We start from the raw sequence: 65,026 nt of genomic DNA on the forward strand, positions 1-65,026 counted from the left end.
CAAACTGATCCACGATACTGTCATATGAACAAACAAAAGTCACTTGACTAAACCCTCAAAACAGAAACGTTGGCAATAAATATCGGTTGCTGATATCTGCTCAGTTTTATTGATCAGACTGATGCTGATATGTTGAACTGTCTGGGACTGGCCGATACCGATGTCGATGCCGATACATCATCCATCTCTCGTTACGTCACGCTGGCAGAGACACTCCTTTGACTTTTCTGTCGTTCAATGTTGCTTTTATGAATGAGCTTGAGATTTCCTCTTTCTGTTGATTTTTACTGCTCAGCTGTTGAATGTGGTTTCTTATGTTCAACAGCTGTGGATTTATTGTACAGAGCATGTGAAAAACATAAACTGCATGCTGTCAGTTCAGTGGTGTAATGACTAACCAGCAGACCCTCAGAATACTGAATTATAAAGATTTCACCACCAGTTCTAGTCAGTGGTCTGCTGCCACCTTGTGGCATTTTGTTAGAGCTACTCTCACACCATACTGTAAAGCAGTGGTCCCCAACATTTTTATTATCGCGGACCGGTCAAGACTTGGAAAATTTTGCTGCAGCCCAGGGGGGGGGTTGGGGGGGGGGGGGTGTGACCCGTCAGATAAGGCTTCTGCATGTTGGTAGCCAATCAAAAAGCGCGGTGACGTAAGAACAGAGGGGAATCCCAAACAGCTGACATATCGCGCAACTGTGAGTCCGGTGGATATCGGAGATGATATGTGAAAATGTTTATTATTATAAGTAAAGGTAATTATTATATATGTTTATTCAGTTAAAAATGTTAACTGAAAAAACATAGTCGCCTCCAAATCATAGTGCAGCAGATAGAGCGGCTGCTCCCGTCGTCTTTTATCCACCGCCTTTTCTTTTTGTTATGTCTTTTATCTCTTAAAATGACTCCACAAACTATCACTATTGCTTCTACATCGTCATCCGTGTTTGGTCATTCTAAATTCCCGTATGACATGTTGGGGGTTTTACTGGATTATTCTCTGGATTATGTTCGTGACTGGAATCGGTTCGTGTGGTTTGTTGCTCCTGCCGTGTGGCTGGAGACACGAACCGATCGAACCTGTTGTACTTTTATCAGCTCTGTGGTCACAGAGGTTTGGAGAATCGGCCGACAATTCTTAAATCTTTCTGTCTAAACCAGACTTAAGGCTCACAACAAGCTCTACTCTTCTCCTCTCGACCACTGCCCAAACGCTCTCTGACTCTGGTCGCTATGGTAACGTTTACATATCCCTTCAAAATAAGATACAGATGCGCCACAAAAACTAACATTTTACTTTCGTGAAAATTTTAACTCACGTTAATGACTAACGGGAGCCCTGAGCTTGTTTCTCTGCAATGAGACGGTCCCATCTGGGAGTGATGGAGACAATAACACCCGAAGTGTTGCATATATCCACAGCCTGCTTAGTCTCTACGTGGCGAAGCAGTTTGATGCTTCATTGCCTCATTAGCAGCCGGTTGCTGCATGTTACGCAGAGCTGCTTGTAATGTGGGCCTCATCTACCGGTCCGGAATAAATCCATTCTCCTGTCTCTTCTCTGGGCCTTTTCCCCTTTCCGAAGACATCTGATCTGTTTCTTGCTCATTTGCTGCTTGTGGGCTCAGCGTTAGCGCGCAAGTAACCGAGAGAATCCGGTTAAAGGATTTTCAAAATAAAAGATCCTCCAGACTCAAATAATACATGAAACGGAAATATTTAATTATTTCTTGCGCGGCCCGGTACCAATTGGCCCACGGACCGGTACACGGACCGGGGGTTGGGGACCACTGCTGTAAAGTATAAAGTGCTTTGATTTGCTCAGTGAGGAGAAAGTTGGTTGGCAATTAGACTCCTATTGATTTCAAGCTGCAACTATTCAATAAAAGAGATGACAGTTATCTGTTTGATCGATCTGTGAGGATCGATGAAACTTCTTCAGGGTTTTAAGATTTGAAGTTGTCTTTCCTCTTAAGAACTTTAAGTCATAAAAGTGCAAGTTTCTTGATATAAATGGAAATGTAGAATTCTACATTTCCTAATCCAATGATTAGATACATCTTTTATCCGTAGCGTTATATGCTCAAAACACAGGCCATTGAACGTCTTTTTAACGAGGTGCTTATAGTTTTGATGCATTTAAAGAACAGGTAGCCAGTTGTATTTTTTACCATCTCATCTGATGGTAACCAAAGAAATCTTTTCATCCATCCTTTCTCACTTTTTATTTCTTTTGATTGCAGATGAACCTTTCCCCACCCAAAAAAAAAAAAACACTTCTCTGCTGGATTTTTTTTCTCCTGCAGTTGATGAATATTTCATAGGAAGAATACCTGAACACTCTTCAACCTTTTCTTCGACATGTTTCAGGTGACGAATCTGTTACAGGCCTCTCATCCAGATGTGGGTTTTTTAAGGAATGTGGCGTACTCTCTATCATCTGGTTCACGTTAAAGTCCGTTACATAACTGTTCCAAAGCAAACATTATGTCATTAAACTTCATGTCGTGAGGCTCACTAGGCTGTTCTTCCTTGATAAACAATTGCAACTGTGAAGTCTGAGTCACAAAAGTTGTTTGTTGATTTTAATAGTTTTGCTTTATTCTGTACAAAAACTACTAAATAACTTGTTTCTTTGGAAATGGACACTAAAAACCAAATAAACCAAAAGATACTTGGCACCAATTGAAGTAAGATGCCTGTTTTTGAGTTTCCTAGTTTACAGCACACATGAAAACAAAGTAAATGTTGGGTGAAATGCTGAAAAGTGTTTTTGGTTTTTTGGTACGGGGCTGTGTTTACATTCAGCTGAGTGGTGGAAGAGAGATAAGATTTTTGGGGGGATTATAGGCAGGAAATCAAAGGCAACACCAAATAAAGAAGAAAACATAACGGTTTGGCCGGAGCCTCTGGAGGGAGGAAGGGGAAGGATTTATGAAACGGAGGAGGAGAAGGGCGAGGAATTTCCTAAAATATAGCAAACGTCACCGAAGCAGAGCTGGGAAGTAGGCTGTGGGTCTTATGAGAAAATTTCTAGATCTGTTTTGATGTAAAGATTAATTATTAATTAGGCAATTAATCATTGAATGTATCAATATGCAACAAAACTGTCACTGAACATAGTGTGGAAACTAGTAAAACTTAAAATCTGGACAATGCAGTTTTTTTTTTTTTTAGCATAAAAAATTGGAATTTGTCCCAACATCAATAAATCTAAATTCTTATAAGAAATTTAGAATAATAAATGATAAACGACACAATAAATGCCCACCCCAATGATAGACAATTCTGTTACACTGGGTAATGGTGAAGCAGGGGGAAAACGATGCATACATGTTCAGATAGTTTACTGACAACAATTTGAAAAGTGTGGGGTGCATTTTCTTCCCACTCTCACCCCAATTCAGAACTTTAGAGAAACATCTTTCCATTCATTCACTTATAGCTACATAGCTTTACTTGTTTTTCACATCTATAAACTGAAATTTCTGCTTTCTTCTAAAAAAAAAAGTCATTTTCAGCTTCTAACAATCTTCTTCCAGGATTTTGCCTTTATTTGACTCTAAGACGAGAATCCCCACAGCATGATTCTGTCACCACCATGTTTCACTGTAAGTATGGTGTATTCAGGGTGGTGATCGATGCTTTTTTTTCGCATTGAAACAATTTTTCTCATTTTAAGATGTTTTTTGATATGATAGCGTCTTTATTCTGCTAAATTTATGACTATATTTTTATAATTAACCAAAAGTTCTTGAAGCCTGGTCCTGGTACTCAATCATACAATTCACAGAGGGATGGTTGAAATAAAAGCCAACTTGTGAAATTATTTTCTGTTTGTAACGTACATCTTTAGAAAAGCTTCAGCCTTAATTCTAACCTCGTCGATGGTTTTCTTGATGCCATTTGCTCTCTAACAAACCTCTGTAGTCGCTAATTATCTGATTTCTGAAGATAACTGGTAACATTGGATTTTTTTTTCATGGTTTCAGAGTTGGAGGGGGCTGAATGAAAATGCAAAAGTGTCTTCTCGTTAAATCATTAACATCGCCACAAAATTCTGCTTGTAAGGCGACAAAACCTGGAAAGGTTCAAGGATTATGGATACTTATGCGAAGCACCATGCCTGTGCATTCTCCCTGTGTGTGTGTATCCTTTTGTGTTTGGGGCTGTTGCATCACAGGAAGCCGGCCCCCCTATCCCTTTTCCCCCAACCCTGTGGTTGAATGTGACCCCTTGGCCCTGGATCAAATGCTGCGCTGAGCCGAACACCATGAAGCCTCTGTCCTCTGCACCACGCACAGCCCTGTCCTGTTCTGCTTCACTCCGCTCTGCACTGACCAACTCCATGCTTGCAGGACGTCGTGAGGCGGGAGGGGTGCGGGGGACAGTGGGGCGGAGAGTAGAGTTTCAGAAAGAAGGTGGGAAAAGAACTTGCAAACACGTGCAGTTTCACTAGAGGCGAAACACATTTTGGGAAATTTAAGCGGCTCTCCTCCCTGGAACGCCTGCGCTGCTTCTCCAATTGCAGAGGAGTAGAATCGGGGAGAAGTTGTTTCTATTTTTAGTTCCACGCGCGTCGGCGGGACGGAAAAGCAAACAGACGGGTTGTTGCATATGCAAAGCTGAGAGTCGGGGAGGGGATGGAGGAAGGACCGGAGGAAGGAGGCGTGTCTTATTTGTGAAGTTCTGCAAGTTTAAATAACTGGCTCATTGCTGTCTGCACACGCAGGACGAGGCTGACCCATCCTCATATAATCAGACTTTTTTTTTTATCTTTCTGTTTTGTATGCGTGAGTGCTGCATTTAAGCGCCTTCTTGACCCTGCGATGAGGCTGTAGAGGCTTTACGTGGGAACTTGTCCTGCCATGGAAGTTTTGCTTCCCGCTCACTGGATGAAAGCTTCAGGTTCACATCCAAAGACTGTCGGCACATCTTCTGTCACTCCAAACCTTTATTAACAGCCTAAAGGGCAGCTATTTGAATCAACTCGCACTTTAATTTTTCACTCTGATCCAGAAGAAGCAGTTCGGCAATGCGGCGCATCGACAAGCTGAAAAAAGCCTTCCCCTTCGTGGCACGCTTCCATCTGTACCGTGTAAGTGTCCGCCGCGGTTGTAGCTACGGAGCTGGGTCATGTGGTGGAGCCGCGAACCATGAATCATGGTTGTGGTATGGTGAAGTCAGGAAGATGTGAAAGGGGCTCTCCTCTGGGAGACTTGTTGTTGTTGCAGCAGCAGCAGGATGTTACAGCAGAACCTAGTCTGGGCCAAGAGATTTCTGTGCGTGTGCGTGTGTCTTACTTCACCACCACTATGAGGAATGAGTTGAGCCAGAAATCATGTTGCTTTGCTACTTCCAAATTCCCACATTCCTCTTTCTCATCCTTCCTTCATACTTCCTTTTTGGTCCTAAGCATTGCCTTTTGTAGTGTTTGCAAAAGGGTCTTGGACAAAAATGTCCTTCTCTCCAACAGTTCTCACCATCTCTTGATGCTTTTTAGAGGTAGAAAAACAAAGCTATTAAAGTACCCTCAGTCCTGGACTTCTGACCAGAGTTTGGTTTCTCAGGGTCCTGCTAAAAGTCACGGCTTCGGGTCGGAACATTGCAATCTTGCTGTGATACACTCGTATACCAAAACATTTTATTTTTCTTTGGAAAATGATAAACACCTAAAGATTATTCCTTTGTTTTATTTAAATTGAACACAACCTCGAACAAAAAAGAACAGCTCAATTTTCTCTTTCTTCTCAAAGGAAAAATGCTATTTATTTTAATTCTGACTTAACTCTAAATAATTATAAGCTCTTTCGTGGATGTACACCATCTTCATAGTGTGCAATTAGAGATTTTTCCCAAATACTGACTAGATTTTTTAAGATAAAGTCCAACACTTCATTTGGTACTATAATAAATATAAACATTACTTGGTCTATATCAGTAAAGATGGAAACATGTTGTTGACGATGTTTCGGTTTAGCTTCTCAACTCTCTGTCCATTTCATTTTTTTTCATAAAATTGAAACACCTGAAAATTTACTGGATGCTTCTTCATCCAGCAAGAACATACACACTGAAGTGTTGCTGGTAGAAACCAGTTACCAATTGAGGTATGTAACTAATATAAATGTTAACATGTTCACTAACAATTACTCAGTTTTGTAATTTAGTAATTTGGCTTTCAACATAGTTCATCATGGTTCTTATGAATTGTGCATGGACAGAACTTACAGCTTCCTAAACTGAGAGCTTTACTTAAACTCAATACAATTTCAGCTGTGCTCTGTTCCGATAGCTACGCATAGCTAAGCAGGTCACTTGATAAAGAAAGACCAGGAGCTGCAGCAGCTAATACTGTCTCTCTCACAGCGAATGTCATTCAGAGTAGAAAAAGACTTTATTTGGGTAAGACAAAAATTATTTGATCAACAAAATAAAGTGACTTGCAAAACTTAGATTATAGCTTTACAAGCCATAAATGCAAATAGTTAGCTCCAATTTTTGAATATATGCAGCACAGAATTTGGTTATTGTTTACTGGAGGTGCAGCTGACCATAAAATCCATGACGGATCACATGGAAATTCAAATACTAATCGGCACCAATTTTTAAAATTTTGGATCATTGACGATCGATTGACCGATCTTCTCTACCTCCACAAAAGTTTGTATATCAGACGCTTTTCCCCACACACACTGTTAAGATGCGCGTTTAACAGTAGTCACCCCCTGTTGCCAACTTAATAACTTTGTTACTATATTTAGCAACATTTCAGACCCCTCTAGCAACTTTTGAGGTTTTGAGTTGTTGGAATTGGCAGGTCAGGCTTTTTAAAGATTGGTGATTGGCCAAAGAACTCCAACCAGTGCACCCCCCACCCCCTTGAGCTGTATCCTGGTCTTATCCAAGGTATTGACATTGGTTAATATGTATTTATTTACCTAATTAATTGATGTAGAAATAACCATCTGACACGGAAATGCTTTTGCACCTTTAATTTGCCCCCTCATTCCTCACATATGACACCGTCATGAAGTCGAGGCCCAGGAGGAAGCCAGTCTGCGTCTTTGGCACCGTCCAGAGAAATAACACCCACATGTCGACTGCCAGGGAAGCTGCACTGCAGAGGTGTACTCGGATCAGCCGTATCAGTGGAACTACTGACGGTGGTGTTCCTTACCAAAGCAATGCTGTCCTTAAAATGTAGCGGGGTCAGCCAGGGGTTTGTCCAAGCACCGTCTGGCTGCAGATGGATTCAGATGACTGGAGCTTTAGTCAGTCCTGGAGCTTTCAAAAAGATGTTATCTAACCAACTTTTATGAGTGTACAAGAATATGTATAGGTATGCAAACTAAAAAGTCAGAAATTCCTTTATCTAAAATTGAGGCATTAAAATACCTTTTATGAAAATAATTTTTATGGGACAAATATTTTCATTGCGTTCTGTAACTCAAAGTTGTTGAAACTTCCGCTAACTAGCTGCTACTGCAACCTTAGCTTACCTAGCTAGCGTTTTGGTGTCATATCATGGGTAAGGAAAGTAGGAATGTATCACAAGTTGGTTAGACAATGTCTGTTGCTAACCCATACAAGGTTAGGTGCATTCTGTGGGAGGAAAAAATAAAATTAAGCTTAGCATTACAGGGGTTAAGGCTGTTGAAAGTCTTATCCGGTGTGAGAAGCATAATGTCACTGCCAAGTGTCATTAGCAGATCCCAGAAATTTCACAGTTTGTTATCCTTGATTGTAAAACAGCAGAATTCCCCAGCCTTCCTTTATATTCAGTTTTTAAATCTTAAATTTTATTCAAGGTAGCATTAAAAGTCTTAAGTCTTAAATTGTACTTTCTAAGACGTGCAGATGCCCAGCTAATATTTATCGAGTGCAAAGGGAACATTAGGAATATTTAAACAATTTTTTTTTAATGTTTGGCCCCATATTTTCTGTAGGTCAGTGTGTGTGTGCTTGTGCGTGTGAGCCACGTTGACGTTTGGCTCCTTTGGTCACTAGTCATTAAACAATGGGAGGCCAACCTTTAAGTAAGCGTATTTGAAATGGTAGAGAGGAAGCTGTGACCCCCCTCTGACATTTCTGTCTGGACCTTGTGACCTCGCCTTTGCCAGCACAGGAAGTGTCTCTGTTATTTCCCGCTGCAGTATTCGTGGCACTTTGGCGTTTACTCGTCTGTGGGACTGGGAGAAATTTCCTGAACAGGTACAGTTCTTCCTCCGCTGTAATTTAAACGTGCTTTCTGCTCAACTGTCACCTTGACGACTGTTAGGATCACCTTGGTGCTACTGTCCTTAAATCTTAAGTTTCGTGAAGCTGATGGTGATGGATGATATTTTCAGCTGGTGCCTGTGAACAATGAGCACTGATGCTCTGTCTTATTATTGCATTGCGGTCACATTGTGTTGGGCTTCCCTGTTCTTCTGAGTGACACTAGCGGCGCATTTCTCATCCTGGGTTTCTGTTCTGTGCTGGAGGGCTGAGTGTGAAGCATGTGGATGGTTTCCACCAAAGCTAGCAGCATATAACATTCCGGCCCAGGAACTAAGTCAGATTTACTGATTTATCGGGGCCTCTAGGCTCAAAAGGGGGAAACGTTGTTGGTTATCGTCTTAGTTATTATGTGCTCAGTTTTGAAACCAGCATCTTTTGGGGGTACATCACTGACCGGGCCATCCATAATAATGAGTAGAACATTGCTGTTAACAGAGATGCCCGATTTCTGATCTCTAGCATTTGAGCTTTTAAAGAATTGAGCAGATTCCTCTTCCACCTAGGCCTGTCACGATAACAAATTTTGCTGAGCAATTAATTGTCTAAAAAACTATTGCGATAAACGATAATATTGTTTCAAGACCTTTTGACACTGATTTAATGGAAATGACTAATAATACATGCGATTTCCTGATGTACTTTATTTTCAAAAGAACACATAACACTGGAACTGATAAACTAAATAAACAAAACAACCAAAAACAAAAATAAAATGAATTCTCAGGCTCCATTAACAAAAAACGTACTTGAATACTACTTCCACCACATATATGAATAGCATGAAATGTATTTTTCCAAGCCTTATGACTGTGGGAGTTTATGAATTTGTATTGAGTAAAGGTGATGTCACACTGTGTGGGAGCAGCAGCTGTTTCATTGTTACTATGACAAATAATAGAATAATTATCTAATTGTTTTAAACTGGTTTCAGAATGTTATTTTAGCAATTTGCTTGTGAAAACATTCTCAAAAAGCTGAACAACCTGGTAAAGAAAGCCGGCTCTCTTCTGGAGATGATTGTTGAAAAATATTATATAATGATTCTTTGAAGGACATTAATGAGATTTTTTTATAACATCTAATTTAGCTCAGGTATTACTAGTGGGTTTTTTTAAGATGTGTTCAAATAAAATTATCCTTAGTAGCTAACACATTCTTAAAACTTGTTCTTCCCTCAGTCTCCACACTGAAGAGTGTTATGTTGTAATCCTGATGGAGTGGCACATTGGATGAAAATTTTTCTAACTAACAGTTTTCTTTTTTTCGTCTGGGAAATTTCTATTATTACATTAAGATGAAAGTGAAAACATGGCAGATACGTTTAAGTAGCTGAAATGTTTTAAGGATTTACAGTTTCCCGCCTACTTGTCTTAAAAAAGTTATGGTGCAGCAAATCTAAAAACCTACTTATATCCTGACTTGAAACATTTATTTGGCTTCCAATCTGAGATGAACTTTTTTATTCCAAAGTGGAATTGCGTTACAAATGATCACTGCAGAGGAAACCGTCTGTGAGCCCGGTCCCTTCTGTTTTCATACAGAAAAGAATGGTTTGCTTGTTTGTACTGACTTTGTCTCAGGAAATGTAGCGACAGCTTTTGAGTCGGCACTGATCGATTTACACCCAGTGTTTTCTCTCTGTCCTCCAGAGACTGGGCAGTGGCATGCAGTGTGAGGAAGGAACAGAATGGCTGCTGGAGCTGCTGATGGAGGTGCAGCTGCAGCAGTACTTCAAGAGGATCCGAGACGACCTCAACGTCACGCGACTCTCGCACTTCGACTACGTCAAGAATGAAGACTTGGAGAAAATTGGCATGGGTCGACCCGGTGAGGCAGAAGATCTGTGCGTGTGAAATTAAAGGCAGAGCTGGGCTCATTACAGATGTTTGTTTATCGCATTTATTGTGCCAAGTTACACTGCTGGTTGTTTTTGTTGACTTACTCTGGTAAAGAGCTGGAAAAAGCCTGAGAGTAAGTTCAGTAGTAAAAGCGACAAATCCTCTTCCACTACATATATAAATAGTATTCAAAGTATTTTTTCAAACCTTCTGACTGTGAGAATTTATTAATTTGTATTGAGTCTATGATTTTATTTTTATTTGGCTGGACTGTGGGTCAAATAAAAATAAAGCGGAAATAAATTATTTAATATTGGAAGCATACCGAGAAAGTAGACATCTTGAAATTAAAAAACAAAAAATCAGCAGCCACCTTCAAGGCTGTGTGCTTAGTATTTGGGCCATATTAAGAAAAGAATAAAAAATAAAATTTCAAGAATAAAGTCATAGTATTTCAAGAGAGTCGTACAAAAAAAGTGTTTAAATATTTTTGAGAATAAAGTTGTAATCATCATGACTTTATTGAATTTAATTTTTAAAATGTTCTTAGTGTGATCTAATACTCCGTCATGTTTATCAATATTTCTGTTTTGCATATGTATTTCCTTTTGTGGTTAGTAATGGCTCAGTGTCATCAGATCTAAATTCAGTCCTCCACTACCCAACATCCTTAGTTTTACTTCCACGTCCCAGCTGATAATTAGACACAATAGGAGGAGACAGCGGAGTGCTGAAGCTTTTGTCTGTGGTGTGGGTGTGTGTGAAAGAGATCACAGCAATCGTATTCTAAATCCACTTACTGAACTCCCTCGGGGCCTCCCTTCACAGAGCTACTTCAGACTAATTGAATCCCACTTCTTTTGCTCTTATAGGCACTCGCAAACCTTTTATCTGCCCACTCCTTTAATCATCTCTTAAAGATTTTATTTTTACTTTTTGCTTTATTCTACAAGTTTATCCTCTGTATAATTTTAAAATTTCACCTTACTAACTCACCGCTGTGTTTTACTTTTTCTCATGGATTCAGGCCAGAGACGTCTTTGGGAGGCCGTAAAGAGGAGGAAGGCCAAGCGGAAAACCTGGATGAGCAAGGTGACTGTCAATAATCCATTCACCAAACGCAGGAATGCTTTTCATTACTCTAGTATGCGTTGTGTGACGGTACACTACGAATGAGAAGGATGAGTCTTCTTAAAGAGAAAGCTCTCTGCGGCACTTACGCTTTAAGTTGAGGCAAATATTTATCATAAGCCTGGCGGGCCACCAGGTTTTACTTGCTGCCACCCCAGGCCAAGTGTCGTTTAATATAAAAAATACTTGAGCTTTGTACCCTGAAAATATTTAGTTAAGTATATTAATATGCTGACTCATTGTCCATTTTTTGGTAATATTTCTTTTAATTTATTTACTTTTGAATGTGAGCATTATATGCACTACATAGCTTGTTTTAAGGCTGATTACTTCATTAGGATGACTGAGGTGTCAAAAAAATATTTATTTCAATTGCAATTCATTGTGTTTGCCTTTTGTTAAGACGCTATAGTTGGTGTTTAAGTATTCTTAATCGTGTCTTCTGATAACATATAGTTATGTAGTCAAATTTTTACATTTTTGGTGAACTTTTAACATTTTTTTAACACAAAACCATGGTGTACCACACTAGTGCCCCCTACCAGCGGGTTTTCTCTGGGAAACCCTGCATAAATGAATTACCTAAAAGACAAGACTCTTAAAAAGTCAACATGCTAACTTAAGTCCTCCAGGAAAACTGTGGTAAACAAATAGGAGTGCTTGTTGGCAGTGGAGTCACAGGATCTATAATTACACCTGTCTGTTTCCGCCTCTGGCACCATCCAAAGGGAGTCATCTGCTTCCTCAGCATGCTTTCTGAGTGCGTGTGTGTGCGTGTGTGTGTGTGTGTGTGTGCGCGCTGCCCAGCCGCAGCTAGAATCTTATGAATGCCCAGCCTCCCATTTGAAATCGACTGACCACACCGTGACCACAGGGTGGTGGTGTTTTTAAAAAGGTCTGTCGCATTATGTCATGTCTGGTTTTGTTGAATACGAACGGCTGCGTGTTACATCCAGACAGTTGTACGTGTTTGGTACAGTGGGTCCATTCAAGAGTCCACTCTCTATCCTTGTGATTATAATGAGCTCATAACTTAAACCAACATAATGTCAGCGACTCAGAAAGGTACAAAAGTTTACATGACATTCGGACATTTTCGCATGTGGTGAACCACAAAGACTACAATGTAGGGCATATTTGTTAAATGAAAGGATAATCATACTTTGGCTTTCAGTGTTTTTCACCAATAGCAATCTGTAAAGTGTGTTTATGAAACAGTAACCCAATCACACAGAGCTTTGTGTGATTGGAGCCGATCAGGAGAAAAATAGAGTTTCGGACATTTGCAAACCCACCAAGACAAAGGTCGTCTAGAAAATCTGGAGGAGCTGCAGCGATCCTCAGCTCAAGTAGGAGAGTTTGTCAACACAGCGATTTTCTAACATGTGCTCCAAATATCTGGTTTTTATGGAACAGTGGAAACCGGTCACTTAAAGTCTGATTTGAGGACTTCTTAAACATGTACCTACACTCTTGGATAAAACTTTTTAAACTACTTTGAATAATTGAGTTTGCTTTGATATAAATGCATATGGAAATTTTTTGTATTTTAAAGACCAAAATTAAATGACAAAAACGGGCAAAATTTTTCCCAATCAGTTTCTTTCAATATAAAACTCATGAAACTTTAACAAAAACTGCAGGTGTGTGTCTAGTGAATCTTTGGTTAAAACGTGTTTGTTCTTTATTCAGTGAAGTTTCTCACGGTGAATAGAGAGTTCAGAGGTTTTACTGAAGTAAGAGTAGCGATACTTAATAATAAAGTTACTCAAGTTAGAGTACAAAGCTCAATGTAGTAAAAATACTCCTAAAAGCAATTTTTTCCCCCCAAAAGGTTACTTGAATAATGCAACTACCCAATTCTGTATGGAGCTACAGCGAAAACCTATAAAAGTTGGTATAAACACACCCCAAATGACTCACAGCTGTAAACGTAGCAAAATGAAGTTCTACAAAGTGTGGTGGTCTAGTTTTAATGGTCAGTTACAGAAAACTTCAATTTAATCCGTTGAATTTTGTGAGAAAATATGAAAAAGTGGTATGAATATTTTTGGGGGTCACCATAAGGGTTAGGGTTATCGCTGTTGATTTTGGTGATTTAATCTGTGTTTTCACTTTGAAGTTGTAGCTTTTGTAGAAGAGAAAATATTTGTTCTTCATTCCAGGTGTTCAGTGGGAAGCGGATAGAGGGCGAATTCCCCCAGCAAGGCCAGCTGGCCTCTTCGTTCCGCAAACTGTCCCTCACACCTCCCCTCTGTCTGGGTGACGGCGTCCTGGACACTCAGCTACACGGTGGCGGCGGCCCACTGGACGGCCAGCAGCAGGCCCTCACCTGCCTCATCCCAGAGAAGGACCTGACGCTGTTTGAGAAGCTCGGTGACGGCTCGTTTGGCGTCGTGAAGAGAGGGGAGTGGCTGACGCCTGGAGGGAACGTGGTGAGAAGACGTTTCGGTTCATTTATTCCGTTTCTTGGGAATGAAGTGAAATTTTCACGGCAAGGCGGAGGGTTAAAAATCAGCCATAAATCTGTTGATCCTCCAGGTGAACGTGGCGGTAAAGTGTCTGAAGACTGATGTCCTCAGTCAGCCGGACGCTCTGGAGGATTTTATCTGCGAGGTCAACGCCATGCACTCCCTGGACCATCAAAACCTCATCCGCCTCTACGGCGTGGTGCTCACACACCCCATGAAGATGGTGGGGGCGCAGACTCAAACACCAGCAGTTCTTTATAGATACGTTGCATGTTATTGTTTTACATCTGGAAATTTTGCACATACACACAAAGCTGGAGGGCAAAAAGACAATTCTTTTACTTTCCATCCGTAGCCGCGCTGCTGCGGTCAAACAATCCCGTTAACAAAGTGAAACCTGCAGATGTAGGTGTTATTAATTTAGTGCAGTGTGCCACAGCAAAGGGAAAATAACACAGGACTCAAAAACACTCGTATTCCTTTTTTTCCCTGTTTTTGTCATCTAGGCTACACAAAAACCCGTTGCCATAGCAACGAACAGACAACACCTCCATGACACCAAAAAACATGCAAGCATTTCCCACACAAAGTACAGAACATTCAGTCCATTACCAGTTTGATGTTTTCAAGCTTAATGTTTTATTTGGCGATTATTAATAAGTGATTGGTGGTTGATTAGCTAATTTAAACACCTGCTCTGCTAATGATCTGTCAGACTTAATGTGTGGATTGAACTAGGACGCATCGAATTCTGCAGCACATCTACATGTTAAGGTTGTCAAAGTCAAGCTAGCGTAGCTGACCTACTTCCCTCTCCCTTGGTATTTTTTTATTAAAACTTTTCACTGACCTGTGGCAACTATATAACTGTAAAAGGGAATCACATTTTATAGTGTTAACAATAAGCAGCAAAGCACTATGTCTCTTCATATGTAAGGCATACGTTTAAGATTTAGCTCATTATGTTTACAGCTAAAACCCATGGTAATCATATTTTGTGAACTGTTTTTTGCTCGCTGACGATCTTATGCACATGAGGTCACGTTGCAATGTGCCTATAACAAAAATTAAAATACTTATTTGTAATTTGCATCTCAGAATTTGTCTTCATTACTCTTTGCTGTCCTTCCTGTCAGGTGACTGAGCTGGCTCCTCTGGGTTCTCTGCTGGATCGTCTGCGATGCGTTCATCCTCAGGGCCCGGTGGTGATCCACACTCTGTGTCAGTATGCCGTTCAGGTAGCGAGCGGCATGGCTTACCTGGAGCAGAGACGGTTCATCCACAGGGACCTGGCGGCGAGGTAAGGCAAAGACGGTACCCATGTAAAGGAAAGTTGGAAACACTAATCACTGCTAACTGCACCCTCTTCTTTGTTCAGGAATATCCTGCTCTCCTCAGCTAACAGAGTGAAGATCGGGGACTTTGGCCTGATGAGGGCGCTGCCTAACAACGATGAGCACTATGTGATGCAGGAGCATCGCAAGGTTCCCTTTGCTTGGTGGGTGAAGGACTTAAACTAATACATTGTAGATTGGGAAATATTCCGTTTTATATAATTTATAGAAATCGCAAAAATAACTTGGTGAGAATTGTCCACAGAAACTGGGATTACATATAGGGCAGCAGCAAGTACATCTCAAAATGTAAACTTTGTGAAAAAATGAAATATTTGATTAATTTCAGACTTGGCACAGGGTGCTAAATCTGATTTAGCAACGTTTTCTGTGAGAATTTTTGGGTTTTCATTGTTTCTAAGTTTTCATTGTTTCTTACTTAATGATTTAGTACACATAAAGCTTTCAAGCTTCTGTTTATTGTAATTTTGATGAATATGACTTAGAAACAATGAAAACCCAAAAATTCTCACAGAAAAATTTGAATATTGTAAAAAAAAAAGAGAGAAGTTATAAAACGCTCCTAAAAAGCGTGGAGGGGAAAAGCATGGTATAAAAAGGTGCAACAGGGATAACCAACCCATAAGGGTGATTTCTTTATTATTATTATTATTATTATTATTATTATTATTATTATTATTATTATAATTTTGCTCTCATGTAATATTTTACTTTTCATTTTCTGTTAACCATGGGATGATGTTACTGCAATCAAATTGAAATACTTTTCAAGACTTTGTTTCAAACGTCTTTACCGGAGGGTCAGTAAGTGTGGCTGGTTCTGAGTACGCAGCAGTGAATGGCTTCAGTTTCCTGCCTGTCCTGTTGCAGGTGTGCTCCAGAGAGCCTGAAGACGAGAACGTTCTCCCACGCTACGGACACCTGGATGTTCGGCGTCACTCTCTGGGAGATGTTCACGCACGGCCAGGAGCCGTGGCTGGGCCTGAACGGCAGCCAGGTAGGAGCTGAAATTACTCACTTCACAACATTCGAGACAAAGGACTGATGTTTACCGTCATCTTGTTTCTTTTTTTGTGTGTGAATTTAAAAAATAAGATTCTCCACAAGATTGATAAAGAAGGCGAAAGGCTTCCAAAGCCAGAGGACTGTCCCCAGGACATCTATAATGTCATGCTGCAGTGTTGGGCTCAGAAACCAGGGGACAGACCCACTTTTGTCGCCCTGAGGGAATTCCTGCTGGAGGTAAGACATCACACTCACATATTTAAGTGTACACCAGATGCTAATCTCAACACCTTTGGAGCGTGGAGGCCTGACCACTTCCCACTGGTTCAAGTGAACCATGAGCTCCATCTAGTGGTCATAGAAAGCTTTTCAAGAGTGCGAAGGGATTGCGGTGAAGGATTACGTCATACAGTAGCTCAAGAAATGTACAAATACACAAAGTAAGCACATTTGTTTGCTTAAGTACATATTACTAGGCTTGAAAAATCTGGTGTATCATATGTTTTTTCTTAAATCCTGCCATTTTGTTTTGTCATTTCTGTCACTTCCTATAATATTTTATACACACACACACACACACACACACACACACACACACACACACACACACACACACATATATATATATATATATATATATATATATATATATGGCATTTATTGTGCAAACCAGAGCTTTCAGTGGAAAAACAAAAGTTCCAGGTCCTTTTAATGCCATACAAATATGAGACAGAAATATGGATTATATCTTTATATAGACCTGTCTATTGATTTATAGATTAATAGTTTTACTGGACAGAAATTACAAATCTGGTTCTTAATCAAATCTTAATGAGTCAAATTGAAAGTGTCATGGAGTCATCAGCCTCATGACATTAACACTGACATGAAAAATAATATTGAAGAAATAAATGTCAAATCTGATAAAAAACATAAATAAGTGATCAGTTCTTTACTGTTATGGTCTGTAAGATATATTTATTCTCAGTACTAGATGTGGTCTCAACAAACCCATGACATTTCAACAATATTATTTTACTTTTTATCTGGAAATAGTGTTTGTTTATTCTTGCCATACAGTCCTCTATATTAATTATTGCTCGAAAGGTCTTGCCATACTAGTTTATTCTTCTGTATTTACTTTAGTTTCTTAGTTTATTCTTGCATTTTGTTCTTAATTCATTTCCATTTAGTTTCATTTGATTAATATTGTCCTCTCTTGGTGTATTGCTATGTAGATTTATTTGATCATTTATTGACCATCAGTAATTTTCACTCATCACCTGCACTTAATCGTCATGTGTTTCACATCATGTGTTGATTTTTTTCACTGTTCAGCGTCGGATTCTCTGTTTTTATGCCATAATTCACATCTAGTTCGTCGCTCCGTTTTATGTCCCGCTTCTCCTGTTTCAGAGTTTTGCGCAATGTGCGCGTCTTTTTTTTTTTTTTTTTTAAACCCCTAAGGTGCAGGGCGGTCGGGAGTATCGATGGGGAAAAGGCAGACTGACATAAACCTTTTAAAACAACGGAAACAATTTCTGCATTCTGATTATTGAAATTTAAAAGTGCTGTGTTGTTCTATCACCCCCGTTTCATACCGGACCACTTACAGCACCGTGTTAACGCTATAAAATGAACGCTCTCTATCGTGGTATCACCCATGGAGGGATTTCTTTATTTAAATTGGTTCATTTTTCAGAGGGATACACAGTGAGGGTATTGTCATTTTAGCTACCAGTAGCAGGAGCGGAACTGCACCAAGAAGCTAACAGAAGCTAACAAACACTGAATAGAAGAAGAGCTGCCATCGATACAGTTGCAGCCAAGCATGGTTTAATGTTACACAATACAGTTTTACCAAGTTGCTCAAAGTCTAAACTGGCATTGTTGTGCATTTAAGGTGTAAAGTTTACCTTCGACCAAACGCCCCCCAAAGGCATCCCAGCGCCCCCCTTTTGTAAAAATGTCTGCCAGCGCCCCCTGCCATCCTCTGAACGCCCCCTGGGGGGCGGTACCACCCACGTTGAGAACCGCTACTCTAGAGTGTTGCCTTGATTGTGTGATGCATGTTTAAGAAATCCTTTAATCTCCATGGCTAGGCCTCCGCGATAAACGATAAATCAATTAATCGGACGATAAATTAAACCTATCGACCTCATTTTAATTATCGGCTTATCGTCTCTTCCTGCCTTTTTTTCTTTCTGTTGATGACACTGAATGAAAAAAGACTCACCTCTGGTGCTCTCCACTGACCCTCCCTTCCTCATTTCCTTAGTCTAATGTGCAGCGCACATTACACGAGTTGTCGGCCCATTTTCTAAACCTGAAAGACACATTAGCCAACAGAAATCCTAGGTATAACGGTTCGATCGTGCCGTGTGGTGTCCAGTCACAAGGTCACAAAATAGTGGCTACAAGTCCAGTTAACTAATTTTAAAACCAGGCATTAATCAAAGCTTTACTAGAATCTACCTGTGATGCATGTGGATAGAGTCAGCGTAAAGTCCTGACTGAATGAAAATCATTATAACCTATTTATGTCACGTTAACTTAGAACAGCTGAAAACTTACCGGGTTTATCAACTGCGGTAGCAATTTGGCTCCAACTCCTCTCCTTGTCTTTTCTATATTCTTTGCACGAAATGTTGAACAAATATTAATGTTTCCACATATCATCTCCAATGTCCGCTGGACTTCGGGTTGAGACGTGTCAGCTGTTTGGGATTTCCCTCCATAATTTCCCCTCAGAAAGCACGGAGGAGAATCCTTTCTGATTTGCTACCTGTCACATTCAGTGTTAAACTCCCAGTCGGGGAAAACCCCTGATTTAGATCGGAGCGGCCACGACGATCTACCGTAACCCACCACACACTGCAGGATGATCTGTTACAAAATCACCAGCGACAATCTTATATCGGCCAATGTTCTAAGATTGTCATAAGCGGAAAATAGGGGCAAAAAATGGTGTAGTGTGAACTACTGCATTAGGTAGTCGAATGTGCCCGTTTTCTCTATTTAAATCTAGTGATTACTGAAGGGCAATATAGTATACAGACTTCATAATCTGCACTCTTTTTGTTGAATGCAGTATTTATTTCCACTTTGGCTTTATGTTGATTAGTTTTTATTCAAGTACATTTTTTGTTAATGGAGACTAAGAATCCATTTTATTTTTGCTTTTGCTTGTTTTGTTTATTTAGTTTATCAGTTCCAGTGTTATGTGTTCTTTTGAAAATAAAGTGTCATCTATCTATGGCAGGAAATCGCATGCATTATTATGTCATTTCCATTAAATCAGTGTCAAAAGGTCTTGAAACAATATTATCGCTTATCGCAATAATTTTTTAGACAATTAATTGCTCAGCAAAATTTGTTATCATGACAGGCCTATCCATGGCAACCACTCAGCTGTGCCAAACACCTGGGTGGATGAAGCTCCTCCACTTAGCTACATTTTCCAGACTTCTTAGCTTCTGACTCAAAGAGCAGCCCTCCCCCATTCAGCTCCTAGCCATCAGGAATTGGCAAACAACTGGTGGAACTGTCCATCTGCTGACCTAATTATACAAGTTACTTCTCAGTGAAATGCTGGTGTAAAATGTTGTTAAAGGGTTAATAGAGGAGCCATGTTGTGATGACTTCCTGAAGGTGAAGTTTCAGAAAGAGCAGGAGTTTTTAAAGCAACGGAGTCTCAATTTCAAGATGTAATTTTTTTTTTTTATAACAGCTGAACATAAAGTTACTTTATGTAACTTTATAAAATGAAACTATGTGCCTGGAAAAACACACAACACCGCCCTTTTAAGTGCCTTTATGTGTGCGTCTCTCTTTCAGACCATGCCTACCGACATGTGCGCTCTGCAGGACTTCGATGAGCTCGACAAACTTCACATCAAAGTCAACGACGTCATCACCATCATAGAGGGGAGGTGGGTGACGGTGACTCGGACTGCGAGGGTCGGGGAGCGTTTGGTCGCGGTTCACTGACTCGCTCACACGTTTCAGGGCGGAGAATTACTGGTGGCGAGGGCAAAACAAGCGAACCCTGAAGGTGGGGCAGTTCCCCAGGAACGTGGTAACGTCTGTCGCAGGGCTGTCGGCTCACGACATCAGCAGGCCTCTGAAGAACAGCTTCATCCACACGGGTCACGGAGACACCAACCCGCACCGCTGCTGGGGCTTCCCAGACAGGATCGACGAGTAAGAAGCAGCTTTCAGCTGAAATAAGTTGCTTTTTGAATGTAAAACTTCTTAAAAATGTCTCATTCTGTGAGATGTTGGGAATAAAAATCTGGCTTCTATCCAGCAGAGGGCACTCCTACATTATAATATAATAATTGCTGCTGCTGATTGGAATAAAGTCAGCATGTTGACAGTGATGGTTAGTCTGTCCTTGTCTTTCTTTCAGCCTGTACCTGGGGAACCCCATGGATCCTCCTGATGTTCTGGGAGTGGACCTCAGCGCCGCTCGGCCCACACAGCTGGCGGGACGAACCAAAAGTGGGTTAAAGTCACACAAAGAGAGGTTTAACCAATCATAAAAAGTGTTAATGTATTCTACCACAAACACAACTTTGCAAAAGTATCCTTTTTCACATCTGATCACGACCACAAACCTCAGTGTATTTTTTTTGTTGTTTTTTTTTATGTGATTGAGTCGCACAAATGACATCAGAATTATGAGGTGAAAGGAAATGTTTACAAATCAAATATGAAAATTGTAGAGGGCATGTTGTTTTATACTCATTTTATTTTGTTTTCTGGCTGAACCTTGTTTTTACACGGAACAATTGGATTTGTAGTTTGATTAAATTACACTGGTGAATTCTTGTCTCTACATTGGGAACGTTTGAAAGCTGCTGGCTGCAGAATGGGACACTGAATACAACAGCAAGGCCTATTTTTCTCTTTTTTTAAAAAATAGTTTCAAAGAGCATCTATCATTTTCCTTCCACTTAACAATTATGTCCTATTTTTTGATGACCTATCACATAAAATCCTCATAATAAAATTAGGATCATGGTAGGTTCCAATAGTGATCAGATTTCACTTTAAAACCACATTTTGTAGAATTAAATTGAGATGTTTTGGCACTCCAAATATTTTTTGCTTGCTTTTTTCTGACCTAAAATTTAGAAAGAATCCTCAGTATGCTTTCTGACCTTTGCGTTTTTTTTATTTCTGTCTCTGCTGTTGCTACTTTTCCTCCCTCTCTTTTCTCTTTGCGGCTCTGTTTTTATTTATTTTTGCAGAGGAGCCTCCCCCCCGGCCTCCTCAGCCAGCAGTGTTAATCAAGAGTAAGTCTGGTTTCTCTCAGCAGCTTCTTAGCCACTGTTCCTGTCTTCTCTGTTCCCTCTTTGCTCCACTCTTCAAAGGTACATTTCACACTTTGTTTTTCTTATCTCTCCTTTGCTGTGTTTGCAGTGGTTCTGTCCCCCTAACAATTTTTCTTCCTTAAAATCATTCTTCATCTCTCTATCTGTGTCCATCATTCTTTTTGTGCTTTAACTGGAACGTTTTTCTGTTTATATCTTTTTTTTTTTGTTTGTTTTTGGTGTCAGATGATCTCTATGTGGTCGTCACGGTTACTTATACTGAAACATCGTCCATTAATGAGTGGAATCTGTTTTCATCTCCAGAACCGTGCTACGATCCGGTAACTGAAGACGAGGATTCCACCTCTGCAGCGCTCAGGAGATTATCTCTTAGGAAAACCGGTTCGCTCAAAGGTCTGAAGCTTAAACCTGCTGCGTGGGTCTCTGCCAACAAGCAGAGTGGCAGGCCCTCAAGTTCAGCCCACACCCCGAGCAGCAACATGTCCCTCATTGACTTTGGGGAGGATTCCTCTCCTTCCCCCGTGGTGGAAAACCAAAATCCAGTGCTGGCAAAGCTAGCGCTGCAAGTGGGCAACATCCTGGACAAGACCCCGCCTCATAGTCCGTCCAAGTGGCTGCCGCGGCCCCTGCACCCCACGCCGGTGGTAGACTGGGACGCCCGGCCATTACCGCCACCACCGGCCTACGACGATGTAGCCCAAGATGAAGACGACATGGAGGCAAGTTAAACCGGAGTAGCTTCAGTGAATCCAAGAAGCAAAGAAAGTTTGTGTAAACTTTTTAAAGGTGTTCACCAGTGGTGTGTTTCTCTACTAATAAATGTACTAGAAAAATAGAGCTGGCTAATGAAGTATGGATTTTCACTGCAGGATTTCACCAAAGGATTTCACTCTGCTTTGTTTATTTCTCGGCCGATGTAATCAGAAGAGGCACAAGAATCGGGCAGATCATTTGGTGTTTAGTGAACACAATTGCAGATCTTGCAATCGTTAAAAATTGCAGTTTTAACAAAATTTGATAAATATTCTGGAGCTAAACTGAGTAAAATTTTTGTTGCAAGGAGTTACGGTAGAAACGATTAATCAGATTAATTATAATTAATTGGTCAACTAATTTAGTAATCAGTTTATAATTAACTGGAGTATATTGACTGAAAAAAAGACTGTTTGGTTAAATAACATACGCAGAGCAGTAATGAAACCAAAGTTGTACAGAATGTCTCTATTTGCATTTATGATTAAAATTTTTGTATGTAAAATATGTTTTAGCCAAATCACCTCGAGTCCCATAGTTCAACTTTACCCGGTTCAGAGTCACTAGAGGAGCACTACGGTTTTACGCATTTTAGGCAATAGACAGTTCATTTCCTTATTTGAAAAAGTAATCAGATTGTTTGTTTGCATCTTTTCATAATTATTTATACAATATTTGCAACGTTGTATAAGAAAGGCTTAAGAGGCTTAATAAAAAAATCTTTAAAATATGCCATTTTAAAAAATGTAATTAATCAATTAATCAGAATAATCAATACAATAATTGAATATTAAAACGATCATTAGTTGAAGCCAAACAAGGAGTTTATCCTCACATTTGAGCCACAGTTTCACCCATAACTATTAACTGCAGTGGATGGAGAAGCTAAAGGAAATGATTATGGAAAATAGGAAAACAAATCGTCAAATCCAGGAAGACATGATGATCTATATATAACTTTATCAGATGAAACTTTGATTTGATTGAAAATTCTGGTTGGTAACTTCCGACCTCCTTTCTTCTCAAAGGTGAGCTCCATTACCAGCTCGGAGCAGCAGCTGGACCACAATCAGACTGCTGTCCACGGCGTAGACGGAGCTCTCTCCTCAGGACAGATGACTGAAAGTGACGGCTTCATCTCAAAGGATCCAGAAAGACCGGTTCTGGAGGACAACCTTTTCCTTCCCGGCAAGCACAGCCACGCTGCCTCCCCGTCCTTCTCCCAATCCGCAGAGATTTTCCAGGAACTTCAGCAGGAGTGCATGAGGAAGCTCAACGTCCCGACAGGCGGGGTTGGTCAGTGGACCCAAATCTCAGCCTCTTGTCCTACTCAGAACGCCCAGGACGATCAGCAGCGTCTCTCCACCAATGAGGACAAACCTCAGATCCCCCCACGTGTTCCAATCCCCCCTCGCCCTATAAAACGGGGAGATTACACGTCCGCTCGCTGGTCGAGGGATCTTTCTGTTTCCCCGATGCCGTCGGACACCACATACGGCATTTCGGGCACAACCCTGGAGCGACCGCCTCAGATCCCGCCCAGAGACCCTCTGTCCCAGCCCAACTCCCGGACGCCAAGCCCTAACTGTGCGGTGGTGGGTTCCCTGCAGCAGAGGATCTGCTCCGTTAGCCCCTCAACCCACCAGGCCTCACATGCCTATAGCTCTTACCTCTCCACCTCTCCCGGCAAACCCATGCCGACCACACACAGCTTTGCTTCGGACCCCAAATACGCCTCCCCCAAAGTGATCCAAGCCCAGGGTAGGGACAACTCCAACAGAGGTCCCTGCATCCTGCCCATCGTCCGAGACGGGCAGAAAGTCAGCAACACGCACTATTACCTCCTGCCAGAGAGGCCGCCGTACCTCGACCGCTTCGAACGTTTCTTCAGAGAGGCTGAGAACCTCCCGGGCAGCAGCAGCGCCGAGGACAGGCACGCACGGCACGCCAACACGGCCACCGTGAGACCCCTGGTGGTCACCGCCCAGACAGTTCAGGGACTCGTCCAGCCGGGAGAGCTGAAGGCTAACTTCTCCTGCAATAACAACTTTGGCATGAGCGCACAGCGATCAGGGCTGAAGACATCAGTTAGTCTCCCTCGCGTGTGTTCAGATGGGCTGACAGGTCCAACAGTGAATTCTTCCTCAAGCCGGACGGAAGACGGAGGGAACTCTCTGGACAGAGTCCAAATGGTATGTTCGGATTATAAGATCCCCGTTTTACCGTTTTGTCTTTAACCAGCACATGATGCTAATATAATATTTCATTAGGCTTTTTTCTTCCAGAGCTTCTCTGTGATTGATGAGAAGCTGCTGCACTGGGAGAGTTTTTGTGCTTTTTATAGCAGACCTTGTGTCCAGATTAATGTTCCCTGTGATTAATTGTTGTAAAGCCAGGCTAAGGTGCTGACCTCAACCAGATAACCATCTGTTCTTGTTTCTCTCATCAATAGCTCTGAACACTGGCCTCTGATACCACACTAGAGAAGATATATGGTCAGTTTTAGACGCGCTAATTAAAAGTGATGAACATTGCATATTTGTTAGAGGGTTTGTTTGTCCTGTCTTTGTTAGACATAATATGGATATAATGTAAACCAGATTGTAATTATTAGGATATTATAATATGCTATGCAAAGCGAAACTATGGTCAGTTTGCATTTAAAGTTAAAAATTAGAAGTTTTACTTTCCAGTTGTGTAACTTGTGTAATTTGCATCTTTTGTTATAAGTTCATGTTTATTTGATTAATACCAAATAATGATTGAGATTACAATATCATGACATTGACACAAAAATATATGGTGTGATATAGCTGCATTATTTAATGTATAAAAACTGTAATTATTCCTACTGCTGTAAAAAATAATCAAACTGATTAATGGGCTGCAATGGACAATTAGTTTAGTAATACTGATGATTAATCGATTAATCAGATAAAGAAATGATCAAATTCAGCAGAGTTTTCTATTTAAACAGCTCATTTTATAAAATACAAATATTTCAATTCCTTATTTGTAAATTTTTTTGCTTAAAGTACAATAATATAGGATTCCTTTGTAATAAAGGATAAATGACTGCTGCAAAAGGTCCTTAAGAGATTTCTTTACAGAATTTGAACCAGGTAAAGCTAATCTCTGCCTCATGAGGAGTTCTGTATAGAGCATATTTACAGACAACAGTTATTTTTTTATCTAAATGCACAATGTATGTATTTTTTGTACAGTTTAGTCTAATTACTGCTCTGAAAATATTTTTTTCAACAATTGGCCTATTGTGAAGTCTGTACCCTCCAGTTAATGATTAATCAATGAATTAGTTGATTATGTCAGTAATCAATTAATTGGTAAACCCCTAAATTAAATTAATGCTGTCAGCAACATGGATTCATTGTGAAATTTGACATCTACTTATAAGTATCCAAATCATAATTGCCTGGCAGTAGAAATGTGTTGGTATCAAGGTAAAATTATGGATCTCCAAAGGAAAAGTTTTTATAAAAAGTAACATCTCAATGTTTGAATAATTTTAAAGGGAAACATGAAACAAAGTCCCAAAGCAACTGAAGTGCAGATTAGCACAACACTGTCTCTTTCTCAACCATTCAGTGCTGGTCAGCTAGATAGAGGGCTGCTGGATTTTTCCTTTGCTTATAATAAAATGGATTTCATAAAGAGAAAGTCATGCTGGGTAATTAGTCAGGCTATCTACTCTGATAAAGCCCACAGTTAGCTGCTTAACAGACAAACTGCAGTTTTCAGACTGTGTGAGTGTGATGGGAGGGTTCTTCTTTAGCGTATTTTAAATCTATAACCATTTAAAACTTTGATATGCTTTCATATCGGTAATTGTCCCAGACTTGCACGTCTTAATTTTTTTTTGTATTTTGTGTACAAAGAGCCACATTGATGTGTCCTCTTAGTTGATCCTGATAAATGAATAGCCATGAATTGATTGTCTTTATTCTGGAGGCAGTTGGAAACGCTGAAAGCTCTCCATTGATCTGGCAGATACAGAGATGTTTGGCCGATCACAACAGCAGTGCAGTGAGATTTTAGCACCATGCATAAAACGCACAGCAGATCAATGGGAGACACTGACATGCACTAGGTAGTTAACCAATTGATTTTTTGTTTTGTTTTTGGTGGTAATCGTGCGGAATTGCTGCAAGCTTTCTGCTCCCTGTAACACAGCACCATCAGTGTTATTTCTTTGAAGTTTGGTTTAGTTTGATTGAGCTGAAATGATTACGAGACTTCAGACTAATGTGGGTTAGTTTAGTGGGAGGTGTGGGACTTCTCCCTGATCAATGGAAACACTCAAATCTCACATCAGCGGGTGAAGCGAAAAGCAAGTCAGTTGTTGGGTTTAACATTTGTTTAAAATATTGATTGAAGTCAATACAGATGATTTCATCACCAGGAGATGTGATTATGGTGTTTATACAAAAAAACATCTTTCTCTGAGATATTTGAGAAAAGCAGTTTGGAATTGGTGTGTGTTGTAGATTTAGATTTCACTTTTGTCAAGCTGCTGTTGTGCAATTTCAGGTGCAGGAGGCTGTTCATGGCGTAACAATAGCAGAGTGTCAAGCCGCCCTCCAGAACAACAGCTGGGATTTCCAGAAGGCTGTGCATTACCTAAAGGTGAGAGCATATGATTCACTGCATGGTACAATCCTGCATCTGTGCTGCTCTCTGTAACTGTTTAGTGATGGACTTGCACTAATCACAATATAATGGCTCACTCAGCCAAACTTAGAAATGATTATGGAAGTGATATTTTCAGTCTTTAGCTAGTAGTGCAGTTAGCACCCTGCATTGTAAAAACTTTGTGTTGTAGATCCCAGCCTTCACTCAGGTTTCTGGAATACTTGTTGTACGTCAGCTTGTTTAAGATCAGAGGTTGATATTGAAATCTCAGCAAGATGAAGCAAGTTTTTCTGAAATATGTTGATCCTTTTTGTTGTCTTCTGAAGTCTTGCTCTCTCTGGCTCTTTGCACCATTAATGAGCCAAAGACATACTAGATAATTGGAAAAATATTTAACTCAGACATCCCTAAGTCACATAGTTTGGTTTTCCCTGGTTTAAATTCTGTTTGAGCCAGCATTTTTTTTAACTAATCGGGTAGTCCAAAAATTAGTAAGAAGATTAGCCCAACACTGTATTGATTGATTGGATGGAAATATTTGTTTTAGCTGCAGATCCATCCTTGATACAACTGAAGCATACACAAAGGAAATGTTTTGTCACTTCATTTTAGAAAGTATAAAAATCTATTTAAAAAGAAACAAACTGAATTGTTTATCCTGATGTTTTCATATATTTCTAATTTCTCAGTGGATCTCCATTGAGTTGTCATAATTATTTTCCACTAGTGAATCTTGTGTCAAAAAGATTGTGAAATGTTAGTATTCAAAATAACAATCCAGTTGATTAACTGATAAAAAGTTCAAAGTAAGTTTAGGTTTTCTTTTGCTTTCATCTATTTATAAAATGGTGTTCAAGTCATTAGCCTTTTTTACTTTTCTTTGGGCTTCTGTTTTTCTTAGGTGCTGTTGCCCTCTTAATCATTTATCGATCTCTGCTTTCCCAGGGCAATATTTCCAACTTTCCTCATGTTTGTAATGAGAAAGGCAGGTCCAGACATGTCCTGTGTTATGATTGGTTCAAGGCTTGTGATTGTGTATGTGTGTGTGCGTGTGTGTGTGAGACAAAATTGTTGGTGTGTATCACCATCAGGAATAGGAGCCTTAAGGACCATCTGCTCAGAGAACAATACCGCAGCAACAATGGCAGATTTTGATGGCTTGCTAAGGAAAACCCTGGAAATAAAATAAAGTTAAAAGAATCTAAAACTTTCTTAGAAGAGCTGTCTTCCTCTGGGAAAAGATATGAGCATCAACATCATTGTGATGATGTGTTACTGTCGGTTCTCAGGAGAAGAAACAAGGACAATCTTCACCCTAAGAATGTTGAAGAACAGCTGGCAGTTATTTTCACACAAATACTGTCAATGAAAGATTTAATAGGTCTCAGCCAAGACTCGGTTTCTAGAGGAAGTGTTTGCTTCACCATAGGTCGTTTCACAGAAAACACAATGACAGTAAAAAGTAACGGTGTGTGTGCATGCGTGCGTGCGTGTGTTTGTGTCTGTATGTAAACTTTGATGGGGTTCATGGGGATCAATTGGGTTTACGGGGACCTTGTATTGTTAGGACCTAATTTTATCCCCATAAACCCACTGATCTCAACATCAAAAGGGTTTATGGGGACAAAATGGGGTCTTAATGTAGTGAACCTCATTTTTAGGATTCAGGTTAGAGTTAAAGTGTGGATTAACTTGAGGTTAGGCACAAATAGTTATGGATGGATGAATGTAATGAATGGAATCCAATGAAGAGTTACTAGTTTAAAAATACAAACTAGTGTGTGTGGATTAGCGTTCATATTTTGCTTCCTCTAATTGAAATGCAGGACAAGAGACAAACTGTGTACAGAGACCCTCCTGATGGAAAAACCATGGTGGGACTGTAACAGACCTCTGCATAAATAAATGTTTGCACACCTTAATGAACTGAAGTGATGTTATGTAGAAGAGGGCAATTTTCCTCCACAGGGTTGTGAGAGATTGATCATACTTGCAGGAAATTACGACTTTAGTTTATTGCAGCGACTAAGCTTGGTTTTACATGCTGCTGAATCATTTGCTGTAGTTTTCCAGTAACTATTGACGATATTGGAACATTTTCCAATTGTGGTCGACGGGTCACTGCAATTTGGTTCAGGACTTGAGTGGATTTTTTGTAATAACCTTATCTAATAAAAAATGTAATTTGTGTTTTATATGTTCATATATAATGTCAGCTTTGTTGATCCTTGGAGAAAAATCAGAACACTGTCCCCACAGACAACCAGCTTAAAAAAAAGATATTTACACCAACTATAAATACTTTTTTCCTTACTGTCAGATAAAGAAAAAGATTTTTAAAACATTTTAGTCAGTCAAGATTACCAAAATAATCACTTGCAAAATTTGGAAAAGTGGATGTATTTTGAGACAAAACCTAAAACACGCTGCTTTTCTTTTGTATAATCATGAAAAAATTCATTAATATCACAACATATAATGAAGAGGACGGGTCTGTTTTATCCTTGTGTTCAATTTCCAAAAGCCTGAAGGTGTTATGTTTGTTCTTTCAGACAATTAGAATGCAACAATTAATATATACATTGCACAGTGCATTACTGTGTGTAAGTGCAAATAGCTTTTTGTGGTCTGTATGGCTAAAAATGCTCTATAAAAATTCAGTTTATTTACGATTTATCTTATATAATTAGTCTGGGAATGTTCAGCCATCACATGGATGAGGAGGAGATGGTGTTTTTTCCCCAGATATAAATGTGTTTTAATGCAAATTGTGTGCATCAACCTTGGAACAAAAGCAAACGATCTAATGAAGAGGGTATGAGAATGTAGTTATCAGTAAAACCAATCTTCTACTGACAGACTTCTTCCTCTTTGATTAGGCTTTCAGTCCACTTCAGAGTTTAGTATGACTAAATGTGAGACAGTGAAGAGGAAAAAACATTGCATGTCTTTTTACCATGTGCAGAACTTTAATGCGATAATTTTGACTAATTATTTAGATTTTAATGAGTTAAACCTTTTAGCGCAAGTAGTCGCAATTTTCTTTTATGTATTATTTTACATATAATAGTTCTGAGTGGAACCTTTGTATTTGCGTGGTTCTGGTACGCCCGTAGACCTGCCACACAAGCGACACGTACAAACGGTAATGGACGACAAAGCTGCTTCTCTAGGCCCAGTGGGGGTTCATTTTTGCTTCAGAATATTATCTGATGGGACGCTGGAAAAAATGTATGGCTGTGTATAGTTGGCTTATCAGCGAAGCAAATCAAACCTAAAATAGCATCTCAATGCTAACATGGTGCATCAGCACAGACTTCACCGACGCTAATGTCGGTGCCCACAGTCCGTCTTTCTAAGATTTTGTTTTATTTTTTTCAAAAAAGGTTCCATGATTGATCATGAGTTCCTGAAACACTTGAAAGCTGTTTGTTTATAGAAAGTTTCCTAGCTTAGTATTATTGTGGCCACTTTTACTAAGGAGAAATCAAGCGCTCCGATTTATTCTGATGCGTTTGCTTACGATAAATCTGTGAAAAAGAGACTCTGTATTTTTTGTTTTTTTGCCTAACAATGGCTTGATGTGTGATGTGCCTTTCTGCAGGTGGAGCAGTTGTTCTGCTTGGGTCTGAGGAACAGGTCCGAGTGTGTAAAGCTGCTGGAGATGTGTGACTGGAACCTGGAGGAGGCCAGCACTCAGATATTAGAAGATTATGGATCCATAACAAGACAAAGGTGCAGTTTTCAATTCACTTTTTTTTTTAGCTAGACCTTTTAGGTCAAATGTTCAAAAGTGAGACTTCCTTTTTATTTAATTTATACATGAGCATCCAATCTACATACATGTATCACAGATTTAACACGCCATCTGTGATGGCAGTGCCGTTTGAATATTTATTCATTGTTTCTGGAAATTGATGTCAGTCACTTCTGACCCAGTTCTTCCTGCTGACACACCCGCCTCAGGAAAACGTACTATTGAGCTTCTCTTTGAGTATTCTAGCTGCAAGTTTTCTCTGTCTGGCACCAGCATGATGCAATGTTTCTATGACCGCTGTGCTTTGTTAATGAGGCCAAGTGTCGCATCTGGCTGCCACACTGAAAACATTCTGTCTTCTTTCTGCAAAAGAAAATGTAAAGTGTGTTTTTATATATTTTTTAGCTGTTTTAGCTGCACTGTGAGGAGTGTGTCCTTCTGAGTGTGTGTTTTTCAGGCTGCGATACAGAGTTTCAACAGATCCAGCATAAACGGGGAGAATGTGGTTGCTAATAAACTCACTCATCATTGGTCTCATTACTTTTAAACAACGGGGCCAATTACAGTGATGCATGGCGACAGGCGCGAAGCCTCCACTGCGCCGCAGAGCAGAGTAGTGCAGCACGGACTGCAGAGGCTCACAGCGCCACCGGGTTTCTGTCCACTTAACCTGCATACGACGTCTTGCAAAAGTATTTATACACCTTGAACTTTTCACATAACATCGTCACAACCACAGACGAAGTGAAGTATAACGGAAAATTTGACAAAAACTCAAACACGTCTAGAGACTAACAGTAGATTCATTTCCATTACAAAAGTGCGCAAATCTTTGTGTTTGTGTCAAGAAAAAACAATTTCACAAATGTGGTTTTTCCATTAAATGAGAAATTAAATTAAAACCACACGCCACAAGTCATAAAATTATGGCAGAAGTAAACAGTTACATGAAAAATATTCATAATTCAGCAGTGGCACTAGCGCTCATCATCTATAAGCGTTCAGAGGAGACGTTGGCATCTGACTCAGGAGTTGATGCAACAAACCCTTTGGGAGCGGCTACGAATGCGGCATTTTGGGAAAATTGTAGTTGGTGAATTTACATAAGACCATGGATTCAACACGTTCAAATGACACACAGCTTTTTATGAACTGTACATTGCTGTGAGAGATCTGTGGGTGTAAAAAACAAAACAAAAATAAATCATCTTCCTACCACTTCCTGTCGGTAGTAACATCCAGCTGTTGGTCATGAGACTCGTGTGATACGAAAAAGTGTTTCCATTGCAAATCTATTTTGATACGGCCAAAAAACCACCTCATCCTAGCGCAGACATTTATCGAAAACCTTGTTTTGGTTTCTTTATTTTATTTTTTTCAAAATTGGTATGTTTTCACCAAGCGAATTTATTTTTGTAATCTCCCTGCCAGTCAGATTCAGTTGTCCTTTACCCTTTTCATTTTTAGACGTTCAAAGTTAGAAGTTCAAGTTAAAAGTTTAAGCTTATGAACCAACTCTCCTTTAAATTTCCCTGCTACCTTTCTCCCTGACCCGTCTGCTGTGCTCCTTTTTCTTCATGATGTTGTTCGGTCATTAACGCTCTCTGAAAAAGCCTCTCAGGCCTTCGTAGAACAGCTGCTTTTCTACTGAGATGAAATTGCACAACGGTGGACGCTGCGCTAATTACTTGCCTTATGAAGACAATTGGTTGGTGATTTGGGAACGTTTTCCTTTCTCTTCATAATTATAGGTTGTTCCATCGCATAAAATTGCAATCAAATACAGAGGTTTGTGTTTTAAGGTGCCAGAATACGTCTTCAAGGCACTGATTGGTTTTTTTTTTTGCTTTAGGCGCATCGACTTAATGCAACAAAAAATAACACATCACTAAATAAACATCAGCTTAACGATGACTGGATGACTAAGCAAACCAAACCCTCCAAAGGAAAAGCTCAGCAGTGACTGACTGCTTACCGTTTAAACAAATCATCTTCATTGATGATCTGCTGCCTGCCTCTGCGCAGGCAGCAGATCTGTTTCAATCGTCAGTGAATCGGTTGGTATCGATCCACGTAAAAAGTGAGAATCTATTGTCTATAGACGTTCATTAAAAGCCTGGAGCCCATAAAAAAAAAGCTGGATGTGTACAATGATAAATGTGAGGCCTCTGATTTCAGAGTGTGCACACAGTTTCCTCCTCACATCTAAACGCTTCTCCTCTCCTCTTTATATCACAGCTGTTGCAAATATCTTCAGGTAAATAAGCATTTTTTGTTTTAATACAGGCAAGTGAGTCGCATCTATATATGTGACGCTTTTAGCAAAACTTTAAACGCTCTCTTCAACTCGTTCACCTTCCAAGCACAAACTTCGATATATTTGATCAGGTCTTTATCTGGTTTTTTTATTTTTTCAGAAATAAATGTGGAGCATACATTTGTATTATCCACTGATACCCCAAAATAAAATTATTTGCCTTCAGGAGTCGCCTGAAGGTTTTGTTATCAGTACAAAGCTGTTCTATGAAGGTATCAGACGCATTTCGGAGAACAAAGAGCGTCATGAAGAAGAAGGAACACGGCCGACACCTGAGGACTAGAGCTGGATCAAAGCACGTTTACATGTTAGAATGGTCCAGTCAAAGTCCAGACTTGAATACAAATTGAAAAACTGTGACAAGACTTGAAAATTACTATTTGGATGCTCTCCATTCAGTCTGAACTATTTTTAGAAAGCAGAATAGATTTCACTCTGTAGATACGTAAGACTGGTGGACTTTCAGATGTAATTGACGCAAAACGGGTTAATAATTAAGAAACATGTATTCTTTTATTTTCACATCACGTCTTTTTACTGTTTTGAGTTGGTCTGTCTGTTAAATTCTCAATAAGTGAGGTTTGTGGGAAAATTTGGAGCTTCGGAACTGAGAAATATCCTAGAAAACCATATAAAAGTCACAGGTGATTTGACTGGACTCTGCATTTCACCTCATAACGTCGTCAATCTAATCTTAAGCTTCTTTATATTTGCAGATGATGACCGCAGGCGGTGAGCTTTGACTGGACTCTCCTCTTCAGCCGATCGCTGTCGACTTCAGTCAAGAACAGAAGACGAGAAGCACAAACCGGCAAACTTCGATATGAACCCGTCGGTCACAATCACAGACACTGGAACGGAAAACAAAAGCGTCCGAGTCACTGTTTGACTTTTTCATGTGGATGGTTCATGTAAATTGTTGCACTTAGTTACAAAGACCTTGAATCTGACCGTCTTGGCAGGCCGGGAGGAAGGAACGGTCCCAGGCAGAAAGACGGCACTCTGAGCTAAAACGGTTTACAGAAAGGAAACAAACGACAACAAAAAAATATGGAATAATGTTCTCACAACGCAGAGTCGGCACAAAACCCCAAACCGCAGGCATGCGTTTCGTTAAAGGTGAAGCTCATCTGCTGGCAGCTGGATCACCACTTGATTCTGGAGAGTTATTTAGAAGAAAAGCACAATCAAGTGTTTAATCGGCTGGTGGGGAACGATTGTGGAGGAAATATTTCTGTTTCTATTTTAAAGGAGATGTTTGTTGAGAGTTATGCTGCTGAAAGCTTGAGAGTGCGAGGTGGAGGGAGGAAGTGAAGGAACATGGTTACAAATAATGGAAAAAAAAACTTTGACTTTATAGTTTGAGGAAGGAAGTGAGTCGCAGTGCAGTGCTTCGCTTCGCTCTCTGCTTATAGAAACAAATAAAACCTCTTGGAAAGTAATGAATAGATGTTGAGGAGGAAGAGAAAAAGCCAAACAAACACGAAGATGATGTTTAAAAAATACTCTACGGGGAGGAAAGAAAGTAATATAATTTTTATTTTATTTTTTTTAAAGAAAAGATTGTATACAATACATTTTATTTTGCATCTTCCCTTAAAAAAAAGCCAGTGAAAGCCACACACTGTGGAATGTTGCCGACCTCCAGGTACAGCCGGCCCTGGTTTCCTCCCCGTAAGCACTTCGCCCTGAGAGGACTCCCATGCATCAGCCGAAAACCTCAGCCTGTGCAGTTTTCCGCACGCGCCCCCGGACCGCGTTGGCAGCTAATAACGGCGGAGAGAGTGAAATTTTTTTTGCTCCATAATCATCACTTCCTGGCGGGCCTGCGATGCTTTCAGTCAGCAGCTTTACGACGCCGATCATTTCCAACTGGCAGGACAAAGTCGGACTCACTGTGGGGGGAACGTTGTGTTTTTTTTTTCACTCTGTATTATCATTGCAAAAGGAGTATTGCAGATGCACTGAATAAGTTGGAACTGCGGGGGAAAATTGTTAAAATTTAAATGGATGTTTCAGAATTTTTGAGTTGAGGTTCTTTGAAAAGGTTCCTTTATTTGGCCTCAGTTTTTGATTGGAGGATGAAGCAAACGGCGAGTCTGAGAGGGAGTGAGGCCAAAGCGGGCTTCTGCCGTTGTAAACCAACTCAGAGCGGTATATGCAAACGCTGTTTTATGGACCATAATGCTACAGTCACATTCACACAGAAGCCAGTTCTTATTTTCTTGAGGAAATGGAGGTTAGGAGACGCTGCGTTGCCAATGACCTTGCTTTGTGGAAAAAGGAGACGAACACGAGTTGTAGAGCATTTCTGGTCGGATTAGCTACCCAATAGAGAAGTAAATTGGTGCGAAAAAATCAAAACATGTACTTGAACTCTTCATATAAATCTTTGCTCTTTTACGCCGCTTCACTTTTACTTCACGTAGGAAGATTATTGATGGCGCACTGCCTCCGACCTCCATTTCTTGTAGGGGGAATCTTTTGCAAACATGACAGGGTTCATAAAACCGTCCCGTCCCAGACTAGCTGTGAGCTTCAGCCTCCTAGATTTGTTCTACATGGAGAGTTATTTACAGCTAAATCACCACTTCTAACCTTTTAAGCTGCAGTGTGTAATGAGATGGATGATCTGTGGAAGAATTGAGCTGCTGCAGCGGTGTGAAGAAATGCACATCTCAAAAACAACCAATCAGAGCCAAGGGGAGGGTCTTAGGGCTGTGTATTGCGCTTGAGAAACAACTTGCCATCCCAGGAAGACACAGCCACCTTCGTCGGTGGCTATGCTAACTAGCCACAACATTCTCCATCAGGAAGGAGCTGTAGCTTAGCAGATAGCAGGGGATGGTTGGGAGTGGAAAGGCGGATGAATGGTGTATACACATTCCTGATTGACAGTGCTAAGACCTGCCTCCTGGCTATGATTGGTTGTTTCCAGTTGGCACTGGGAGACAGCGGAGGAGCTCATTTTATTTATTTTTTTCCCTCAAATTATCGGTTTCGTATATCACAACATGGTGATGGTTTTTATTTTTTTATAAAAGTTACACCCTGCAGCTTTATTTAGGCTGAACTGTTCAGTCTTTATGGAAAAAAAACCTTAAGTATTTTAGAGAGTTTAGATTTTTTATTTTTTTTTACAGTCATCAGCAATGGTTTCCCTACTTGTTGACACAATAAGTTTATAGAAAACTGCTTAAATTCTCTCTAAGATTAATGGCTTAGAGAGGCTAAATTATGTAATTTAGCTTTAGCAACACAGATCTTGTTTGACAAAACGGGGACAGTCTCCTGAGAGTGTAGTGGGTTTGCCAGTTCTAGTACCGGGGATGTTTCCTGTTATCAACCTTTTCTCCAATCTGAACCTCATTTTAAAAAAAATCTAAACTGTCCTTTTAAATGACTTGAAAGAAGCGGCATGTAAGGGGTCACACGGTTTGCGTTCAACCCACTCACCTGTATGATCATTGGGAAGATGGCCGACGCTCGGGTCTGTTTGACGTCTCCGATAAGCTAACCTACAGGAACATCCGACCATTTTCTGTATGGACTGGGTCTGATAAACCGACTGTTTCCAGTGTTACAGGATGATCCTGCAGAAGAGAACATCAGTGTTGTGCTGATCCTCTGGTTTGGACTCTCAGGTAACATGTTACCTGTTCATGTGCTGTTTGTCTTCACAACGAGCTGCTGTAGTTTTTGTTTTTTAGGACTGAAGTGAACCTTGTGATCCCCCCCCTCCAGTTTAGATGTTTATCTCTGTAGATTTTTTTGTTTCTGTTGAACCTTATTTTTCTTTAGTCTTTTCTCTTCATTCTGCTGTTTCTCTCCTCTTTGGATTCTGTGTTGATCTGAAAGACTCCTGTAAAGTTGCTCTTTATTGTTTCTCTTTTTGGCGTTGATGGAAACAAAGTTTATGCTGCCGAATTTACAGATGTATTTTTTATTAAAGAAAGGAGTACTTTTTTATTTATTTGCCTTTTTGTTTTTACTTTAACTCCACACAATCCTTATAAAAGTGACATTTATTTAGTTTTAACTACATTTTTATTTCTATAAATTAGTCGGACACACTAAATACGGCTTCTTATCGCCACACTTTTGACACAAGCTGTTCTGTGTTTCTGCAGAATTATTTCACAGAAACTCATTCCACCAAAACTTACTTTGAATCCAAATCACAGTAGTTCAACACACAATAACTGAGGAAGGTTATAATAGTGGATCACAGACGGATTTGCAAGTACAATTGACCTCAAAGTAAGATAGAGGTGGAAGTTTTTATTTGACAGATCAGTTCAAGTTGATGGAGAAGTGATTATTATAAAAAAGTAAGGCAGATTTCTACCCCAAAAATGTTTAAAGGAGCTTAGATGAAATTGTTCAGCATCACATACACAAAGTTTGTGGTTGAAATTTACTTACTGGAGATGCTAAAAGAGTATTGATGTAGCTGCCTCATTTAAAAATGTAAGACATTTTAACTAAATGATATCTTAGCACTGTTTAATAGTCAGCAATGACCTTAGAGAAGTGGTGCCTTTTAATCTAGGAAGGTTTTCCAGGCTATTTGAAGTCAGAATCTGGATGAGGAACCAGTAAAGTTGTAAGATGGGTAAAAATCTCAAATTCACTGTAAGAGAGTATCGGCAAAGAATGGCATCTTAGGGACACAAAGTCTCCATAGCAACCATGAGATTTAGATGGCGGTTTTAGTACCGAATTAAGACTGCTGCACACCTGGTGGTTCCAAAGCCAGATCTGATACATGATGGACCGGAACCAGTAACTGAGTGGCCAGCATTAGCAAATGAGATGGAGGCTACTCACGTGTTGGCTTCGGAGAGGCAGGTGACTGATCACTGACTGGCACAGATAGGCAACTGTTATCAATGGATAGACTGGGAACTAGCATGGGTTGGCTGGTATCTACCTATGCTAGCAGACACTGTTCTTTTGACGGCAATAATGTGTTAACATACAGCATTACTAGGAGCTGAAGTTCTGCCATAAATGTCAGCTGTGTGCTTTCATCAGATGAGACTAACTGTGCATTTACCGAAGCTCTGTTTAGTCCACTTCGGTCAAACTCTTTCATTTGCCCAGGAAGCCCAGATTGTTTGGGAAGGTGTGAACACGCAATCAATCTCTGCTGCTGACCAAAAACGCGAACTCTGGTCCGCCCAAAAACCTAGGTCTCGGTTCAAACTCGAAAGTGAACTCTGGTGCGGTTTGAATGCTTATATGTGAACGCCAAGTGGACTGGAGACCACTCTAAAAGCAGGAAGCGAACTAAAGCGCAGGGCATTCTGGGTAACCACAACCAAAACAAATGCCACAATCCAACGCTATCGGAAGAAATGGCTGAAGAAAAGTCTTTTAACAACTACAAAAGCGAAATCCTACAATCACTAAAATCTGACTCTTCACGTTTTTTACATTCTGTGCAGATGGGAGTTTGCACTAAGTGTCTTCTTTGTGTCATAATGTGTGATGATGAGGTGAGGAATAACGCCATTGAACCCAGGCAGAGAGATAAGATGAAGATTTATTGTAGGTCAAAACACAGGCTCAGACAGTCCGGGATCCGGCAGCACAAGTAAACGGAGTACTAAACTCACACTGGTAGCTTGGAACTGAGAAACAGGCAGCTTGAGCGGCCGCCACAGGACTTAACCAGTGCGACTGTGACGGCTTCTGGCAACTGACGTTTGACATACGAAGCTAGACGAGGATCCGACAAGAGACAAAGACAACAGGTGGACTTAAATACACAGGGAGGGTAATCAGGGAATGAGACACACCTGGGAAGCAATCAACAGGGAAGACAGGACTAAACACAGAAAACCTCAAAAATAACTACACAGAAAACACAGAACACAACACTTTGGAGGTTTTCGTGTCGTTTCCTTCAGTGGTTCTTGGTGCAGCGCCACCACAGGTGAGGAGGGGAACAGGTTTTTCAAAAGGTTTGGATCATTTGACAGTTTGAGCCGAAAGACAACAACACTACATTTGAGTGAATTTTTACTCTTCAAAACTCTCCACATACACCTTTATCTTGTTATTGACTCCATAATCAGGTGACTGGAATCGGTAAGAGAGAAACTCCTGATAAACAGGTTCTTACCTAAACTCTGCAGAGTTGCACTGCTCTGTAAGCAAGTAGGCATTTAAAGTCCCCTTAGAAAGCCCTTAATGCCTGACTGTGTGTGTTTGTGTGTTCAGATCAATTTGAATCAGTTGGGGCCACCTTTATGTTTACAATCATCGACTCTCAAACAATGTCTGGCCTTGGGAAAGAAAAAAAAACAATAACCTCTCTATAAGTGTTGCACGGTGGTGACCGCCATCGATCCGGGCGGCTCCGGCTATCTGCTGACCTTCAGGTTGTTCACGGCCGCGCCGTAAAACATTTCCGAAGAGTTTGGGGTCCAGAAGTTGGTTTAATGGGCTCTTTTGCTCACCGACTGGCTGGTTCCCAGTCCCTGGGGATTCAAAATAAACACACACACACAAAAAAAAACCCCACTGCGCCCCTGATAAAACCTGAAAACGATTCTGGAATAAAAACCAGAGCAGGAGCTGGAAACTTGCACACTCACCAACACAAATCATCTTTGATTCTCTTCCATCCCTCATCAATTCCCATCCTCCTTAACACGAACACACACACACGCACACACACACACACACTTTTTACACTGGGACACGAGGAACTCCTGCTTACTAATGAGAGATCCCATTCATCTCTCTGTTCTGTGTGTGTACGGTATCATCGTCGTGGGGCAAATTATTAATGTCTGGTCCTCCAGTTGTTTGGGGTGCTGGAGCAGCAACCTCCAGCAATCCCTGGAGAAATTACTGCAAAGAAAAAGCCGGCGAATAAACCCCGAAGAGAGACAAAGAAGAAAGAAGAGGAAGCTGCCAAAAAGAAGTGCCAAGCAACAGATAAGAGCGAACCCTTTGACATCTTGGAAAATGTGTATTTATATACGTGACAGGCTATGTCCATATACTCCCACAGTCTCTTTGCTTTGTTTTTTTTGTTTTTGTTTGTGTTTCCTAAAATATGAAGAAAAAAAAATCTCCATAACTGTCACCCCTCTCTCTCTCTCTCTCTCTTTTTTTTTTTTTACATCTCCTTTGTTGCCGGGATTTGAAGCCGAGTGCCCACTGTGGCACCGACACAAACCCGGGGCGCGCGGAGGATAGGCGGGGCTGCGGAGCGCGGGAAGACGGAGTGGTGACAGCATGACAGAGCAAGGAGGATGCAAAGGAGTTTCATTTGAGAAGCTGGAGCAGAAAGAAGGATGGGGGGGAGTGATGAAGGTGAGGGAGGGATTGCTGCCTGGCCTGAGAGGGAAACGGGGCTGTGCCGCACTTCATGAGTCTCCCCCATCATCTCTCCTTCACTGTCTATTTCTGTCTTGGTGTTTTTACAGTGACTTAGAAATATTCACCCCCCTCTGGCGGTTCTTCACTCTTCTTCTTCTTTCTTCTTCTTCTTCAGTTGCTGTCTGCAAATAAAATGGATGATGAAGCTGCTCCTCTCTCCTGGAGGGGATTGTTGGCGATTGTCCTGCTGAGATTTAAGTTTTTCCACACATTTCTGTACAGTTTGTCACAATTGCGTAAGTGACGTTCAGTCTAATTGGAGTTTTCCGAATGCTCTTCGGTTTTCTGTAAAGTTAAAACATGAATCCGCAGCTGGATCCCTTTAGGCCCCTTTGTGGAAAATCATTCCTGTTCGCCATGGTGAAATGTTTATGTTAAATTCCACAAAATGCAGATCCTTCACTGCAAAAACATCGAATCTTACAAAGTATTTTTGATTCTAGTGCAAATGTCTTAGTCCGCTTGAAATGAGATTAAACTAACTAATAACTTTTCAGCAACATTTAGGAGTTTAAGTCCTTAATACTGATGAAACAGTCCTAGTTTTACTGGCAGGATTATTTGTTAATAAGGGAAATAATCTGCCAGTGACAGTTTGACAAATATGAAAGAAATGAATAAACCACTGCACTGAACCCCATTGAAAACCTCTTTGTTTTTCCACCAAATATTGATTTCTAAACTCTTCCTGAGTTAAAACATTAGTATTGTTGTTTCTAAATGTACATGAACGTTTTCTCTTTGCATTATTTGAGGTCTGAAACGCTGCATCTCTTTCGTTATTTTCACCATTTTTCATTTTCTGCAAAAAAAAAACTAAATTTTTGCTTTGAATTTCAGAGACATGTTGTCAGTAGTTCATAGAATAAAAGAACAATATTTATTTTACTCAAACAAGTACATGTAAAAAGTAAAATCAGAGAAACTGATCGTTTTAAATAGTCTAGATATAAAAGCAGGTCTAACATTTCTACAGAGTATCCTGTTAACACCGACAAAGTTTCTATAGGAACAACTGAATTGTGTCAGCAATTAAAGGCCCGAGCCCGTTGCCCTCGTACTTCACTGTCCGACTTATTGTTAAACTTTGTTTACTCTTTCCTTTTATTGGTTTCTCAACAATCTGTAAAAGTCCGGCAGCCTCTGTTCAGACCTCGGATCAATAACAGCAGAGAGAGGACATGCTCTTGCCCACTTATAGGAGTCCGCTTGGGTGGGTGAGTAAGTGAGAGAACAGGAAGGTGGGCTGCGTTTTGTCATTGAGGGAGCAAACGCGTTAATGAACTTCCAGAGAGAAAACATCAATTAATCATTGTGCTTATGGCTGGAGGTAGCCTTTGGTTTAATGTCCCCGTGTGTTTGGAGGTTGTTCTGGAATCATCTAACCTTCAGCAACAAATGAACTTCACTCTGATCTCTGCAACGTTTCTGACTGTCAGATAACAAATCCCACTTATGCACTGTTGCTTCAAGGGGTGAATTCATAAACGTTATCCGTAAAATGTTTTCAGAGCCTTCCTGAAAAACAACCATGTTACTAAATTAGGTGCCATCTGCTGAACATCAGGCATGGATGTGAGTGCACACACATAGGTGTGTTGTAAAGAACAGGTCTGCATGTGAAATATCAAAGGTCAGTGCCTCAGTGGTGTTTAGGTCTGGATGCATGCTGAGGCAATCCGGCGCCTTTAACCTCAGTTTCCTTTAGCAAGGCAGCGATCGTTACCATGTTGGAGCGCTGCTTTGTGGCGTACAGCTTCTGAAAAGGATCGTACGTCACGGTAAATGTTGACATTCGTGGTTCCTTCAGTGAAATATAGACCAGCACTAATGCAACCCTTAAGAAACTTGCTAGCAAACGTTAGCTCCCTGACGTTGAACGATAACCGCTCAGAAAAACATTGTCTGCTCTGATAAGTCTTCATTTCAGCTCCAACCTTTTCTCTTCCACTTCTAAGAGCTAGCCAGGATCCAAACACACCCAGTAATAGAAACTTACAGATTCATTCATGTGCTGTAAACGAGCTTAGCTTAGCTTAGCTTAGCGCCTCGGTTTCTAAGGGTGTGTTCACACCAGCCCTGTTCAGTCGAACTCCAGTTCAACCGCCTATAGAGTCTGATTTGTTTGGGGAGGCTTGAATGCAGAATCAAACCTAGGTCTCCGTTCGGTTCACGTGAACTTTGGAAATGTGAACGTCAAGTGGACCGGAAACGGCTCCAGAAGCAGGAAGTGATCTATAGCGAGTGGCATTACGTGTAAATACAACCAAACCAAACATGAGTTCAACGCTAGTGAGAGAAATGACTCTCAGTCTTTTGACGAAGACAAAAGAGAAATCCTACTGCGGCTGGTATCTTACAGCACCCAGTTTTTGCTCACATTTCATGATGAATGAAGTTGCGCTCGATGTCTTCTTCAGAGGTTTTTGTGTCGTTTCCTTCAGGGGGTCTTGGTGCAGCGCCACCACAGGCGAGGAGGGGGAACAGGTTTGGACCGTTGACACGGTGCCGTGTGAAAATGTAACAAACGTCACAGTTTTGGTCCCCATTTGAACCGAGTCTACCGGACCATCAGTGAAATGATAAATTTGTGCAGTAGGCTGATCTGCGGCAGGTGAAGGGTGCGGTCACGTAAAAAGAACCAGAATCTCCAGCGCTTTTCCACAAACCTTGATGTTTGTGGTATGAATGAATATTTTAGCAAGGCATTCTTGTTGAAAGGTGCAAAAAAATAAAACCTTGAATGTAATAGAGCCCTCATCTGTAATCTGATCTGAGTCACTGTTATGGAACCATTGAAACACGATTGGTATTCCAGTCTTCATGGCTCCGTTTGGCTCCGGCTGCCAGCAGAAGCAGGTGAGAAAACGGATCTGTTTGGAGGCTTTGTATGTGTGTTTACCCAAAGTGATAAATGCTGCAAAAGACCTTTGATTGGCAAGTTGAAATTTTCATGGGCTTACCTCTTTCTCACTTTTACTGTTTTCAAAAGACACATTGTTGTGCCGCAGCATTACACGCCGACGTGATGCTACAGGACCAATTCTGCAGAATATTTAAACCAAAGTACCAGAGTAGCAGAAAATATCTGAGATGTTTCACCAAGTTACCAAATAGTTTCAGAATTTTGAATGTATTTCTTTCTATCCCTGTTTGAACATGTTCTCTTTGTTTGGGATTCAGAGTCGTCTTCTGATGGTGTTCAGTGTCTGATTAGTTTGATTGTCTCTGTGTTTTGGGTCCATTTGTGGTCAGTGTGAGACGGTTTATCGTCGTCTTGAGTTTCTCAACTCGTATTCTGCTCCTCAGTAAAGTTTGGTTGTTTTGTTTTTTTTTTTTTTTGCTCCTCCAGCTTATTTTTTCCAGTTATGTTTTGTGGTCAATGCTATTTTTTGTTCTTCATATTTTCATCACTTTTTACATTTACAACTTTTCTCCTCTTCCCACATTTTTGTGGGATTGAAAATACGCCTAACTAGATTTGCCTAACACTAGTTTAATATAATGTCTTATATTTCAAAAGACTGAAAGGGCCAATCTGCAGTTATATTTTTAAAATCACAATACTTAGCGCTTTTTTATTTTATTTTTTTAAAATACTCAACATGTATCTACACAAAACTTTGGTCGAAGTCGAGCCTTTCTTCCAAATACAAATGAAATCTTTAAAACGTCTGAATTAGAAGAATGGAGTAATTTTTGCTTAATATTCTGGCAATTAGCAAATATAAATAAAACACTTTTAAAAAAATAGTATTAATGGCATTCATTTGATTTAATGTGAATATATTATATAGTTACTTTACAATTTAGTGAATTAATAACAAATTGAAGTTATGGTGTAGTTTTTGGAGTCTTTGGAAACGTTTTCTTTCTTTTTAAAAATTTGTTTCTGCCTTTCTTCTTTTCTAACTCTTGTCTTTCTTCCTTTCTTTTCTTTTCTTTTCTCTCCTTTTCTTCCTTTAACACTAATCATTCATTTCCAGACTGGCCTCCTCTGTCAGACAATTTGCCTCCTTAATTTCTGCTGGCATCTTCATCTCCCCCCATGGCCAGACATAATGAAATGGGATTCTTATCAGAGGGACACATTGCAGAATTGGACACTGGAAATCCCAACTCTGCAATCTTCATTCTCGCTAATTTAAACTGGAACCGGTTAGCTCTCCAACCTGAGGACAAAATATTCAATCTACTTTCTTGGAGTGTGTATGTGTGTGTGTGTGTGTTTCACTATATAAAGGTAGATCTGCCCGAAGCGGATCTGACCAGGGAGGAACTCTGTCTGTTATTCCACTGGAATTTCAATCATGTCAAACATGTTGAGACCAGAGGGAAGCTGGAAAGCTTGGGAAGAGGAAGCCGTGTTGCATTTCAGCTCAGGCGCCGTCTGGACTTTGTATCCTCCGAGGATCCAAAGCAGAAATTCTAGAGAAATCAATACCGTCCGTATTTTTGCGGGGGAAAACATAAATTAAGAAATAATCATCTCGGTATGGAGGCAGATAAAAACTAGAATCAGAATCTCTCCAGTTTCTCTTGTCTACAAACTTATTTTTAAACCCAGGTTATAATTCACCAAACTGAACAAACGTTTTCCTACCTGTTGCATCCCACTGAGGTTTAAACCTGTAACCCCAGAGGGAGGCACCGTGTTGTGTTTGCTCATTTCTCTACTCCAATGTTTAGCACAGATCAGTAACTGGATGGATTTTACTTTTATTCAGCTGAATACCAATAAAAGAGAAGTCCTAATTTATGCACAAGATCATATTCTCAATTTTAATATTAGTTGCTAACAAAAAAGTAGCCTGTTAAATGATCAAAAAATTATCTTTGAAAAACACCAAACATTTGCTAATTGTAGCTGTTTTCATTTCAGGTCTATTTTTATAATGGCATTGATTCATTTCTTATCAACAGCAATTGTAATAATTTGTGCTTTTTATTTCTTCCTAGACTATTGCAAATCTCTAAATTTTCTAGAAAAAAGGGCAATTTTTTTAGTTTTAAAAGTAAAGAATTTGCTAGAAGAAACTCAGAAATTTTCATATTGATCTTTGACATTGAACATTTTTGAAAAAACTTGGACATTTCAGAAATGTGCAAGGAAAGCTTTTTTTTACCTTCCAAAAGTAGAAAACTGGTTAAAAGAAAAAAAAAGGAAGAAAATTCTAGAAGATATCTGAGACTCGATGTTAAGACTTCTGAGTTTTTTCCAACACAATGTTTGACTTTTGAACCTTCAAAATTTCCAAGATTATTCAAGAAAATTTAGGAGATTAATCTCAAAATTTGAGTTTTTTTCTAGCAAAGTTTTGACTTTCAAGGCTAAAAAATTTCAGTTTTTTTTTTCTGAGACTTAATCTCAGAATTTCAGAGTTTTTTGGCAGAAATGTACTCCTTTATTTTTTTTATCTACGATGGCCATAATTTGATGTGATAGGAAACCCTCAAAGTGAGAAGAGCGCCAACGTTCTTCAGATGACTGAGGATAGTTAGTGGCTACAAAACACAACGCAACGTGAATATTTCAGAGTAAGACTGGAAGAGACTCGGGTGTCAGAACTTCTATAAGTTCAGGTAAAATAAAATTCATTTCTGTTATTTAAATCACCAAATTCCAATGAGAAAATGAGATCAGACGTCAATATGTCACATTTCTTAAAAAATAAAATAAATAATGGGATATCCGAATTTTGTCAGTTGCCTATATTTTCCACAAACGGTACAAACCAAGAAGAAGAAGTGACATAAATGAAAAAAGAAAGTCTTGCATCAGCATGTACCTATTTTAAACCCTTGTAATATAACCTCCTCATCAGATGTCTGTCTTTTTAAAATGCTGTCATGCAGAAGTAATAACTCTGTAAATGTTTCTGTCTGTTTGGTGTTTATGTAGAACCACTGGTGTGAGTTTGACTCCGCTCCAGAAATCCTGTTAGGATTCACCGAGCAGCTGATCTCTGCTCTCATCTTGGGGCGAAAGCTGCGGAATTGTGAAATAGTTGCGGGTGGGAATTTTAAGCCCAACACGTCGCCTCCATGCAGAGGGAGTTTTGGTGGGAGAAAAAGCGCTAAAAGTGACTGAATGGTGATTCTTAGAACTACGAGAGAGAAGATCTCGTTTTGTCCTCACTGTGTTGAACCTGCTTGGTTCAACAAACCATCAGAGATTCCAAAACTTTAAACTTTGTCGCCTTTTTAAAATACTAATGCGTTTTCACACAAACGCCGCACGACCGACTGTCCACACCGGCCTGCAGCCTACAGGCGTTTTATTAAAACTCCCACCTTTCATTTGCTTTTCATTGTGGAGAAAACAGAAAACTAAAGTGTGTGTTCTCAGGCATCTTGAGTGACTTGGTGGACACACAGAGGTTCAATTTTTAAACTGTCAGCCCGAAAGCTGTTGCAGTAAACTTTGACTTTTTGAAATAACCTCAGCAGCCATAGAGTTTGGTGATGCTTCCTACTCGCCTTCAGCAACAGGACAAAAACAATTAAAATCTAAATGTTTTGGTAAAAATGCTTCCGGTGGGAAGCATTTTTAAATTCAGATATCAGGATCAGATTAGGACCCCAAAATCCTGGATTGAAGCACCTCTAATATTAATACTACTAATAATAATAAAAATAATAAATTCCTTTGTTACTAATGAATTAGAATTAAACTCCATTAAGTATAGTAGAGACTGCTTGTTGTTTTGTGGTTAATTCTTCCTGCCTAGATGGATAATTTATACATTTGGGAATTTATTTACTTTTTAATTTTAATCTTATTTTTCCTGTTCTTTGTTTAAATATTTGCCTTGTTTGAGCAAATAACGTCCCGGTAACAATACTGCTAGCATGTGCAAAACAAATAAAACAGAAATAATGCAGTAGAATGTGGACATGTTTAAAGAAAAGGTTAGTAAAGATATTTTAAAAATCATTAAAAAAAACTATTTAATGTAAGGTTATTTGTGCTGTGGTTTGTCAGGTCTTTACACAAAAAGCAATCATTTTTGGCTGGTAGTCCTAACTCTTTAACTTTATCAGAATTTGTCTCACTCGCTGCGTTTCTACTAGAAGTCTGAGCAAAACTTTGTCACATTTCCGCCAATGTTGAAAAAAACCCACAATTTCACAATTGCAGTGTTTTCATGAGCTAAAAAAAATAAATTTAATAAACCACATGGATGTTTGTTCACATGACAAGTCACTAAAAATCATCAGCGCCGCCGTCCTCCAGGTACTTCCTGTTGTCATGCGTGGGATACTCGCGTGATCCAAAAAAAAGTTCTTCCATTGCAGTTTTGCCAAATAAACCGATTTCGATATGGCCAATAAACCCACCTCATGTGAGTGTCAAAATGTTTTTATCAAAACATTTTTTTTCCCGAAATTTGCAAAAAATGTCTTAATATTGACTTTAAAAGAGTACAAGTTAAACTGGGAGCTCATTGCTTTTATATGTCAAAAGTGAGGAATTATTACATTTTCATCAATATTAAGGAACTGTTGACTTCTATTTCTTGCTGAAAAATTCCTTGCAACTTCATTTTGTCTTATTTAAAGTGAACTAAGACATATGAACTACAAACTAGACCAAAAATGCTTGGTAAGATTTAGGTTTTTTTTGCTTTAGATATTTTTTGCAGTGTAGACCTATACATTTGTTTATGGTTGCCAGGTGTTACGTCACCGTCTTGCGGCAGTGTCTCACTTTGAACGCCTGCAGCATGCACACGGCTGGCCACGAGTCCCGTCGCTCGTCTTTTCATTTAAAACTTTTTCATTTCAAAATCTGACTGTGAAAGATGCTGTATAAGTAATGATTTCAGACAGCTGAAGTAATTTGCGCTATTCCAGTTTAGAATGAACCTAAAAGGTTTCCGTAGAGCTTTTAAACCTCAGTTTTAATGCTCAGAATCAATGGTAGATGAATTCCCTGTTGATAAAAACTCTACAGACGATCAGATTACGTTGGTCCTCTGTGACTTTTCGAAGGGGAAAACTCAAGCTCACATACATCACTTGCTGTAGCGCCTGCTGCGCTGCGTTTTCCCCACGAGGCTCTGATATCGATCGCTGGCCCCTCTTTCTCACCAGCACTCATACCTCAGTGGCCTGTCTCTTCCTCTACACGTCTCTCTTTCTTTCTGCACCCCATTAGTGCTGTGGACAGCCGCCGGGGACGCCCAGAGCTGCTGGACCAACACACCGGCTGGAGGCTGACGGGGGAGAAGGAAGTCAGCAAGAGAGGGGAAACAAATACCCCGATACAGTAATAGAGTGATGAGATGAGATCATGAGTAGAGAGACGTAAACACGATGGAAGCGTCTTCTCACTGGGAGGATGTTTCAAGTAGTGAGGAAATGCAATGCTTTGCACAAACGCGCAGTACAGGAGAATTGTTGCAGCGTGGGATATTTTTAGAGTTATGGGCTTTTTTTTATGCAGAACTACTGTTGGTTTTTCCTTGGTAGTATTTGTGGTGGCTATAAGAGGAATCTAAGTAAAAAAAAAAAAGTGTTTAGTCTTACTTTCATGCTTTTAACCATTACACTCAGGAGGACTGCAGCAAATGTCACGGTCAGACAGCGGGGAAGCTGTGGAGGTTTGTCCCATCAGATTGTTAGTTTCTGGAACCACACCCCCCCAAAAAAATTTGAAAGCACAGAGTCAAACACTTGTGGGGTCCAAATGACACCATCTCATTTCTTTATTGGCTAAAGAAGTAAATTGAGGCTTTCTAAAATGACCATTATTCTTGACACACTAATTATTATTTCACAATAGTTTTGTGTTAAAGGAGCACTATTATGTATTTTCCAACCACACAGTCATGCCATGTTATAGAGCAACGTTTCTTTCAGCTGGTATAAAAGTGATCTATATATTAAACATAACTTTGACTTCACAGTTTGACACTTGTGTTTCTTTAAGAAACTCCTGGTCTTTCCAACACTCGTCATTACAACATTTCACCGTTAACCATGTACAGATGTCCTTCAGAGCTTTGGACAGAGAAACAGTCCATATAATCAGCTCCACAGATCCGCAGTTCCCCCAGCTGTTTGCTAATTGCTGCTGCCGCTAGTCTGTAGGAGCTGAGTGGGAAAGACGTGGAGGAGAGCTGCTGTGGGAGACAGCAGCTCTGAGGAGCAGAAGTCCCAAAGTGTTTTCATATCCCAACATCTAATAAACAGTATTTAGGGCTGGACGATACGGATGAACAACATATCACGATATAAGCATTTCTTATCAGATGATATCGATAATTATTGATCTTTTTATATATATATATATATATCTGAAATACTGCCAAACTGGTGAAGTGACCTTTCCTGTTTTATCCACAGTTTTCACTCCATGCCGTTGTTTATTTTATTCTTTTAAGCAATTATAAATCCGCAAGTTACTCACCAGGTTGTTGCTAGGTAACCGAAGAGTGAGTGAGCGAGCTTAGCTAGCTGTAAGAGGCTGGATGGCTAAAGCGTTTTGTCTGCTTACATTTCCCATAATGTTGTGCAGTTCTGGACTGGAGTTCAATGAAATCACTGAATAATCTGTCAAACATATTATTTCTTGATTTTACTTAAAGTTTTTGATATTGATCAGGTGTCTGTATATATATATATATATTTATTTATTTATTGTCCACAGAAAGTGGAATTTCACATGAAATATTTTTGGTACATATGACTACACTTATCCCAATGAATGTTTCATCCAGATATTTATATCTGGATGAAACAGCATTGAATAAACTCAATGCTGTGGTGATTCACTACATGTGGAACATAAACAGTTTCTCTTTTGTGAACCACTTCCTGTTTAGAGGTTGCAGAACCATTGTGTTGGTAGAATGCCACGGTTGCTTTCACTCATTTTTCTTGTGTCAACCGCCGTACCATAAAAGGCCAGCGTTGTCAGGAGGGCTCTCTGTTCCTGAGCGGTGACAGACTCCTGAGTCAACAGTCGCCGAGTTACAGCATCGATGCACAATGTAACACACCCTCCAGTCATGTGAAAAATGATATTGTCACAATTTTCCTCAGAAAATCCTGGCTCTGGTCCTTCACCGCTGTGCATTATATTTCTTTTATGAACTTATGAACCTTCCAAACTTTCTAGGAAAAATAGCAATGGAGAAATGATATGTCAGCGCTGATGCAAGAGTGTGTATTCATAACACAATACCTGCGTGGCTGCATTGGCACGCATAAAGTAATGTTATGTGCATATTAGATACGTATCGCACTGTGCAGGTTTTTCACCTTTAAATATTCATCTTTTTCCACTCAGTATTACTTCAAATGCAAATGTATATATATTTTTTTTATTTCTGCTGCTTGCTGACTTTCACATTTGGACATAAAAAGACAGAAATAGAAAATAATTAAGCAGTCGAGCTTGAAGTCTGACGGGGCTTCTCTCGCTCTTTGACCTTTAGCGTTCATGGCGACATAAAAGATTTCCATTTCACCCATGAAAGACCAACAGTTTGATAGAGATGGCTTACTCGTTTTCCCGTTACGCAGCGCAACATTCAGCTCATCTTTCTCATCAAAGGGGAAGTGTAAGGGTCAAAGCACACGGTCACCTTTAACAAAATCCCATCCGATAATGAGCTCAACGCAAAAGCCTGTACTGAACGCCTGTCAGAAACCGATCGTCGCAAGGAGGCCGCGTGAAATGCAAAACGTCGTCAGTAGGTGTGAGTGTAATTACCTAGAATGAATCTTGATACCAACAGTCTACCAGTCATAAAATCACTTCAGAACTTCATTTAGCGGAGATTCCAGATGGAGACGTTTTAAAAACTGCAAACATTTTCCATCATACTGCTCCCTCTCTTTAAAGTCCCTCGTAAAAAAGGCGAGAGAATCTTTTTACCTATTTCTGCGCAGCACCGGCCTCCCGCTCATTTGATTTATTTTCAGACACGGAGTCGGCTGCTCCTACATTTCCACCGTGTAGAGTTCAGAAGCTCTGCCCATTAGTATTATTAATATAAGGCTTTTAGGAAAGTAGAGGGGCTGGAGTGGTCACCTCTGTAAAGCAGCAGACTGCAGGCCGGCTAACGGAGCCAAGAATCATGTTAATCAACCAGCTGATATCTGCTAAGAACAGATTGAAGAATGGTGATAATATTGAGCCTAATAAGCACTGAAGCTACTTTTAAAAATACCAGACTGTTTTGTCTGAAACTAATTGAAATTTATCTCACTACTTGTGACCTTACTTTTCCAGATATCTTCAGCTGAAACCCGTCGTTTGTAAATCCCTGTTATGCCATAAAATTACTGACACAGGAGCGGTCAACACGTTCATCCATTATTTCGTGGTTTCGTGTCGACGTGTATGAACACGGATGGGATTTCCCACTGGATCAGCCCTAAATGGTGATCGGCAGGTTGGAAACTAAGCAAATAATCTTTTTATAGATCATTGAACACAGAAGCTACTAAGACCGTATTCACTGGTAAAACCAAAGAGGATGTGCGACATCATTGGTCTTCACATTGCTACTGTGAAAACCAATGAAGAGTAATGTCTTCATTTTTTACAGTTGTGCTTGAATTTCTTTTCATTAACAGGGCAGCAGTTGCTGTTTGATTCAGTGAATCTTCATCATCTCTGTGTCTTAGTGTAAAAAAAAAAAAAACAGAAAAAAAACACGCACAATATTTATTTATTAGGTAGGTCACCTTGTGTTTAATACATGCATGTGTTCATATGGGAATGTGATCACATGAAGATTTGTAGACCAATTATAAATGCCTGGTTATAAAGCCTCTGCTATAGCAGAGAATCTATATATTTAATGCTCCAGTGCATTTGTCCTTGCTGGGACAGGTGGACTGCATGTGAAGTGAACGGACTCCACAAAATCTGTGTGGAGAAGGAACCTCACATTTCAGACAAACAAAGTGTATCGTCCACGATCCACTTTTCTATTTTACTTCTCTTTTTAAGCAAAGCCTCCATTTTTCTTATAGATTTTGGTGTAAATGGACCTTAAATTTGACCAACTAACAAGAACGTATTGGGTTTATATGGTAGACTTAAATTACTATTGATAATAATAGTATACAAGTACAATTTAAAAAGAAATGGAAATGAGCTATAATATCGTTTAGTTACATATAAATGTTCAGTAATACATTTTGTCCCATTTTGCACTTGTTGCTAACAAAGCTTACCACCTACATACCTCCTTTCTGGACCAACTCCTCCACAATAAGAAAACTGCTTTATTCTACCATGTAGCACTCCTTCAACATTTTACTCAAACACTTTTCTCCGGATTTCAACCCCGAACCCAAAAGAAAGTCTTTCTTGACTTTGTCGGTCATGGTTGCCCACACTACAATCTCAAAGAACTTCAACACGACAAACCGTCAAAAGTTTGTTTTTTATTGACTCTGATGATAAAAACACAGCTGTTGTTTCCATTGACCATATAACTGCTCAATTTGACAATTCAAAAAATAAATTTGGTTAATGGAAATTTGTCAATTTGAAAAAAACTCCTGTCTTTTTGCTAAAATGTTTTGGGCTAGGATGAGCTGGTCTTTTGTAATTAATTTAATGATCAAAAACTGGATGTTGCTACTGGTGCAAACCACGAAGAACAAAACAGGAAGTGGTTCAAGGATAATGGAATGGAATGGTTTTTTTTAATGACTTATCGTGTAAACAAATACACACGATTTTTAATTGTATTTCTTTTTTTTTGGAAACACCGTAACTTGTAAAATATTTTTTTTTCTAAATTAAAGGAATACTGACAAAGTTTTGTGCACATTTGCAATGGAAATGCAGCCAGTGTAAGTAGAAGCACAACAATAGTTTCTGTAAGTTCAGTTTAAACAAATAAAGGTCACAAGTGGCCTTTATTTCACTGTAACCTGACAGGAAAGAGAAGAGCAAGACTTTCATTAAATGGCCCAAGACTGAAAACTGAACCTAGGAAAGCGTTCATTTTGCTGAGTCACACAGCAACCCACACACAGCTACAATTTTCAGTAACCGCTATGCAGGTTTTCAGCAAAGTTGACGAAAAGACACCATAAAAAGATAAAAACGTTGCAAGTTTTTCATTTTTTCTGTATGTAATTTGCAGAATAAGTATTATTAGGCTTTCTTTTTTTTTTAAATTGTTCAGCAATCATGTTGCTTTACGTTCAAAACCTGAAATGGGTTCTGGTTCTCCTTCTACCTTTCGCAAACACACCCACTTATCCTAATAGTGCCAGCCCTAACAGGCAAACAAGAGGCACGCCGACATGGAAACAGAATTCTAATTCGAGAGGTTTCTACGCCGTAGTCCTCCCCACGGGTCCCACGCTCTGACACCATGATGAATGACTTTGAATTTGCTGGATGAGGTGGTCTACTTATGTGTGTGTGTGTGATTGCGTTTCTGCTGGAAGGTTCAAGGCACAAAGGTTGTCACTTGTCGGAACACTCCCCTCGCTCAACCCCTATTATGTTGCCTGTGGATAATTGAACCTAGTTTTGAAGACGAACCTTGCTATTATTTATTTACTTGTTTGGTCCAAGAAGTGCGATCTGGCTTTTATCAAGCGTGACATGTTCATGGATAGATTCACAGGTAATGGAATAACGGAGAAAGGCAAAATTGTGCTGTTCCCAGGGTGTATGGGTGTGTGCATTGATTTTGCACCCAATGTCTTGTTGAAAACATCACCTTCTGAATAAAAAAGTATTTTTGTACAATGTTCAGGGATACCTAAGTAATATTAATCCTGGACGTAATAAAATCTATGATTCACTGATGTCCCAATAAATGATTACAACGGACTCGACTCAAAGCTGAATCTCTAAAAAAAAATATGTGTTTAACAGATTTGACCACCACAAGCCATTTGAACAGTTTCTTAAATATCTCTTCTCGTGAGACATCTTACACTGGTTGAGGCAGTTCTTGGAAACTTTTAGACAATGTCTAAAACGACAAATGATCAGAAAGCCGACTCTTGGACAAGACAAAGGTTTTCATTCACAAGTTGTTCTTGAAGTTGTTGTAATGAACAGAAAATAAAATTCTGATAAATTGGTCAGAAATACATTTTTATTTCTATTTCGAGAAATGGTAATGGTAAAAACGATCATCCTTTCCACATAGAAGAGAATGCTGCAAGGTGACTAAACCTTCTCTGCTAGTGTCAGGCGATGTGTGGAAATGTTGCAATGTTTTCCATTAGCATCCATGTTAGCATCTGTGTTTTTTTCTTTTATATATACTAAAACTTAATGAAGGCAACTTATGCAGAAACACGATACAGGCTAAAGGAAGCATACCAAGCATTATGTCACATCTCCTGTTGCCAGACAAGCAACCAAATGGCATTTTTTTTATGTCAAATCTTCTACAAATCCATGTTATAAGTTCTGCTAGCATAGCTGCAGGTGTGAACAATCTGTTATTTGTTGCTAGGAATCATCAATTACAAGAGCACAAGTCCAAGACCTTTTACCACGATTGTGGGCTTCCAGTAGGTTTTAGGTTTGTCTGTTTTGAGTAACTGAAGAAAAACTCACTAGACAGCCAGAATAATACATAGTGATAATTTACTGTGTGGGACTTTGAAGAGAGCTGCTCTGAGAGACTCTGCCATGGAGAACTGCAGAGCTATTTCAGTACTTTGCCGACTCCTGAAGCTGGATCATTTAGGTTGGTTGAAAACAAATAACTGGATGATCTCAGATTATCAGACAGTGGACGATGGTTCTCATTTTTTACCAAGACAAGAGACAGGCATAATGGCACTATGGGATACAAGGAAGGTTGTGTGACTGGACTTGTACAATATCTTTAAATCTGGTGTTGTAGTGGTTGTCTTAAAAAGATGGCTGCATTTCCACAAAGATGAGACTGCATTAGCAATTAATTGAAATGAGCTCAACCTTCTGCTGCCATTAGTGGTGCTCCTAAAGTCCTCTAGATAGGGTTTTATCATTTTCTTCTTATTGTGGCAGCTAAGATATTGGTTGTTTTCAAAGCAAACTAAAGAAGCATCAATTCAGCCTGACTTCTAGTTGGCATTTCTAATCAATTTAGTTTATTATTCTACTTCAATTTTAGCCACTTTTCTGTGTCAAGTACATCATAGTTTTTGAAGAAATTTGTTCTTTCCTGTTCTAGATATTTGTGCATTTTTAAAATGTATTCTCTTTATGAAATATACATGTATCTTTCCTTGTTAATCTACACAAATGTTTCCACAGACCATCATTCTTTATTCTGCATTGTTTTAACAGCAGTCATTTTATATGTGTATTTACTTGATTTAATTGTGATTTTTCTTGTGTGGTTAAATGACTGTATTTGTCTTCTGTAAACCACATCTGACTGTGAATGGTGCTGTATAAGTAATGTTTTATTGGTTGTCTGATTTCTTTCCATCTTTCATCGCTGTTGAATTTCCTGTCAGAAAATGTAAAACGTTTGAACATTTTATTGTCAACCTTATCATGGAACCCTTAACTAAAAAGTATTATCAAAGCTAACATTGATCCCTAAAGGCCAAGACAGAAGATCAATTCATCTGTGTTGTCTCTTACCTTCATAGCAGATCAGACTAAAACTCAGAGAATGATGAAAGCACCAGCTCACCATAGATTCATTACAGTGATCCCAGACAGGTGATGTAGTGTAGTTAATATATGATACTTAATCTATGGGCTTTTGTAAGGGATGACTGTATAAGATACTGTATGTGCTGGAGTTTTCCCTGCAGGTCAGCTTGGCTGACCTGCATGTTTAATGCACATGTCCCGTGGTAAACCATTACTGTCTCCAGTCTCCCCCTCTGGGGAAAACCGCAACCAATTAAAACTCACCCTGAATGGGAGCTGCGCTCAGAGAGGATTACATGCCAGTATGTGACAGGTAGATGAGGGGGCCGTCTTGGCTTCCAGCTTGTGTGTGTGTGTGCGTGTGTTTGTTTTTACTGCGTAGAGGGGACCATTATACCATTTTAGCCAACAAATGGAGGTCATTTGTGGAAAAGAGGACATTTTTCTGGTACTCACTTTTTTCAGATGGAATGGACTGTACTGGCTATATTTAGAGATGTGGTGTGAATAAAGTTTTGGTTAAAGTTGTGGTGAGGAATATACTAATGGTTAGGATTAAGGATTATGTCTGTGTTAGGAATAAATGCGGTACATAAAATGAAAGTCAATGCAAAGTTCTGGCTGATAGAAGTATAATGATGTGTGTGTGTGTGTTTGATACTGTCTAAGGATTATTTTCCATAATAATTGATTGATTATGGTTAAAAAGCGCTGCTTTGGGGTAATAGATGAGGTTTAGGACTAATGTGACTTGAGTTTAGCTTGAGGTTAAGGTTAGGCATCTACTAGGAAAGGTTAAGCTAGATGTAGGCTAAGGGTCAGGGTTAAGCCAGAGAAATGAATGAAAGTAAATGGAAAGTCCTTGTGACGTCCGAAAGACATGTGTATGTCTGTGTGTGTTTGTTTGGGAAGTAGAGAGAAGAAATCAGATCAGAGCTTTCAGCTTCTGTCCACTTTTGCTTTGAAACAACAAACTGTACATGTCCTGTGCTGATGTGCCTGTCACTCAGTATGTGACAATGAGTAATGAGCTCCACTCACATCTGTGTTTCATTGTGTCATACTGTCCCCTCCCCTAAGCTCCTATTTGAATTTTCACAGTTCCTCTATGTTGTTTTTTTTGACCCGGTACAACTCAGGTGTCTGCCTCGCGAGAAATGGGAGTCACAGAAATTAAATAGAGGTGATAAAAATGATAAAAATGTCGCTGAACTTGAAAAGAAAAATGAAACGGTAAAAAAGACAAATGACATGAGAAATGGAGGGCTACGTTTTAAACAGCGTGTATCTTCAGACGCCCAAAGTCTGGAACAATGATTGATCGAAAAGCTCCGTGAGACGTCCAGAGCTCAGAGGGTGTTATTAACCCAACTCTGCCTCAAACTTTTCCAAAACTTCATCGCCCAACCTGTCTGCTGTGTTTGTTTACTAATGTTCTCTACCAAACCTCTGATAACTTCACAAAGCAGCTGCATTTATAATGATATTAAACTAAACACAGGTAGATTCTGGTTGGTAATTTGGTGAAACTGAAAGTTAGTTGCAATAGATTTATTTAGTCTCATCAAGGTTAACTGAACTGAATACATAAACATACAACAATGTTTCGATCTTTATATGTATGAACATGTGTGTATGTTGTTATCTATGCATACACACACGTACACACATATGTATCTATATATGTAAAGGCTACAGACGTCAACACGAAGGACTGGAACCTGCTGTAATAAAGTGTCTAGTCCATAGCTATCCTTTTCCAGCTCTTTAGTCATCTTTTGCACGTACAAGGCTGAAATAACCCCTGTGGCATCTGTTTGTTCTGGAGTTAACTTGGCTCCTTACATCCTGGTGGGCATCTTAGTTTCTCTGATACAGGCACAGAGAAAGACATTAGGAGTCCTTATTTTTACATCATTTTTAAATTCTTGTTTATTGGATGCTAAATGGACATTAAAGCATCTTCCGCAAATGCATGCAGCCCTAGGCATAAAATATGTAAATCACTGTTGACAGAGAATGCTCATTTGTTTTAATGTGGAGCAAAAAAGCACATTTAGATATCTAGATGGTGTGAAAGTGACATGGTGATGTTAAAAGAGAGCCTCCAAAAAGGGATTTCAGTGCTTGTGAATGTGGCATGGATGGAAAAAAGATTGGGAAAATGTTTTCTGTCATAGGTAGATTTTAGCGTGAACATGTCGATGTTTGTGTGACAATATTTTATTAAAATGTATAAAAACTAAATAACCTACAGTATTATTACTGTATTGTTTTTACATCTAAAATACAAATTTCCCAAATAAAGTTTGTTAGAATTAATCATGGATCAATTTAAACTACTGGGAAGTGGTCGAGTGACACAATTTAGTGTGGTTAGGCTATCACAAGCAAAATACAGACCGATTGTGAAAGAGAAAATTAGACTTTTGGTTACTTCCATTCACAGCCAGTAAGTTTTATACAATCCTTGCAAGATGTAGCATATAAAGTTTAGTATTTGGTTGATGCAGTTTGAAGAAAAAGCCAACATTGTACGCATCAGTAACAATGGTGGAACTGGAGTCAAAATGAAAAGGTCTAACCTGACGTGGGGTTTGCGGTGGGATAAAAATGTTTTTTTCTAGTTGTTGGTCTGTCTTTTGGAAACATGATCAGCTTCTTCAGCACAGTAGCTTTCTATTGGATATCATCTTTTTGTAGCACTTTTTCTTTTCAGTTCTGCTTGGTGCATTTACCAGATTTATTTTATTTGACAGCAAAGAAATTCAATTTAGATTGTAAGTGGATGCAGAGTGCAATTGTACAACATATGTGTGTGTGTTCCCTTTCTTTATATCTGCCTTAGTGGAGTGTTAGCTTTATCGAGCGGCCATAGAGGCAGAGAATCAACGAAATGACAAAGGAGGCAACATGACCTTTCAGAAGTGACACCAAGTTCATCCAAAACACCGTCCACAGGCAACATTCATGTCTGAACGGAACAGACAGGCTAAAATACCATCACACATAATTCCACTTCGTAGACTGACCAGTTTTGTTTGTTATACTCAGGACTATGGATGCAAAAAATCATAATAACAGAAATATTTATGCAATTTTCACTGTTTATTTGGCAAACATTTATAAATCACCCCATATCTAAAATGATATTGCACACTAAATTCCAATACCTTAATCTGTACAAATCAGTGACTATTTATATGGCAATAGACATGCAATCGGTATCGATACACAGTGCATCAATATATAGAATATTCACTGAACTCTGATCCAGAACCACACAGCATTCTGGGAGATGTAGGCAGAGGAAAAATGTTAGCTGCTCAGCCTCTCACAGTTAGCTAAGCTAAGCTAGGTTGGTGGCATCAACTAATCACACTGACCCTTTGGTTACCTAGCAACAACCCGTTGAGTAACTTGCACAGCAGCAGTTTCAGGTTTCATCATCGTGCGTCACAACTGCTTAAAAATGATAATAAAAACAATAAAGCAAAAAGCTAAATAATTATTGATACCAAAAATTGTCAATTGAGAAACACTTACATCATAAGTTCTTCTGTTTTACGTCATCCAGCCCTTAATCTCACATTTTTGTCTCGTCCTGGAACGAGTAAATTTTCCAAGCTCACAACACGTAAACCAGGAGGCAGCAGAGGCGAGTACAGAGCTAGCAAACTGTTTATTTTAAACTTAGACCATTGAAAATTACATTAAAATTACTAACACATTATTTTTCTACAGAGTTGGTGACATAGTAGCATGTGCTTAGTTGTGTATTGTCGAGGAATGGTGTGGTGGAATATTTTTGAGTTGTGTTAAAAATTACATTAACAGTAACATTTGTAAAACTACAAAGCAAAATAGATATTTACAAGTAATACTGTTTTTGACACTTCGGTCGTTGGATCAGAACAGTTATCCATTTCTAAATTCATCCAATTGGTTGTAAGCAGATTTTTATAAAAAGAAAATAGTCAATTGTGTCAGTTTTACAAACAACTAAAGTTACTATAAGAAACACGACAGAGAACGAATGAAGCTTTGTTCACTGCTTTCAGAGGATTTTGATTGGTTAATCTCCAAACTCACAAATCCACAACTTTCTTATAAATTCGGAAATCGAGGAATAAATCTACAAACTCTCTGTTCCGTCAGCCAGCTAATTTGCTTTGCTGCTTTTGCTAAAGTCGGTCAATCCCTGCCTTAGCGACACAATCAGTCACCAGCAGAACTCCGTCTCCATTTCTGCATTTGAGATGCGGTGGTAGCCAGACTTAATTTCCATGAAAATAGGTGGAAATGTGAGGAGCACACAGCAGCCACCCTGTCAGCCTGCCTCTTTGTCAAACAGACAGCGAGTGTGCACAGGAAGTGTTTTTCACACTGAATGTCATCATCACCCAATCTCCACAATGTCATCTCTTCACACACAAGACCGCCATGGCAAATCTCGCTGAGGAATGTCAAGTATTAATATTGCAGACGGGAGAACAGTTTCAGAGCCCCTGCTATTTCTGCTCAGCTTCCCAAATGGTTCAAAAAAATCTTTTCAGTACTTTACTCCCCCTCTCCGTTTATCGTTTACCCTTATTTTTATATATTTTATATATATATATATATATATATATATATATATATATATATATATAAATATATATTTTTGCTCTGAAAACAGTGAGAGAAAGAACGAAGTCTTAGGAGTCTTGATCTCTGCCTAATTTGTCAGAATTTAATCAATCTTCCTACTCACTCCCTGTGATGCTGCCTACGACGGTGACACATTTGTCACCAGAAATGGTTTTTCATACCATTTTAATTGGAGCAGCCTGGCCTCGTCTTACACTGGCAAGTTTTGTCCGTGGCAAAAACACAAAGAAGGACATTAACATGAAAATGTTTGCAAAAAGAGCCAACGAAGAACCCACTGGGTTCCATCGTGTGGAATTATTCAAACCTTTGTATGCGTTGTTCAAAACAAAAGCAGAGACATAATGTGGTGTCAACCAAGATTTAATTGGTAATTGAATAGTTTTATAATAGTTGCAGAATGCTGTGGATTAGGACCCAGGATGAAGTGGTCCTTGGCTCAGTGAAGGCTGTCAACTGATCCAATGGTCTAAAATTAACCAGCGCTGGTTGAGTTTAAGTAAACTAAAACAGAGACATGGTGGTGAGGTTGTGAAATAGCAGCTGAACGTGTGTTATTATACACACTGTCATATTTTCCAAGATATTTCCATCTAATATTTGCTTATTTATGCAGCATTCAGACTGGCTTAGGATGCATAAAAAAATAAAATGCAGATTATAGAATGTCACATTTTCACAAAAATAAAGTGATGGAATTGTTTTTTGTATCTCAAAATTTACAATTCTATTTTTTTCTTACTAACAGGGGCATGTGTGTTTTCTATTTTATTTTTTATTTTAGTGGGGGGAGTTTTAGGGCAAGTCTGTGTTTTAGGGCTGTGTACTTCATCTGAACCAACTTGCATTTCTGCTGAGATGATTTCTCCTCTCGCTGTCTTACCCCCTCTCTCTCTCTCTCTCTCTCTCTCTCTCTCTCTCTCTCTCTCTCTCTCTCTTTCTCTCTCTCTCTCTCTCTCTTTCTCTCTCTCTCACTGGAGGAATAGTCAGCTCTTCAGCTGCAGCACCAGTTTGAGTCTGTCACATGTCACTCTGAACTGCTCTCTTCTTCCAAAAGAGTGATTATCCACAATGAAAGTACTTTTACACTGTAATTGGTCGAAAAGCTATTTAAAGAGGAAGAAGACATTACTCAAAAAAGGCTCCTGAAAAGACAGATTACAGATGGAAAACCACTCAGGGACAAATATTTAGATATATATTTTTTTTAGCTATTGTGTTTGGCCATAATAAAAGTTACTATGGAAGGAAATAGGAGGAAGCTTGTAAACCCGAGAACACAATCCCAACTGTGAAGGTTTGTAGGATAGTTTTGTGGGAGTATTTTACTGCAGGAAACTGGTGAATCTTATAAAATAGACAGTAGATGAAAGAACATTATGTGAATATATATATTTATAAGTTACAAAGTGGTTTAAAGTCTAGCAGGTTTTCTCCAGGATTGTTCTGTATTCAGAGCAAACACTAGATTATTTTATAACGTTTTCCTGTTTTACACTTATTCACAGCTTTATGCTCAGTGTGCTCCTTTGTCTGTATGGTGCTAATTGGGTATCAGTGTTAAAAAAAAAAAAAAGAAAAAAAAAAGCAGTTTAATACTAATGCACTCAACACATTTTTCAGATTTCTGTGAAAAGAAAAAGCTGTGAACCATCATTTTCCATCGCTACTTTGTGTTGGTCCACCTCTTAAGCTGTACCTTTTCACGCTGCACCATGTGTTCGCTTCTTTAAAAAAAAAAAAAAGAAAAGAAAAAATTCTAGACTGGTTAAAAAACTTTCTCCCTTTTGGAATGATTCATTACCATTTGCTTCTGGCTACATTCAAAGCTTTAGAGCCTATTCTGTCCTCTACGCCGCTCTACGCTCTGACAGTTTCATTGTGGGAGTCTACAGACAGAAATCCTTGGGCTTCATTAGTTCGAGTCCCGACGTTCTGTGAATTACGTCACTTGGCTTATGCGGGCTGGTAAAAAGTTGGGCCACCTTTCATAGCAAAATTCTGGGTTGTATTGAGCACACCGAGTACTTTTATACTCTCTTTCAAATGCTGCTTTTCATGCTATGCAGCGGAGCACCTTGAAATGTTTAATAGAAACGTGGACTGAAGAGATGGAGACTGAATCACTGCTGTTCTGAAGAGCAGTACTTTGAAAGTGTCTGTCTTAGTCGTGTCCTCGGGTGAGACACTTCGCCCGTCTTGCCTGCTGCTGGTCAGAGGCCCAATTGGCATCCAGTGTATGACCACCCAGCAATGTAGCTCACCACCATCATCAGCGTGCAAAAGTGGGACTGAATGCAGCGTAAAGCGCTTTGGAGTCCTCTGGACTTGAGAAAGAGCTATACAAGTACAGGCCATTTACCGTTTCAAAGCCTTGCCACGTTCGCTTCTCCTTTCTAAAGTTTGTCCCATCAATTAATTCCTCTCCGGGCTAACTCACAGAACCTTTAAGCACCAAGTAAAAGATTCATAGAGCCAAATCGATGTGTGAACAAAATGTGGCACTTTCAAACCTCTGGGTAGAAAGAGGGACGCGACAACCGCAATAAATCGACAGAGTCCTTGTAAAAGCTAAGAGGTTGTTTTTCTCCCCTGGATGGTCTCTAAGGGATTCAGGTTTTGCCAAACCAGAGAAGCAAATACATCAAAACAGGATCTAAACGAAACTATTCTGGATTACAGCAAAAACAAAACAACTCTGGTTTCCTTTTCTAACAAGGCTTATCAAACACATTACATTGGTAGAAAGCAACCTACTCCACTAATATGTATAACAGAAAGACGTCTCTGTGTGGAAATACACACATTATCCCAAAACTTACATAGCTCCCCAACTCTTTCAGTAATGTGTCTTTAAATTAATTTAATTGAGACTAAATTAAAAATTCTCAGAAAAGGTAGGGGTGTCTCAAAAGATTTTTAAGAGTACAAGCAAGAATCAACCAGTTTAAACGCAGAGTCGATTGCTTATTTTTATTTTTTTCTGGCTAAACTTCACATGAACTGCATTTGCTTCTGAGTTTAACTTTTTGCTCCGCAGGGATATGGTGGAAGGTTTTTCAATTTTAAGCCTTTATTTGATTGTTATGCGTTTTGGGAGCTGTCTGTTTGTATTTCGCCAGCAGTCGATTGCTATCTGTACTGAAAAATAAATAACATCACAATTTTCTTTGCCAGTGTAGAAAACAAGAGCCCGAAATGTGCCAGTCTTGGTTGTGATGTACGGCACCTCCAGGCTATGCAGTCTATCACAAATTTCATATCTCAGGTTCATATCTTCGTTATCTGGATGGGTAGTTGTGTTTGTTGACTGCAAATGTGATTGTCTGGTTAAATGGAGGCGTGCTTAAACTGGTAATAAAATGTCAGTCAAAGGAAAAGAGCACCAGGGCGGTCTGGAAAATGGTCAAATTTGTCATCACCCAAGATCTGCAATGATCACTTCAAGCCAAATCGATATAAAACACGCAAGGCCTGGTCTTTCTGTTTGGAAACTGGAAGTGAAACCCGATTTTCTATTCCCAGTGATGTATGCTGCTGAGAACAGCAGAAACACTGAATCAGTCAGGCTTATGATGAGACGTATCCTACCAGTTAACCCCTCTATTGGCTGATATTCTACTCCAGTTTATACCATTGCCATTATTCCTGCTGTAGAAGTAGGAAAATGTAGAGAAAATCATATTGCTCTGCAGAAAGAAAAAAGGTATTTGAGTTAACCTGCACTATCCCAATAATGTCTTAAATCATTTTGAGGAAGCCTTAAATGCCAGTGACTAGTGTCCAGCATTTAATATTAATAAAAATGTTGATTTTAGGCCATAGATATTGACATCTTACGCCAAAGGGTTTGAGATATAGCAGAGGTGTCAGCTTAGTGGACTGCAGGCATGTTTGCTTAGTTTACTTAGGCACATCAAAAATGCACAAAAAGACAATAAAAAGTTTAAACAATGATTGGAGAGGCAATGTGTGAAGCCTCCATCAAGATGTTGTGAAATAAAAATGATAATACAATAATTTAAATAAAACCAAACGTTAACAGGGAGCATAAACATTTGCACCAATAAGAAAGGTTATCCCTCAAGGCCCTCTATTAGGGTGAAAGATCATTTTTACATTTTTACATTCATAATGGCACCTTTCCATCTCTATGCTGATAACACAGTCGTTTGCTATCACTTAAGTCCAATTAGTTTCACATTAAACTGGAATTAAATGGAGAAAAAAGTTGGTTTTGAAAAATGTTCCTTGAAAACCTTTTTATAGCCACAACTGAGAGAATGGTTAAAGTAGTTTACATTAAGTCAAATGTCAGCTGTTGTTGAAGTTTTTCTTTTTTAAGTCTAAAGGTAGACCACTTTCAGGCTAGGCAGTTGGGTTGTGTGTGTATTGATCTGATTGTTTTGACCAACATCAATTCCCTCTTAGGTCTTTTTATCTGTCGCTGCTGACTGAGACTGACTGACTAACAC

The 65,026-nt window shown here is 39.5% G+C and overlaps 1 protein-coding gene across 1 annotated transcript; it reads left to right on the forward strand.

The window, feature by feature from the left end:
* The first annotated feature begins 4,699 nt into the window (after positions 1-4,699).
* On the forward strand, positions 4,700-36,871 carry tnk2b (tyrosine kinase, non-receptor, 2b). Its single transcript, XM_081598224.1, has 17 exons — positions 4,700-5,101; positions 9,936-10,113; positions 11,152-11,216; positions 13,421-13,690; positions 13,797-13,949; positions 14,863-15,026; positions 15,105-15,224; positions 15,952-16,078; positions 16,177-16,323; positions 19,924-20,018; positions 20,095-20,289; positions 20,498-20,589; positions 21,729-22,150; positions 23,177-24,370; positions 26,727-26,822; positions 30,433-30,563; positions 33,619-36,871. The coding sequence occupies exons 1-17, from the start codon at positions 5,039-5,041 to the stop codon at positions 33,620-33,622; spliced, it is 3,516 nt and encodes a 1,171-aa protein (XP_081454350.1). The 5' UTR covers positions 4,700-5,038; the 3' UTR covers positions 33,623-36,871.
* Positions 36,872-65,026: the final 28,155 nt, after the last annotated feature.

This window comes from Poecilia reticulata, chromosome 17 (genome assembly GCF_904066995.2).
Source record: "Poecilia reticulata chromosome 17, P_reticulata-male-v2, whole genome shotgun sequence".
NCBI lineage: Eukaryota > Metazoa > Chordata > Actinopteri > Cyprinodontiformes > Poeciliidae > Poecilia > Poecilia reticulata.

What these genes read in the sequence shown, in the direction of transcription:
- tnk2b (XM_081598224.1), top strand. Translation starts at nt 5,039, where the DNA reads ATGCGGCGCATCGACAAGCTGAAAAAAGCCTTCCCCTTCGTGGCACGC. An exon ending in AATTGGCATGGGTCGACCCG is followed by an intron (nt 10,114 to 11,151) that starts GTGAGGCAGAAG and finishes TCATGGATTCAG; the next exon opens with GCCAGAGACGTCTTTGGGAG. An exon ending in CTCTGGACAGAGTCCAAATG is followed by an intron (nt 24,371 to 26,726) that starts GTATGTTCGGAT and finishes GTGCAATTTCAG; the next exon opens with GTGCAGGAGGCTGTTCATGG.